This window comes from Gossypium arboreum, chromosome 1 (genome assembly GCF_025698485.1).
Source record: "Gossypium arboreum isolate Shixiya-1 chromosome 1, ASM2569848v2, whole genome shotgun sequence".
In the NCBI taxonomy this organism is placed as follows: domain Eukaryota; kingdom Viridiplantae; phylum Streptophyta; class Magnoliopsida; order Malvales; family Malvaceae; genus Gossypium; species Gossypium arboreum.
In genome coordinates, this window is record NC_069070.1 from 9,724,452 (window position 1) to 9,794,784 (window position 70,333).

At 34.1% G+C, this 70,333-nt stretch overlaps 7 protein-coding genes, 1 long non-coding RNA gene and 1 other non-coding gene across 19 annotated transcripts; 5 read left to right on the plus strand and 4 right to left on the minus strand.

Annotated features, from left to right (window-relative positions):
* The first annotated feature begins 3,961 nt into the window (after window positions 1-3,961).
* Window positions 3,962-9,588, plus strand: LOC108483660 (uncharacterized). Of its 7 annotated transcripts, none has more exons than XM_017787173.2 (3): window positions 3,962-4,644; window positions 5,895-8,488; window positions 8,590-9,588. In XM_017787173.2, the coding sequence occupies exons 2-3, from the start codon at window positions 6,038-6,040 to the stop codon at window positions 8,878-8,880; spliced, it is 2,742 nt and encodes a 913-aa protein (XP_017642662.1). In that variant the 5' UTR covers window positions 3,962-4,644; window positions 5,895-6,037; the 3' UTR covers window positions 8,881-9,588. The 7 variants fall into 7 exon arrangements, with proteins under 7 accessions (XP_017642662.1, XP_017642665.1, XP_052883146.1 ...); XM_017787176.2 differs by lacking the exon at window positions 3,962-4,644 and adding an exon at window positions 4,651-5,062; XM_053027186.1 differs by lacking the exon at window positions 3,962-4,644 and adding an exon at window positions 4,651-5,028.
* Window positions 9,589-13,338: 3,750 nt separating this feature from the next.
* Window positions 13,339-17,087, plus strand: LOC108482917 (serine/threonine-protein kinase BSK5-like). Its single transcript, XM_017786021.2, has 10 exons — window positions 13,339-13,680; window positions 13,764-13,975; window positions 14,059-14,194; window positions 14,792-14,925; window positions 15,028-15,133; window positions 15,295-15,380; window positions 15,517-15,705; window positions 16,015-16,179; window positions 16,442-16,555; window positions 16,681-17,087. Exons 1-10 carry the CDS (start codon window positions 13,608-13,610, stop codon window positions 16,921-16,923), a joined length of 1,458 nt encoding a protein of 485 aa, XP_017641510.1. The 5' UTR covers window positions 13,339-13,607; the 3' UTR covers window positions 16,924-17,087.
* LOC108482921 (mitochondrial import inner membrane translocase subunit TIM10-like) lies at window positions 17,073-18,779 on the minus strand. The gene is made up of 6 exons (XM_017786025.2): window positions 18,593-18,779; window positions 18,457-18,511; window positions 18,065-18,117; window positions 17,731-17,769; window positions 17,532-17,601; window positions 17,073-17,268 (listed from the first exon to the last, which is right to left on the minus strand). The coding sequence occupies exons 2-6, from the start codon at window positions 18,496-18,498 to the stop codon at window positions 17,215-17,217; spliced, it is 258 nt and encodes an 85-aa protein (XP_017641514.1). The 5' UTR covers window positions 18,499-18,511; window positions 18,593-18,779; the 3' UTR covers window positions 17,073-17,214.
* Window positions 18,780-19,237: 458 nt separating this feature from the next.
* On the plus strand, window positions 19,238-20,279 carry LOC108482920 (uncharacterized). Of its 2 annotated transcripts, none has more exons than XM_017786023.2 (4): window positions 19,238-19,364; window positions 19,493-19,613; window positions 19,716-19,792; window positions 19,873-20,279. In XM_017786023.2, exons 2-4 carry the CDS (start codon window positions 19,513-19,515, stop codon window positions 20,046-20,048), a joined length of 354 nt encoding a protein of 117 aa, XP_017641512.1. In that variant the 5' UTR covers window positions 19,238-19,364; window positions 19,493-19,512; the 3' UTR covers window positions 20,049-20,279. The 2 variants fall into 2 exon arrangements, with proteins under 2 accessions (XP_017641512.1, XP_017641513.1); XM_017786024.2 differs by having other exon boundaries at window positions 19,261-19,364; window positions 19,487-19,613.
* Window positions 20,280-21,477: 1,198 nt separating this feature from the next.
* On the minus strand, window positions 21,478-23,691 carry LOC108482918 (tubulin beta-8 chain). The gene is made up of 3 exons (XM_017786022.2): window positions 23,170-23,691; window positions 22,804-23,073; window positions 21,478-22,353 (listed from the first exon to the last, which is right to left on the minus strand). The coding sequence occupies exons 1-3, from the start codon at window positions 23,561-23,563 to the stop codon at window positions 21,683-21,685; spliced, it is 1,335 nt and encodes a 444-aa protein (XP_017641511.1). The 5' UTR covers window positions 23,564-23,691; the 3' UTR covers window positions 21,478-21,682.
* Window positions 23,692-37,376: 13,685 nt separating this feature from the next.
* On the plus strand, window positions 37,377-37,483 carry LOC128282199 (small nucleolar RNA R71). The gene has a single exon (XR_008272422.1). It is a non-coding gene; the product is annotated as a small nucleolar RNA R71 (small nucleolar RNA).
* A 9,254-nt stretch (window positions 37,484-46,737) lies between these two features.
* Window positions 46,738-49,906, plus strand: LOC108482936 (G-type lectin S-receptor-like serine/threonine-protein kinase At1g34300). Its single transcript, XM_017786048.2, has one exon. The coding sequence runs from the start codon at window positions 47,067-47,069 to the stop codon at window positions 49,593-49,595; it is 2,529 nt and encodes an 842-aa protein (XP_017641537.1). The 5' UTR covers window positions 46,738-47,066; the 3' UTR covers window positions 49,596-49,906.
* A 308-nt stretch (window positions 49,907-50,214) lies between these two features.
* Window positions 50,215-50,964, minus strand: LOC128291800 (uncharacterized). Its single transcript, XR_008281708.1, has 2 exons — window positions 50,654-50,964; window positions 50,215-50,460 (listed from the first exon to the last, which is right to left on the minus strand). It is a non-coding gene; the product is annotated as an uncharacterized LOC128291800 (long non-coding RNA).
* Window positions 50,965-57,156: 6,192 nt separating this feature from the next.
* Window positions 57,157-62,668, minus strand: LOC108482935 (uncharacterized). Of its 4 annotated transcripts, none has more exons than XM_017786047.2 (7): window positions 62,447-62,668; window positions 62,298-62,341; window positions 61,675-61,919; window positions 61,367-61,582; window positions 58,021-61,275; window positions 57,662-57,846; window positions 57,157-57,559 (listed from the first exon to the last, which is right to left on the minus strand). In XM_017786047.2, exons 3-7 carry the CDS (start codon window positions 61,879-61,881, stop codon window positions 57,472-57,474), a joined length of 3,951 nt encoding a protein of 1,316 aa, XP_017641536.1. In that variant the 5' UTR covers window positions 61,882-61,919; window positions 62,298-62,341; window positions 62,447-62,668; the 3' UTR covers window positions 57,157-57,471. The 4 variants fall into 4 exon arrangements, with proteins under 4 accessions (XP_017641536.1, XP_052883176.1, XP_017641535.1 ...); XM_053027216.1 differs by having other exon boundaries at window positions 61,675-61,955; XM_017786046.2 differs by having other exon boundaries at window positions 62,298-62,352.
* Window positions 62,669-70,333: the final 7,665 nt, after the last annotated feature.

Consider the following 70,333-nt stretch of genomic DNA (forward strand, 5'->3'; position numbering starts at 1 on the left):
AGCGTTGCAGAACGAATGAACAGAACGATCATGGAGAAGGTTGGATGTATGTTGTCAAATGCCGACTTACTGAAGTCATTTTGGGTAGAAGCAGCCTCTACTGCATATTTTTTTATCAACCGATCTCCATCCGTTGCCATTAAGAAAAATACTCCACAAGAGGTATGGTCTAGTAATCCTGCTAATTATTCTGATTTAAAGATTTTGTGTGTCCTGCGTATGCTCATGTTGATAATGAAAAATTGGAACTGATATCCTTTAAATGCGATTTTCTTAGTTATAAAGCTGGTGTAAAAGGGTATAAGTTATGGTGTCCTAAAAATAGAAAAGTTGTGATTAGCAGAGATGTTGTTTTTGATGAAACTGCTATGCTACCTAACTAGAAAAGTTGTGATTAGCAGAGATGTTGTTTTTGATGAAACTGCTATGCTACCTTACTTATCTCTTAAAGACTCTTCTAATAAAGAAAACCAAAAGTAGGTAAAGCATCAGATTAATACAGAGTCAACTCCTCAAGTCATAACAAAAATTGAGAATAGAGTTGCTTCTTCACCACAATACTCTATCGCCAAAAACAGAACTAGAAGAGAAATTAAACCTCCAAAGAAGTATGCCGAAGCTGATTTTGTTGCTTATGCTTTAAATGTGGTTAAAGATAGAGATGCAAATCAATAACCATCTAATTATTCTGAGGCGGTTAGCTGTGAAGACTCAGAAAAGTGGATGTTTGCTATGCAAGAAAAGATGGAATCACTCCATAAAAACAGAACATGGGACCTTATGAAACTTCCTAAAGGTAAAAAGGCTGTTCGTTGTAAATGGGTGTTTAAAAAGAAAGAAGGGACTCCAGGAGTTGAAGCACCCAGTTATAAAGCAAGGCTTGTTGCAAATGGTTATAGTCAATTTCCAGGAGTGGGCTTCACAGATGTGTTCTCTCTAGTTGTTAAGCATAGTTCGATTCGAGCTTTGCTTGGTATTGTGGCCATGCATAATTTGGAGCTTGAGTAGTTAGATGTAAAAACTGCATTTCTGCATGGAGAACTTGAGGAGGATATTTACATGCAACAACCAGAGGGTTTTATAGTCTCAGAAAAAGAGGACTATGTTTGCTTACTGAGAAAGTCCCTCTACGGTTTGAAACAGTCACCAAGACAATGGTACAAGAGGTTTGATTCCTTTATGACTTCTCATGATTTCAAAAGAAGTAGTTTAGACAGTTGTGTTTACTTTAAGAAAAACAGTGATGGTTCTTTTGTGTTTCTACTTCTTTATGTTGATGACATGTTGATAGCAGCAAAAGATAAAGGAGAGATAAGAAAGGTCAAAGCCCAAATAAGTGAAGAATTTGAGATGAAAGATTTAGGACCAGCAAAGAAGATACTTGGTATGGAGATTCTCAGAGATAGAAAAGCAAGTAAATTGTACCTAAGTCAGAAAGGGTACATTAAGAAAGTTCTTTGCAGGTTCAATATGCAAAGTGCTAAGCCTGTTAGTACTCCTTTAGCAGCCCATGTCAGACTTTCATCTGCTTTGTCTCCACAATCAGATGATGAAATTGAGTACATGTCACATGTTCCATACTCTAGTGTAGTGGGATTTCTCATGTATGCTATGGTTTGCTCACGTCCCGATTTATCATATGCAGTCAGTGCAGTTAGCAGATACATGGCGAATCCCGGTAAAGAACACTGGAAAGCAGTTCAGTGGATTTTAAGATACTTACGAGGTACTACTGATGTTTGCTTACAGTTTGGAAGAACTAGAGATGGAGTCATTGGGTATGTTGATGTTGATTTTGCTGGAAACCTTGATAAAAGAAGATCTCTCACAGGTTATGTCTTTACAATCGGAGGTTGTGCAATCAGTTGGAAAGCTACTTTGCAATCTACAGTCGCTTTGTCTACCACTGAAGCTGAGTACATGGCGATTACTGAGGCTTGTAAAGAAGCTATTTGGTTGAAGGGACTCTTTAGTGAACTCAATAAAGACCTTCAAATTAGCACGATATTTTGTGACAATCAGTGTCATCTTTCTTACAAAAGATCAAATGTTTCATGAGAGAACAAAACACATTGATGTTCGGTATCATTTTGTTCGTGATATTATTGCTCGTGGTGATATTGTTGTGAGCAAAATTAGTACTCATGAAAATCTTGCAGATATGATGACTAAGTCACTTCCTATAACCAAGTTTGAGCATTGCTTAGACTTGGTTGGTGTACATTGTTGAAGTTAAACCCTTAAGGGGTTTTATGGAAGAGGTGGAGAACTTGTTTATTGAAAGTTCGCGATGAAGAACTTGTTCATTGAGAATTTGTGTCAATGTGGGGATTGTTAGAATTAAGTGACCGAAATTCTTATTTAAATAAAATACGATGGAAAATAAAATAAAAGTAAAATCCATATAGAACTAGACTTCTTTTATTTTATTTTAGAATAAGGTTTTTTAAACCTTATTAAACTCCATCTATTTTATATTGATTATGATAAGGTGTTTCAATCCTACTAGAATATGACTTTACAAGCCTATAAATAGACATAGTCTATTCCTCTTGTATTGATTCAAAATTTTCGACATAGTGAATTTTCTTCTCCTCTGCCCTTGATTTTTTCCCGAAAGGGTTTTCACGTAAAATTTGTGTGTTATTTTATTTTATTTTTCACAATGTCCAACTATTAACATAATTAATTTTTTAGTTAAAATTGTTGTTGTGACATTTTGAAATAATAAAAAAAAACTACTCACTTGATAGCTATGTAATTAAAAAATAAATGTTGTATTAGCCTGAAATTAACAAAAAATTAACAATATTTAACAACTAAACCTGAATTTTGAAATCTAAAAGTAATGAGATGAATTCTTAAAAATACAAATACAAAGACTAAAATCCTAATTTTTAAAAGTAGAAAGATTATAAACATATTTTACTCAATAAAATATATTTTCTAACTATTTTTGGAATTAATTTAATTTTACCATTTAAACTTTGAAATCAATTCTATTAGCTATTTTTTATAGACTATTATAAATCAATGTCTCATTTCTATTATCTAATTTTATATTTGGTAGATTTTTTAGTATTTGGTGTACCGTTTTATTTTTTTATACTTTTGTAAAAAGTTAAATTACTATAAATAAAAATCATTCCAATATCAATTATAATAATTTTAAAATTCTTGATTTTATAGAGCGATGGTTAAAATATTTATTAGACACTTATTTGATACGGTTTGAATAATGTTAGCTCCATCTTTTACTCCTAAAATTGTATTTAAAAATTGTAATAATTTTAAATTGTAATTGTATCTAAAATTTTACTAATTTTTAATGTCATGCACGTGATTTTAAATATTTAATATTATATTTTTAATTACAGTAATTAAAATAAAACAATTTTTTGAAATTATTTAATATAATTAAAATATATTAACTTATCACAATTCAAATATTATAACAAAAATTTCAAATAATAATTAAAATATAACATACTCAACATACAATATAGTTTTACTTTATATAATCAATGCAAAGTAATATTATTCAAAATAATAACTAATTAATATAATTAACTCAAATTAATTAAGTGATAATCAATATGTTTAAAATTCTATTTAAATAATAATTCTATTTTACAATAATAAAATTAGCATATTTTTTAACTAATACTTGTAAATTATAATTATAATTATCACAAATATCTTTTCTATATTTTGTTTTTGTAATTTAAATTTTAATTATTTTTAAATACATAATTCTCACTATTTTTATTAAATTAGATTTTTTCCAAAGTTTTAATTATCATAACTGATGTTTCATTTTAAGTTATTTAACTAATAATTTTAAATTAAATATCAAAATTATTTTAAATGTGAATTTTAATAATATAATTTAAAAAATATTTTTCCAGTTGAAATGCATGTTCTTTTATATAAGTTATATATAGATAAAAATTAATTTAAATTTTATAGAAATTAATCTAAGTCGGAGAGAATTCAGAATGGTGAAGACGGAAGAACTCCCAGTATATACAGATGATCAACGACTCCATCACACCGTTCATCAATCAATAATGGACGCCGATCACAAAATATAAGATCTAATCAAGCGGTGGACCCACCACTTTCATATATCAGCTTTTTTATGTACGGTCCGCCCGAACATAACCCTCTCCCGTCTCCCATCTCTCTGATCTGATGTGACCATTTGATTTTAATCATTTCTCATAAATCTTCCACTAACAACCGTCCGATTAAAAAACTACTTTTTTTAATAAAAAGAACGTTAATCAATTGCAACAAACTATCGCAACCCACTTTCTCCGCTCGCTTTGACTGTCTTTAGTCTACTCTTCGAGCCATTAAACCAAATAAATAAATCTCTCTTTGGCTGCGACTTTGTTTTGTGCTTTGGGATTTTTGTAGTGAAAATTTTTGTTTCATAAAAGCTATATTGTTTTTTTTTTTCGAGGAGATTCATCATTGTTTCGGGCGTTTTTATCTCTCGTTTTTCGCCTCTGATCTTCTTTGGTTTGTCCTTTTTTTACTGTCCAATGCGCGGCCGAAACGTGGCGTTTCTTCCCCTAGGCGTTGGTGTTTTCCGTTACTGACGGCGATTCCGTTCAGCATTTTCCAGTACCCGGACCGGTATGTTTTTCCTTTTCCGGTTGGTTCCCGGGAAAATTTTTTAATGCTGTTGAGTGCTGAAGTTAACAAGTACATTTCTTTTGTTTTCTTTTTTGTAAAGAATGATATGATAAACATTGGACACTTGTTAGAATTTGGATTCCTAAAAGAGAAAAGAGATAAAGTGAAGTGAATCTTTCTTTAAAGAAATTATTATTTTTCTAAAAAGAGAAAATAAATCGCGTGTGATTAATTTGGTGAAATAAACGAGGTTTTTAGTTCATAGAAGCTTGTGAGTTTGAATAAGCTGTGGACAATTTTCTCTTTTCATTAAACTTAAAGTGGATTGGTAATAACTCTTCATTTTTACCTTATCTGAAGAACTACATTCAATTATTTGTTGTCGTATGGACCACTCACTGTCGGTTCTTTTCAAACTGTACATCAAGATTCTCTGGTTTCAGTTTTAGTTCCAATTTTGTATTCACCGCCCTGTTTCAATTTATCAACCTTGAGCTCTTTAAACTTTTGAGAATTTCGTTCACTTTTATAAGATTTTTAGAACCGTTTAGCGGAAATTGTTCGCTAGAGGTCTACTTTTGTAGTGAATTTGTTTTTTTAAGTGATTTGAGCTCTGGTGATTGTGAATTAGTTTTTGATGCATAGTCTGGAAAGTATTAAAAGAAAAGTGCATGGGTTTTAATTGTTTAGCTAGGAATCACATAGCAATCTGTGGTTGATTTATGGTGTACTCAGAAGGAAACAAATTTGACTGGAACCCTAGTGCTTACTGAGTTAGGAGATATTATTTGAGAAATAAGTTTTATGGCGCAACTGGTTTGTTGCAATCTTTAGTTTTGGCATTTGCTGCTCTTCATTCTATTGGTGTATTAGTATTTTTAATGTCAACTGTTAAGTGTTCGGGGATGCTTATGCTAAGTTTATTTAGTGTTATAATAATATTGCAAAAAAGATTAAGAGCTTTTAGTTTTGGCCATTTTTTGAATGATGTTTAGCTATTAAAGGGTAAGGACTAGTTAAATACTCAATACTATAGCTGCTTGTGGGGATATCCCACAACTTCATCAATGTTAAGAGAATCAATGCTTGTTGCTTTAGGGGTTATGTTCTCTTGGTTGCTCTAGTTACTAAAGTTTCATCCAACATTTGTTTCAAGAATCTTATGCCACTATGCATGTGATTGACTTGTTTTGTTTTCAATTTGATCTGGTTCTATAATATTCTTATATAATGTTTTTTCTTATGTCTAGAGTGGTATGAATGATGATGAACTGAATCAAACTGTGCGGCTGAAAGGGATCTGAAGTTGTTAATACCTATACGGACTATGGAATGCCAATTAGAGCTCAAACGGAATTCAAGAGGTTAATCCTTTGGAACTTCTGTAAAGACCATGTTGCACCAAGAAAGCCAGAGGACAAATATGCAAGGCAGGTTTAAACCAGAAAGGCCTAACTTGTCACACACCGATCTTCATCCAGAAATTACCAAAGGTGGAAAAGATGTCTCATCTGAATCTTCACGGGAGCATAAAAAGCAACATGCTGATATCAAGGCGAATGATGAAGAAGAGGTTGTGAAGTACATGTCAAAATTACCAAGTTATCTGGAGAGAGGAGCAAAAAAACCTCAAGAGAAAGTTTTAAATGTTGGGGTCCTTGAGTGGGGGCGTCTTGAAAAATGGCAGGGTAGCCATAAACAGATTTCACATAGAAGTAGCATCTCTTCTCTTTCCAGCAGCAACACTTCTTCCTCATTATCAACAGATGAATCATCTGCACGTTCAAGCACAGGTCAAAGTTGCTCTCCTGGTCATCAAAGGTTACAGCGACCTTCACTGGAATCTCATCCGATGTCAGTTCCCAAAAGGGGCCATTTGCAATTTGTCAAGCCTTTCAGAGAAAGCAGTGGAAAGTTTCAAGATCTCAAGACAACCCAGAGAAGCACCTTCACTGTTCAAGAAAAATTCATCAGAGAAAAATCCTCTTGCAAAAGTAATCCACATATCAAGCCGGACAAGTTCAAGAGAAGGGAAATGCTCCCAAAGATTGTTTCAGAAAGTGGAACTGTGCCAAATGGGGTAAAAGATAACATGGTATCATGTGAGAAGGTGAAAATGAAGAACCAACGTGGTGAATTTATGAAAAAGGCAGAGACATATCAAGAAGTTGTTGGAAAAGGGGCTAACCAAGATGTCACTGAAAAAAGGAACACGGTTGTCCTCCTTTTGCCAGGAGATTTAGCCAAAAAGAACCATTCAGGAGCAGCTAACCTTTCTGATTTAACAACAAAGTTGAGTAAAGAGGAAACAGAACCTTGGCAGAGGACCTTCACAGAAACATTTAAAGAGGCTCACCGTGGAGAGCTTAGTTCCAGTTTCTATCATTCAGGTCCATTGCGATCTGAACTTGGTGGTAGCAAACATTTACAGATTAAAGCCATGGGTTTGGTAGATGCAAATAATAATGGCTCTAAATCAGAGAGATCTCAATCTGTACCTTGTGCAGCAAAGGTAGAAATTTGTTCTTCCAGAAGCAGAAATCTTGAGGAAAAAATTATTCATGCAACAAACACAAGTTCTGCTACAAATGAGGCTTGCAAAGGATTGGAGACAGAAGTACCCAAGGTTGCATCTGAAAAAGTTAGAAGCACTTCACCTTTCCGTCGTTTTAGCTTCAGCATGGGTAAGATAAGCAAAAGTTCTGGCCTCAAAGAGGGCTCTTCTATGCCTCAGATGAGCTCAACATGTAGTTCTGCCAAAACCAAGCCAGAGAATCTTGTTGCTTCTGGTGTTGATACTTCTTGTGGTGATAAACTCAATGCTAAAAGCAGAGCAAGGTCCAGCCCTTTGAGAAGACTAATAGAGCCGCTTCTGAAACCAAAGGCAGTGAATTGTCGCAGTTTTACCAATCAATTACAGGAGTCAATTGTAGCAGAGGGTGGCTGTAAGTCATCAGAACGGACAAGACATTCAACTATGACTATGCAGCCAGCAAAAGTGAAATCAGACACAACCAGCACAACAGTAAATGATTTAGCACTGAACAAAAAGTGCGGATCTTCAGCAGTTCAAGCTCTTCTCAGAGTTCAAGTAAAGAATGGGCTGCCTCTGCTCACATTCGCTGTTGATAATGAGAGTAATATCCTTGCTGCTACAGTGAAGATGTTAAGCTCTTCAAGTAAGGGTGACTATGGATGCATTTACACATTCTTTGCTGTTAAAGAAGTCAGGAAAAAGAATGGTATGTGGATAAATCAAGGAGGAAAAGGCAAAGGTCAGGATTATGCCCCTAAAATTGTTGCCCAGATGAAGGTTTCTGGTTCTGAGTTTTCTCATTTGTCCAGGCCAAACCATGTGGATCAATTTAGCATTAGAGAATTTGTTCTTCTTACCTTGGACGTAGCACAGGCACATACACAAGCATCTGATTCCCAGCCAAATGATGAGCAGGCTGCTATTATTGTCAAGATCCCAAAAAAGAACAGCAGAAATTCAATCAGAGATGGGTATCTGATTGATAAGCGTCAGAGCTTGCCTGAGGCCACATCAAACGAGTGTCTGCCAGACGTAAAACTTGAACTCAACTCCGGGAAAAAGGATTCTTTTGAGGGTGTTCGAGACATTAATGCTACAGTCATACTTCCAAGTGGTGTACATAGCCTGCCAAATAAAGGCGAACCTTCATCACTGATCCAACGATGGAAATCTGGTGGAGCATGTGATTGCGGTGGCTGGGATTTGGGTTGCAAACTTAGGATTCTGTCTAATAAGAGCCAATGCAACCAGCGCCCTAGTTCTTTGAAAGGTTCTTCAATTTCTAATCAATTTGAACTTTTCTTCCAGGTATGATTTTCAATCCTATTCTAGTCAATCTAAAGCATCCACTATACTATAATAGAAAATGTCAACTGAATCTTGTCTTTGTTTTAATTTATAACTAACAGGGAGGTGCACAAGACAACATGCCTTTTTTCAGCTTGGCCTCTTTCAATGACGGTATCTATTCAGTTGAGTTCAATTCATCACTTTCTTTTATGCAAGCATTTTCGATTTGTATAGCTGTTTGGGATAGTGGAAAGCACTGTGAGCTTTCAGAATCAGTTCCCTTGTATGAAGAAAGAACTTTAGGGGAAACCATATTAAATGATGGAACAAATGAACCTAATCAAATTGAAGGAGAGGGCCCTGCTAGGTATGTCTCATATCCACCCATTTCACCAGTTGGAAGGGTCTAGAAAATTTCACTAATGTGAATGATGATGTAATTAAGTGTAAAGGTAGAATTATATATCATATATATTTCTGTTTTTTGGTTAGGCAATGGTCTGTGAGATATCTATCACCGATGAAAAATAAGAAGTAATGAACAAGGCTCGTTTGTGAAAGCCAGGGACAGGTTCCCCTTGAGCTTCAGGTCGTCATATTTTGTTTCATTTTTGACAAAAGAAGCAATGACTGATGTAGTATGAGCAAAAGTTTCTATCAGTGTAAGTGTGCATATAATCAAGGAATTATGATATTGCTATCTGCTTTTCTCCTAAACAATGAACTTCAGCATGGTTGATGGTGCCTTTCTTGCATTAAGGAACTGAATCCTTATCGCCAGTACTTGCTGAATTTTTTTCCAGGTTCTTTTTTTGAACCATTTTCTTAAAATTTTGATTCATTGAGTTCTAACACTTTAGTATCCAGTATCGGTCACTTTAGGGCCATTCACTTCAATGGCTAGATTGTACTTGTCAATTCCTTTGGATGGTAGATTGTACTATTGTAGCATTAGCTGTGTTGCACTTGTAGGTGATTGCAGTTGGATTGATTGATAAATGGTGATTTAGATTATGTCAGCTCAAGCTGATGATAGCTTCACACTCTTACTTTGTTCGGTTACTTATAAGATGTAATTAACCCCCTTTGAAATGGAATGAAATATCAACTTTTTCAAATTCCATGTGACCTCCTCTCATTGATTTTGTTTAGTCATTTGACGTATTACTCTGTTTCCTTGTGTGGGCTTGAGGCCATTGAATATACACACACATAATCCTAGTGTGGGCAGATTCTTTTTTTTTTTTTTTTAACCATTAATGCATCCTTCATATTGTTTTTAGGGTATTTGACTATTTGTCGTGACCTTTTCCACTATTCAATCTCGTGACGCCCATGTCAAGGGTGTCTTTGTCATTTTAGACTACCCTATCATCAGGGATATGGCATGGAGTCACGATTAGTCAGCCCTGCCTACATTCTGAAACCGGCCAAACAACGGTTGCTTGAAGTATTATTTTGTTTCCTTGTGTCATAGAATATACACGTATGCTCAAAGATTTGTTTTTCATTAACACATCCTTGTGATGCCCTCGTGAATAATTACTTTGTCATTTTTGTCTACCTCATCTCCAGATGTTGAGAGACTCAATGTGAAATCCAACAATCAAGGGTTGCTCGAATGAGCCATTACCCTTTTTTCTTCACAGTAGCCAATTATATACGACTCAATTGTCATATTCAAAGATGAGAAAGAAAATGAGCAAAAGCTGAAAGATACACATTGAAGGCCGCTGGTAGGGCTTTTTTATTGCACTATACAGTGGACAAAGATTAGGGAACATAACATGTGATGGCTTTCATTTTGGCTTATAGGAAGCTGGCTTCCACCAATTATTCTTTTAAATAATTGCCATTTGTCATTGCTATTCCCTTTTACCTTTTAAATTTATCACCAAATTGATAACCCCCTCCTAAAAACATTCTCTCTCCTAATAAAATTTATGATTCGGAATCCAAATTTTACTTTCATCACCCACCCTGCTTAACGGTGTTTTTGTAATGTCTCTCAAATATGCCTTAAGTCACATTAGGTTTGATTCAGTTGGGGTCAAACCGGGTCAGAATCTAAAGCAATTTTTTTTCTCAACATTCATTTTCATTCAAATATAAAATATGCCTAAAAGACATCAAACCGTGGGCCAACCTAAAAATGGTAAATCTCTCATTTAGTCCCTTCAAAATTTGTAAAATTAAAAGTTAATATAATAGTAAAATTGTTTTATGACTCTCCTAAAGTTTATAATTCTTTTCTAAACTCTTGCTAAAGTAATTTTCTCCAAAGGAGGATATGATATTGGAGGTGCCACATATAACATTACATAGCTTTTCATAGTTGCTTTCACCATCAAAGCGACTGTTTCCTTCCTTTTTCTTTAATGCTAAAATATAGGGGTACAGGGGGATGCCATGCCAAGAAAATCTCGTTTGTTTGCCATTTTCATTGTCAATCCTTTTTTCTTAAAGTAGACTTTGTTGCAGTTGCATCAACTTTCCTCCTTTTTGTTTCCTTTTCCCAAGTGCTTTTAGTGCATGTGCTACATAAAAAAGAGAACCGTAAGGTGAGGTGTGGTGTATTAGGGATGAGCAAAACTCGATTCGACTCAAAAAAATAAAAAAAAACTTGAATTTCAAGTTAAACGAATCGAGTTATTCAAGTTAATCGAGTTATTCGAGTCAACTGGAATTTTTTTTCGAATTTCGAATTCTAATCGAGTTGAGTTTTCGAATTCGAATAACTCAAATAATTCGAATATTAAACTATAATATTTTACATTTTTATCCCAAACTCCCAAACTTTTTAGTTTTCTCTCAAAACTTTTATTCCTTCCTACTTTCCCCTCAAAACTTTTACTCCTCTCCCATCCCAACCCCCCAATCTAACCAAAATTCATTTCCCACCAAAATTTTACTCTCCCATTTACTTTTTTTCAAAAATTTTACTCCCCAAAACCCTCAAAATTTTTTATTTTTCCCCAAAATTTTCACTCCCTCCCACTTTTCCCCTAAAACTTTTACTTCCCTTCCACTTTTCCCCTAAAACTTTTACTCCCTTCCCATCCCACCTCCCATCTACCCCAAACCCAACCCCCCCCCCAAAAAAAAATTTTTTTTAATATTTTCCTCCAAAATTTTAATCTCCCATTTACTTTTCATTAGACTTTTATTCCCAAAAACTTTTATTTTCCCCTAAATTTTTACTTTTCCACTTCACTCTCAAATAAAAATTAAAATTATCCAAAAAAACCACTAAACATAAATAATAATTTTATTTATATATATTATTTATATTATTAAATTAAATTTCACATTTTATATTATTTATTTTATTGAATTGTTTAGTCATATTGAATATTTATATTAAAATTGAATTATTAATTATGCCATAAAATATTTATGTTAAAATTTTATATTAGTATCAATTTCACATTTTATCTTTAAAATAACTTTTATTAAATTATTAATTATGCCATAAAATATTCGTGTTAAAATTTTATATTGGTATAAATTTCACATTTTATCTTTAAAATAAATTTTATTAAAAATCACATTTTACATTCAATATATTTTTAATTCCAAAATATATAGTGACAATAACCTGAAAATAATTGAAACAACTAAGCAAGCAAATAAGCTAACTCAGTATATAAAAATTTAATAAATAAATTATGAGATGATGAAAGTTAATAAAAAAATTTACAAGGACCCAAAATTATTTTTTAAAATTTAACTCGAACAAATATATTCGATTCGATTCGAATTCCATCCCACTCGACTCGATTCGAGAAAATTTCAAATCAAATTAGGATGATAAAATATGATTCGTCAACTCGATTAACTCAAAATTTTTTCATTCGATTCGATCAAACGCTCACACCTAGATGTAGTGTTTGCTTATTTCATCCCCTTAATTATAAGATACAAAGTTTGATTATTGCCGATGGGAATAGAATACATTTCATTACCAACTGTTTACCTTTTTAAAGAATACCTGTAATATTAATAATTGTTACTTGCAGTGTACATCTTGATTTAAAAAAAACATATAATATATATATATATATATACACACTAAAGCTGTTTGAAAGCAACTCCACAGCATTGTGACACCATTGCTTTAGCAAGTAGATACTGGTCTTTGTCCCTCTACTATGCTGAAAATTGATTTTTGATTTTTTTTTTTTTACTTTACTCTGATATAGTTCGATTTTTTTTTTATAATGTTTTTATCACTATTTGCTATCCTTAATGTGATGACTTAAGTTCTCTTATTATCTTCCAAACACATGGGCAGTGCCATGTGGGAATCCGATGAACATTAAGTAATAATTTTTTAATACAAAACTAAAATATAAATTTTAAAAAATATCCAAATATAATTTTATTTTTATATTAATTTATAATTTCAAAAATTTTAAATTATCATATTGAAATTTTATAATTTTGAAGACCAAACCACATGCAAGTCCCCATCTTTAAATCTACTACTAACATTAAAAAATAAATTAAAAAGAAAAAAATCAAATATTAAATCTCCATTAATTCAGTTAAATATTAACTTGATTAGTATAAATATTATTGTTAATATAAGACGATGTAAGTTTAATTCTCTTATTATTTACGGGTTAAGAATAGACCATAAATAGTTCAATGCATTGTATAAAAATCAGATATAATCAAAACTTAAAACGAAATTATTAAAAAAATATGAATAAAAACACCATATAATTCAAGCATATGCATACAAGAATACTTGAATGAAAAAGAATATATGTCCTACCTCCGAAATAATCAGCAATAATTAAAGCACATAAATGACTTCCAACATGTTATACATTTCAAATTTTAGATGTAAAATAATAAAATATAAATATAAATAAATAAAATAAGGAGGAACATAAATGAACTAATGAATTGAAGCCAAAATCTTGTTGATGAAAATGGTGTGAATTGAAAAGCATAAAAAGAAAAAATTTTAAAAAAAATAATAATTTCTTATTCTCTCGCTTCTCAAACACTCCCATTGTTGGTCTTAGTAGTAGCAGCAGTATCAGTTTTCTTCTTCCATTCTTCAAATTCCATTGCCAATCTCAAAAGCTAAGAAAAGTAGAAAACTTTTTTATTCTCTGTTTAAGCAATGGGAGTTCGTTGCTCCAAACTATCGCTTTGCTGCTGCTGCCCGTCAAACATCAACGACTCCTCCACTCTCGGTTAGTTCAGTTGACTCCTTTCCATCACTTTCTCCACAATATTTTACTGTTTTAGTGATTTCCTTCCTTTCTTTTTACTTTAGAGAATGAGAAGGAATCCTTACCTGGATTCATCGAGTACAGCTTGGACCAATTAAAAGCCGCCACGTCCGGCTTCTGTACCGAAAACATTGTATCGGAGCATGGGGAGAAAGCTCCCAATGTAGTCTACCGAGGGAAGCTCGACGGCGAGGATCATTTGGTCGCCGTTAAACGCTTCAATAGATGCGCTTGGCCTGATCCTCGACAGTTCCTTGTATATATTTACTCTCTTTTTTCTCTCCATTTTTACTATAATTTATTTTGATTGTGGTTTTGTTTATTGTTCTTGATTTATAGGAAGAAGCGAAAGCAGTTGGCCAATTAAGAAGCGAGAGGCTGGCGAATTTGATTGGTTGTTGCTGTGAAGGAAATGAAAGATTGTTGGTTGCTGAGTTTATGCCTAATGAGACTCTCTCTAAGCATCTTTTTCACTGTAATTTCCACTCTTTTCTTCAACCTCCCCCCCCCCCGCGGCGGGCTTTCTATATGGGTTAATTACAGTAAACGTCCTGAGACTATTCTCAAAATTTTAAAATGTTTTAATTAGACCTTCAAAATATCTGTACCATAACCATTAGCTTGAGCGTAAATGCTATCTCAAATATGATATTGATCATTTTTTAAAATGCGTAGATCAATTTGTAAATAGAGTGCACTAATTACATGAACAGTTTGGATCTTACATTTTTTAATTGGTCATATTCAAAGCATTCATGCGATAGCTACAAATGCATTTTTTTTTTTTTACAATTTAATCATCCTTGTCACATTTGAATTGCATTTAATGACTAAATTGATGGCTAGGCTGACAGAATATCCTAATCGATACAATTGAAGACTCAATTAGAACCTTTTGAAGTTGAAGGATCAATTTAGAATCTCGGTGATAGTTTGGGGACATTTAGTTCAATTCACCATTTTTATATGTTATCCATAGTTTGATTCGATTATAATGGTGTAAGAAATGAGTAATGAAATGAATATCTTAACTAATTATTTTGTGTTTGGTTGCAACTTGCAATGGGTGTAGGGGAAAATCAGCATATGAAATGGGCAATGAGATTGAGAGTGGCTCTATTTCTAGCGCAAGCGCTAGAATATTGCAGTTGTAGGGGAAGGGCTTTATACCATGACCTTAATGCTTATAGAATCTTGTTTGATCAGGTAATATCTATCTTTATCATCCTTATTTGAACCTAAAACCTTACTGCATATATTCACTTTGAAATTTGTGGTGTTTATCTTTAGCTGTTTGTTTCTTGATAGGACGGTAATCCCAGGCTCTCGAGCTTTGGCCTTATGAAGAATAGCAGAGATGGAAAAAGTTATAGTACAAACTTGGCTTTCGCCCCTCCAGAGTACCTAAGGACCGGTAAAATATATGCTAAACAGATAAAGTTTATGGAACTCTTTTACATATAGCAATAGTCCATCCATAAGGGTATATCAATTAAGCTTAGCATGTATGTAAGGTTCTCATACCACATGGAATTAAAGTCACTTTAGCTGAGTTTAGGCGCCTTATTTTGACAGGAAGGGTTATACCAGAGAGTGTAGTTTACAGCTTCGGTACCCTATTACTTGATCTTCTTAGTGGCAAGCATATACCACCGAGCCATGTGAGTTTTCTCTTCTGAAATCTTTTCTATAGTGATTGAAGAAACTACTCGAACTGTGGATATCTAAACTGCATAGTAGGATGGCCTTAGGAGATAATTTAAATGCTTAAATGCTGGATTGTTATCATTGTCGCAGGCAGTTGACCTAATACGTGGTAAGAATTTTCTGATGCTAATGGACTCGTGTCTGGAGGGCCAATTTTCAAATGATGATGGGACTGAAATAGTCCGGTTAGCTTCTCGCTGTTTGCAGTATGAACCTCGTGAGAGGCCAAATATGAAGTCTCTTGTAACTGCTCTTACTCCGCTTCAGAAGGAAACTGAGGTATGCTCGTATTATTCCTCACTATTATACCTTCAAATAGAGACCTTGCTATGCTCTGTTAGTATAATATATAATCAGTCTCTTTCAGATTTTGCTGGCAGATAGGACCCTCCTCTGTAATTTTTGTGAATAATTTACTTAACACTAGCTTGAAGCTTTATGGTAGGCGTAAAGTGTAGCCTTTCTTTAAACTGTAGCCTTTCTTTAAAACATTGTGTGCTGAACCCAGTTTCACTATTCTGCTACACGTAAGTATGCACCTAGTTGAATTAACCATTGCTCCCTTACCTTTTCTATGTAATGTAACAGGTTCCATCACATGTTTTGATGGGCATTTCACATGAAACAACGTCCTTGAAGCATACAATGTCACTAACACCTCTGGGAGAAGCATGCTCAAGAATGGATCTTACTGCAATACACGAAATACTGGAAGAGATCGGATATAAAGATGACGAGGGAACTGCAAATGAGGTTAGCAATCCATATATTATATGTTGTTTCAAATCTGAGTCATTGGTGAATTCACAAAACAATTTTTAGTACGACACAAAATAAATATAATAATGTTCTTATTGTCTTCATTGTTGACAGTTTTATTATTCAAGCTGCTAGAAGAAGAGAATTACGTTATTTACTTTCTTTAGCATCATCAAAATCATATATAAGTGAACTTTTTACATTTATTGATAAAATTGCTTTATGCTAAGTGGCATTGTATTTTGCTACTTTGTAGCTTTCTTTCCAAATGTGGACAGATAAAATACAGGAGACTCTAAATTCGAAAAAAAGTGGCGATACTGCCTTCCGAGCAAAAGACTTTGGAATAGCCATCGAATGTTACACTCATGTAAGTCTTTTGTTTACAATTGGGCAATCTGCAGAACCATTTCATTGTCTGCAATGAAAATCCTCAGTACCTTTGGATAATTTCAACATTAGGCCTAATTGTTTTAACAATGCGCCTTGTGTTAGTTCATTGATAGCGAGACAATGGTATCGCCAACCGTGTTAGCAAGACGGTGCTTGTGCTACATGATGAATGATATGCCACAAGAAGCCCTTGGAGATGCCATGCAAGCACAGGTAATATCTCCGGAGTGGCCCGCAGCATTCTATCTCCAAGCAGCTGCTCTGTTTAGCCTTGGGATGGACAATGATGCCAACGAAACCCTAAAAGATGGTACAAACTTGGAAGCCAAAAATCATAGAAACTGAAACTGTATAAAATATCCTTATATCTTCCTGTCTTATGTCACTCTTTTGCATTTTTTTTGCCGATTTGGTTAAAGATTGGAGCAATGTAATTGAGATTATTTGCAGTTAACAAGCAAGTTTGATGTGTTATTTATCAAAAAGCAATGGTGTTTTTATGGATGAAAGCTTGGTTTATAAGAAGTTTTGATTAGCTGTTCCAAACAAAGATAAATTGCTAATGTCAATTGCAGGACTTAGCCTTGTTTTACATTTTAAACGAATTCAAGATGGGAGGATGACAATGACTGTGTTTTACATCGGAGGCCGACCACCAGCACTGAGCATCTGACCGATCATGCTATTCACCTACAAAACACAAAAGGTTGTGCGTATAAGTGCCAAATGTCAGCCACCAAACTAGGAAATAAACGCAATGATAAACGATTCTAAAGGCAAAGCATCATAAGTATCCGAACCCAGCATATTTCAAACCAAACAAGAAAGCTGAATTATAGAAACCTTTTGCCAAGCATATCCGCCATAAATACAACACAACGTAAAATTAATACAAGTCATGCTTAAAAGTTCAATAAAACATGAATAAGAAAATCTATGAAACCTAAGTTTACCTGCCAATACTTAGAAACGCAGCGATCAATGCAACTGTTTTCCCCCATGTTTAGCTCAGATTCCTTGTACCTAAAGCAGAATTGAATTGACATGGACATCGTATCTTTTTAGGGAGAAACATTAACCCTATACAAAGTCTAAATCAATTAAATAGATAGATCAAAACAACAAGAAACACAGTGCTGGGACTACTCGTACCTTTTGTCAACACACTTGTTGAAACATGTTTGTGCAAGCCTGAACGACATTCACAAAACCAAGCTGAATTCAGAAATTCAAGTATTGGTGGCATAAAAGCTTGCAAAGTAACGGAAAATACTGCCACGCTATTGATGACACAGAATCAAACCAGGCCATTGAGGTCCTCTTTCAAGTTCTCTAATAAGAAATTTTCCTTGCTCAGCAGATAATATCGAGCATACAGGGAGTTTTACACGGCGAAACGAAGATTACATGCATTTTGCATAGCAATTTTGACATTTCTTGTTTAACCCTAAACATATTCATTAAAATTTGGGCAATTCAGCCTTACCTGTTAAAAAGTTCTACCCTATATTCCATCTCTGTTTCCGCCATGCCAAAGGCCTGCAATGTGTTCAAAACATGAACTGTAAATCACCCGGATCGAAAAAAATAGAAAAACAAGAAACACAGATAAATACAATCACAATTCACAATCTTTCAACAAAAACCCAAAACGAATCTCAAAACACCATTTCCAGTCAGTTCCATAACAAACAAACACCTTGATCCATTGAGACTAGCGGTGACCCAAACATTACTTCAACACTCCAAACTCAATAAAATAAAAAGCCCAAACCGATCAATGGGAAAAGATCAAGTCTTTCTTCAATTCAAGAGTATTAATTCGAAGCAAAGCTATTTAAAACTATGAGGAAAAAAAAAAGAGAGAGCTCAGCTAACCTGCTCTTTGTCTATTCCAGCTGGCATGTTGTTGGCAGCCATTAGAGCCCTGACCCTGAGCAACCAACAAGATCCATAATTTCAAGGGAAAGCAATTAAACAATATGAGAGACAGAATAAATATATATTTACTTACAAGAATTTCCTCTGATTGGAGCAAAGTTCTGTTTTCGTTAGGGTTTAAGGATTCGCCGAAACAAGGAAATGGCAGAAGGAGGTTTCTTAGTTATTTACTAGGATTGAAATTAGGGTTTTAGGAATAGCTCTACCACTCACTTTTTACTACAATATGCCCCTCACTGTACTTCCTAAACTCCGATTAATTTTTCTTCTAATCTAAAAATTAGGAAAATAATTAAATATAATATTACAATAATTAAGAAAATATAGATTCCAACTTACTTAATTAAAATATAATAGACAAGAAAAATAGCATGAGTACAACATTTGAAAATTAAAAATTATATAAAATAAATTATTAACATATAAAAATGGTATAATTTTATGACACTTTGAACTCACAAAACTAACAAAAAAAATTAATCACAAAATTTAAAATTTAAAATAGAAAAAATTAATTTGAAATTTATTAAATTTATCAAATTCTGATAACTTATTATTATGAAAATTATAAAATTATTAAATCACTAATTTGAAGCTAATGATAAGCTATTGATATACACACTTTTTTTAAAAAAAATTTATTACAGTTTAATAATTTATATGTAATTTATTAATTTTATATGTTTATAAATAATTAAATTAATTTTAACAAATAAATTATGGTAAATTAAATTAAAAGCCGGGGCTAAATTTGTAATTTAATGTAACTCCTTTTTCTCAGTTCTTTTTTTGGAAAAAGAACGAGAGAGAGAGAAGTTGTTAAAGCTTTAGGGTTTTGCAGGCAGGTAAGTTACAGAGAATTTGCGCTTCTCTTTTTTTTTTTTGGTTTTTTATTTAAAATTATGTTTTCCCAATGATTGTTGGGTTAAATTTCATCCTTTTAATAGTTTTGTTTCTTGGTTTGGAGATTTAGAAATTGGATTAAAGGAAACAATGGAACACGGGTCTTTCACTGACAATAGTGCTGCCACTTTTTCTTTAACTGATGAGGATCATACCATAGCTAACGCTGTTAGATTCACTTTGAATCAAGAGTCAGTTCACTCATCTCTGTTTTTGGCTTTGATTAATGCTGGGTTTTCTTTGTTTTAAGTGATTGTATTGAAAGTGGAAGCTATCATTTTTATGTTGTGCAGCCCAAGGGTTACATTCTGTGGCTACAGTATTCCTCATCCTTCAGAGGCTCGAGTTAATATTAGAGTTCAAACCACTGGTAAACTCAATATAACACTCTTTTTCAAGTACTTTGGTTGGGTTCAAGTTGTTTTAGTTGTTCAATGTGAAAATTTGCAGGTGATCCAGCAAGAGAGGTATTGAAAGATGCATGTCAAAATCTGATGTTGATGTGTAGGCATGTGAGGAGCACTTTTGACAAGGCTGTTGAGGATTTTAGAGCAAGCAATGCCGTGAAGGCCATGAAAATTGATTCACAAGACAGTAGTGGTGATGATTCAGAAGAGAGTGAATGAAAATGATTTCCTATTATCTATCTTTCACATCTTAAGACTATCATGTTGTCATTAGCTCAATCTGAATTACTTCTTTTTGTAATCATATCGAAAGCTTTTTGTTCGATATCTCACTTATCATCAACTATTTTCATTGGATTTTGCAAACTAGAGTTGCCTATGCAAGCTATTCGGTTTACCTTGCTTGCACAAACCTATTTATATTTAAGGAATGAGTTAGGGAGAATACAATAGCATGTTGTTAGCATCCACTATTTCAGGCTTTGGGGCATTTTCTGTTTGGTTTCATCAAGTTCGGAGTTGTTTCTCCTGGCTTCGACAAACGTGGTATGGATCTCCAACTGCGCTTTTGAACTCTGATTATCTTCTTGGGAACGTCCTCAGCCTGCTAGCCTGCATTAAGCATCGATAAACATCAACTCAACCATTTTATAACAGGTAAATGCAGAAATCATATCTATTCCTTGAGTTATCAATTACAAATTCTGGGATTACACATTTGCACATGCTCCACAATCAAATACAACAACAATACACAATATTCTTATGCACATTTCCACGCAAACTATAATATTTCCTGTCTTCTACATTAAGATTGCCTCACGGTTGGTTTTAACACTTCTAAAACCAAAACGGAACCATACAATCAACTAACCTTATGATTGAGTTTCGGTATGCATTTGTTTTCCAGAACCTATAAAATCTTTCACTGCTTGCTAGAAACCTCTGAAGTTATTTGAATTGTGTTTAACTTCATTGGGCTCATTGCTTCGGTTGTCTCTTCCTGTACCAAATCATGTTACATTTGTTTATTCCATTGACAGAGCTCCTAACTCAACAAAAAACCAGTAGTTTTCCAACCAGGGATCAAGATTGTCAAGGGAATAAACTCTAATCAAAATGACATCAGAAAAGGCCAAAGTAAAGCATGAGACCGGACAAAGAAATCAATAGCTCATACACAACTCTACTTGCCAATTTCACTGAAATGGAAAAATATCATCTAAGCAGGAACCCCCCAATGTTTAAACCCTAAAATTCTAATTTCTAACCAATATGACACTGTCTACCAATATAAATCTTTACCCCTTTGTGATAATAGATTACAGCAAATGAGATACCATCCCTCTTTGTTAACGATTCCCCATGCGCACCCTTCAACCTTAGGAAAGTTTGCCTCGAATTTTCAAATCGCATGAAGTAAGGTCTCCACATCTTGGCAACCGTTAATAATCAAAATGATTTCTTTTAATGAACGTTATATGAACAAACTAAAATTCTAATTGGATTTCACAAGATTTTTAAAAAATTTAACTTGATGGAACACCTCGGCTCTATTAACATCATCTTTTTCATGATTAGTATTTTGGTTTTTGATCAGCTCAATATATAAATAAAAGATCAAGGCGCACGAGATATAAAGAGCAAATGAAACAAAAAAAGTTACTTAGAAACTTAAAAGGAGTAAAGTACATAAACTGCGCATGCTTTGCTAAGTATTGAGCATGAAAAGCTCAAGAAAAAAGTTCACTTAGAAACATAAATGCAATAACAGTCGCAGCATAATGACTATTTCTTTCAGCAACTGGAAGTTGAGATTAGAATTTGCCTAATTGGCATAAAGTTTTTCCTTCCTAATCCTCGTACTCCGCTTCCTCTTCCTCGTACTCATCTTCATCGGCTGTTGCATCTTGGTACTGCTGATACTCCGAGACCAGATCATTCATGTTGCTCTCTGCCTCAGTAAATTCCATCTCATCCATGCCTTCTCCTGTGTACCAATGCAAGAAAGCCTTCCTCCTAAACATAGCTGTAAACTGCTCACTTACGCGCCTAAACATCTCCTGAATGGATGTTGAATTGCCGATAAATGTGGATGCCATCTTGAGGCCTGTGGGTGGAATGTCACAAACTGTTGACTTCACATTGTTAGGAATCCACTCAACAAAGTAGGAAGAGTTCTTGTTCTGAACATTCAACATTTGCTCATCCACTTCCTTAGTGCTCATTTTGCCACGGAACATAGCCGATGCAGTCAAGTATCTGCCGTGTCGTGGATCAGCTGCACACATCATGTTCTTTGCATCCCACATTTGCTGAGTTAGCTCAGGAACTGTCAGGGCTCTGTACTGTTGGGAGCCTCTTGAAGTGAGTGGAGCAAAACCCACCATGAAGAAATGAAGCCGAGGAAATGGGATGAGATTCACAGCAAGTTTCCTTAGATCAGAGTTGAGCTGACCAGGGAATCGTAAGCAGCATGTAACCCCAGACATTGTTGCAGATATCAGGTGATTCAGATCACCAACTGTCAAAGAACAAAAAGAAAACAGCAAACTGTAAGAATTCAAAGATCCCCAAGCTAAAATAAACAGATCCTAGTTATTACTAACTCAATTTTTGCCTTTCAGGAAACTATTTTTATTCTTAGGCCAGATCATAAAGCAAAATCCTACATCCACTAGGTAGGAAATGCACTAAAAAATGAAACAAAAGAAAACAATTCACAGATCAAATGAAACAATGTAAGAACTTTGAAGATCCCCAAGCTAAATAAACAGATCCCAGTTCTTACTAACTCGAATTTAACCTTTCAGGAAATTATTGTCATTCACAACCCAGAGCAGCAACGATTGAACGGTACTAAAATTGCAAATATAATGCATGAATCTGAACCTTTGCTACTACGTTAAAACTAGACAAACAGAGTCTAATAAAAGATATTAAATGAAAATGACTAAATCTGGGGAAGACTTACAGCTGGGAGTGGTGAGCTTAAGTGTCCTGAAACAAATATCATACAAGGCCTCATTATCGAGGACCATACACTCATCAGCGTTTTCAACCAACTGATGAACTGACAAAGTAGCATTGTAAGGCTCCACGACGGTATCAGAGACCTTAGGAGATGGGAAAACAGAGAAGGTCAACATCATCCTATCTGGGTATTCTTCCCTTATCTTCGATATCAAAAGCGTTCCCATTCCAGATCCAGTTCCTCCTCCCAAAGAATGACAAACCTGAAACCCTACAAAGAACCAAAACAACAGAAAACACCATTTAAACACCAATTATTCACACAATAATTTAAAAAAGTTCAGTTTCCCTCGGATCTTTCATTTACCTTGAAGGCAATCACAGTTTTCGGCCTCTTTTCGAACAACATCTAAGACAGAGTCGATTAACTCAGCACCTTCAGTGTAATGGCCTTTAGCCCAGTTGTTACCAGCACCGGACTGACCGAAAACAAAGTTATCGGGTCGGAAGATCTGGCCGACGGGACCAGATCTGATGCTGTCCATGGTACCGGGTTCAAGATCCATGAGGACGGCACGAGGAACGAATCTACCACAACTGGCTTCATTGTAGTAGACATTGATTCTCTCGAGTTGAAGATCCAAGTCTCCTTGGTAACGACCGGTGGGATCTATGCCGTGTTCTGAGCAAACCACTTCCCAGAACTTCGCTCCGATTTGGTTGCCGCACTGGCCACCTTGAATATGAAGGATCTCACGCATTTTGATTTGTGAAGAGAAGGAGAAACTGAAATTTTTTAAAGAAAAAAAAAGTGTAGGAAATTTAGAGAAATGGGTGGATGAGAGTTGCTGCAGGGTATAAAATTGAAAAGGAAAATGAGGGAGGGCTAGGGTTTATATATTTTAAAAGATGGAAGAGATAAGATTGATTTATTTTCAAAAAATTTTAATTATTTTTTGTTTAATTTTTTCCCAGTCCCTTTACTCGTTGAACTGTTGAAATTTAGTCCATTTTTATTTTCGTAAATTTAATTATATGACATTTTAATATTTAAATATTTGGTTTAAATTTTAAATTTCAGTTTGTAAATTATATTAAAATTTAACCAAAGTGAAATAACATTATTAATTTTAATTTAATTTTTAAAATTCACAATTAAAAATTAAGTTTCTGAAATTAAAAGATTGTATTTTAAAATTTTGAAAAGTATAAGGACTTGAGGTGGAATTATACTTTTTATTAATGATGGGGGGGTTACGAGGTACGGGTAACGGGCAGAAAAAGGCAACGGCTAAAAGCGGGAGTAAAATAAGAAGGAGAAATTTTTAAAATTCAAAAAATTTAGAGAGACAGCTGGATGGCATTGTCGGGTAGCTGAAACTAAATTCAAATTACGAGTGTGGCGCCTTCTACCTCTACCTTAAAACACAACTGCCAAGTCCCAATTGCATGTTACCCTTACCCTCATCAATTATCACTAACCAACTTTTATAATTATTTTTCATACAAATTTTCTAAAATGTTTTAAAATTTCGCTAATGGACTTTAGATTATTTGAATTTTGGTGATATTTTGGTTAACCCTCATTAATCACAAAAGATTATAATTTTGTCTCTTTTACTTAAATAATAGGTAATTTAGTCCTTATATATTGGATCAAAAAGTAAATTAATTATTTCTATTGAAAATTTCACATTTTGTATTGTTAAAAGTTAGTGTGGCTAACAAAATAATCCGACAATAACCTCATGTTAATGTACAAAATTTAGTTTTTAATAGCAAAATTTGATGAAATTTTTTAACAAAATAATCATGTTGCTCTTTAATCTAATGTAGAATGATTAGTTTGCTCCCTTTTTTAGTTGAGGGGAAAAAATGTAATCCGACTCTTAATACAGGGTTTTCCATTGTACTTTTACCTCACAAATCATTGAATCTATTATTGAGAATGGATTACATATCTATGATATTTGTAAAAAGTTTATATATACTAAATATATTTATTAGGAATTAATATCATAAAAATGAAGCCTTAATAAAAGGTTTATATGAAAAATAGATACTCAAATTATATAACTTTTCTTATTTAGGTACCTAAAGATTTATTTTGTTACCACTTTAGGTAATCATCTGTTAACTCCAATTAAATGAAATTTAAACCAATCAAATCATGACATGTTTCATTTTTAATTAAATAAAAATATTTAAAGTGTTAACTCGATTTAAAAATATTGGGATTACTTAAATTATGACACGTGGCATATTAAATTAAATAAAAATATTTACAAAAGTCATGTGTCACAATTTGATTGATTTAGAAGTTTTTTAATTGGAGTTAACAATTTATACCTAAAGTGGTAACATAATAAAACTTTAGGTGTTTACTTTGACCCAAAAAAACCTTTAGGTGCCTAAATGAGAAAATTTGCATTGTTTGAGTACATATTTTTCATATAAGCCTTAGTGAAATGGTGAAGTTAAGTTAAAATATTGAAAGCCATAGGGTAAAAGTATCATGGAGGCTTTTGTATTAAGAGTTAGATTACATTTTGCCTCTCTACTAAAAGAACTGCCAATTAGTTTCTAGACATTAGTTGAAAAAGCATATGGGTCCTTTCTATTAAAAACTCCATCCACTTGTACTTTTAAAAGCTAGCGTGGTTGATGGAATAATAAAATAGTGATATGTAGTATGCCATGTGTATATCATGACATGATATGGGTGAATTGGCAAATTAGTCCCTATACATTAGTTCAAAGAAGCATATAAGTCCTTTTTGTTAAAAATTCCATCCACTTGTATCGTTAAAAACTAATGTGGCTGATAAACTAACCAAACAATGATATTAGCATGCCATGTTGACATATAAGGACGAATTTTCAACAATTGAAATGGGTAAACTTTTTAACAGAAAGACTAATTTGCTTTTTGATTTAACGTATAGGAACTAATTTGCTCATTTTTTTTAATAGTGAGGACAAAATGCAATCTGACTCTTAATACAAAGACCTTCATGATACTTTTACCAAAATTATGGTATTTTAGATTCAAATCCCATCAAATACATTTTTTAGAATTTTACATAATTTAAAATAACAAAAATACCCTTAAAATAATATTGGTTTTTTTATAAGAAAACTATACTGTTTTTTGTAACTTCATGATTGAGTTAGGCCTTTATTATGCGACACCAAATTCAATCAGGTTCTTTATAAATATTAAGTATTAGATATAATAAACCCACCGTCTCAACTATGTAACACCCCATTACCCAACTCGATCGTTAGGTCTGAGCGAAGGGATGTCACATTTGTTACCTGAGCAACTACAATAATTTACGATCAAATTCTACAATTTATTGAAGCGAATCAACAATTACACATTCAATGTGAAATGCAATCATTCCCAAGCTTTGTATAAGTTTATGGAAGCTCTAAATCAAAGTTAAAACTGATGAAAGACTAAATTGAAAAGTCTCAAAATTTCAGGGTCGACGTTGTGACATGAGGAAGTTCCTTGTTACGACATGACTCACTATCTTACTCTCGTCGCAGCGACATAAATCCTCGTCGCGCCATGACCTGGGCTCAACCTCATCCCAACGTCCTTATTTTTGACGTCACGATGTAGATCCCTCATTACGGCAACGTACATATCACATCGCAACATCACAGGCTGTTTCTGCAAAAAAAACTCACAAAACATGCAATTTTCAGTTAACACCCAACTAAGCTATTTTCATCCTTAAAATGACCAAATGAACAGTACCAAGACACTTTAACAAGTCCAAAATACATTCATTTAATATACAAACCTCAATTCCACATGACCAACACTATTATCACTCAATAACATTCATCTAGCAACACCAATTCCAACATTTTCCATCCTTTACACACACACACACACACACACACATATATACATATGCTAAGACCTTATCCAAATCATTTTTAACCAATGCATACTATTTATTAGCATCTCTAAAACATACCGATATTAACCAGTACGCTTACCTAACCCATACATCATGAACACCATGATACATCCATATGGTTCATACTATACCAAAAATTCATACCAAATTATATACACAGTACATCAAAATACCTATTCATCTTCAAATTTAACATTATGTAAGCATAAGACTCATGCCATTAAACTACAAGAAACATCACCACTTGTTGTGTCCAAGATCAATCCTAACCTGTGCATAGAAAACAAAATCGTATGCTGAATATGACTAAATGATATTTTTATATTCGAACATTAGAACATAATATAAAACATGTAATGCATGAACCAACAAACAAAAATTCAAATGCAAATTAATATGTCAATCTACAAGTCCTAATACATCACTTGATTGTACAATTTATTTTGCTTATCTTAAATCGAGCTATCATAGTTGCAACATATGTATTTTTCCATATATCACTTAAATCGATTAATTTGTGCAATATCAAATTCACATTTTCGGCCTTATATAATTTGATATCCACTATCCATCATTATTTGAATTTCATTATAATCAATTTCTCAATTCCTCATATGAAACAACTTATTGCAGCACAAAACAGATTCAATTTCACATTTAGAACAATATACAATATTTTCAAAACTATTCAATTTAGTCATTATTGCTAACAATCAATCAAATTCAATTCAAATCAACTTATTTTATCATTTCCAACTTACCTTCTGATTTTACCATGCAACATAGTTCATAAATGCAACAATTGGAAAGGTTCAGATTATAGAAATACAAACTGTAAACTCTGAGCTATTCGTCGATGACTTTATCATTTCCCTTTATTTTCGAGAAATTTGGGTTAACGTTAGCTACGAATTAACATGAACATATAGCACTATCAAAATACAACCAATTTCAGAATCAATCATCAATTTATACAAATTTTATATTTTATTCAATTTAATCCTTAAAACTGGGACTAACATAACTTTCAATTTAGAACTCATATTTTGAATTTGTTTTCACTATAGTCCAATCAGGAATTCCTATTCTAATTTTTACCACAATTTTTGAGATTTGTGCATCTTAGTCCCTATTGTACAAAACTATAAATTAACTTCACAGTTTAGTCTTTTTTCACTCTTAAGTTTAAAATCTATCTACTTAACACCTAAAACTTTAAGAATTCATCAATGGCATCTTTACAAAACTTTAACAAATTCGAAAAATAACACACGAGTTAGCTAAATTAAACTCCAAGATTTCAAAAACATAAAAATTACAAAAAAGATGACTAAATTGCACCAATCAATTGAGCTCCAAAATATGAAACCCTTATGACTGAACCCTTCTTGGTGCTTCTTTTTTAATTTCGGTTATGGTTTTAGAAGAATGAAGAGATGAGTCTCTTTCTTTCCACTTTATTTCTTTATTTTATTTTTTATTTTTGTTATAAATTATTAGAATTGAGTGACCCGAATACAATGATAAAATAAAATAAAAGCAAAATCCATATAGAACTACGATTCTTTTATTTTATTCTAGAATAAGGTTTTTAAACATTATTAAACTCCACCTATATGATATTGATTAGAATAAGGTGTTTCAATTTTACTACACTCCTATTAGAATATGGTTTTACAAGCCTATGAATAGACATATTCTACTCATTTTGTATTTATTCGTATTCAACATAGTGAATTATCTTATTCTCTGCCCGTGGTTTTTTCCTAAAAAGTTTTCTACGTAAAATCTGTGTGTTCTTTATTTTTATCTTTATTTTTCTTTACGATACATTGTCATTACCGACATTTCTATTTTTACAAATTGATTTCAGAGTTTCCGGGTTGTTCACATCAATACAGTAATGGCGTATTTGAAGTATGAAATTTAGCTGTTGGATCGTAACACCAAATTCGCATTGTGGCAGATAAAGATGCAAGGAGTTCTTGCTTAAATGGACTTAGAGGAAGCCTTGCTAGAGGTAGATAAGATGCCTTCGACATTGACGGAGGAAGAGAAGAAGCGCAATGATCGCGTGATTCGTAACAAGTAATAAATATTTATAATAAAGATCAAACCTAGACTAACTATTATCACGATGAAAAGGCAAGTGCACCTATTGAACAATAGTATAGTAATGGCAAGACCGGGATATCGTACCCAAGGGAACCAAAAGTACTAGTAATAACTATCTTTTTATTATCTAGCCTAAGAATAAAAGAGTTTGTTTTAATTAACTAATTAACTGATTTTATTAAAGCAAAGAGAAAATTTGGAAAAAGACTTGAAGAAAAGAAATTGATAAAAACGACACCCAAGGAGGAATCCACCTAGATTTCACTTGTTATCTGACTGTGAACCGAACGATTTATTCACTTGACTTGTTCCGTAGAGATCCCTAAGTTAAGTTATTATCCCTATTCAAGACTAATAACGTCTAATCCCTAGATTGAATAACCGAGACTTTTCTCTAATTAACACTCTAGGGTTGCATTAACTCGGTCTATGGATCCCCTTATTATGTTTCACCCTAATCCGGCAAAATCTTATAACCTTATTTCTAGGCGTTCGATCAACTCTGCTTAATTATGCCAAATCTACTCTTAGGCAGGGTCTATTCCTCCTCTGCATAAGCACATCAAATCATGAATTAATACCCAGAATATTAAATCAAGCATTAAGAACACATAATTAAGAACAAATCAAGTATTTATCATACAGTTCAGATAATAATAACAAGATCCATCATAGTTATCCCCCTTAGGTATCTAAGTGGTTTAGTTCATAATAAAATAAAAGTACATCTCAAAAGTATAAAAATAACAAAACATGAAGAAAACTCTAAAACCCTTGAAGGAATTCTGAGAGAGATATTCAGTCTTGGAGTAGCTCTGGCTTTTGAGATGGATCGTCTGGCTTCCTTCAAGTAACTCTTGGCGTGTGGTTCTGTATTCCAGAAAAGTTCTGGAAAGAACGACCCCTTTCTAGGTCACACTTAGGGTGTTTATATAGGCTTTGGATTGGCTTTCTTCCTCTCTAAGTACCATTTTCCGTGTAAAATACAACTCTTTGAAAAAGGGACACGCCCGTATACCACGGCCGTGTGACGTGATTATCAAGCCGTGTTCGACCCGTTGAATTGCACACGACCGTGTGGGCTTAATGGACAGGCCGTGTCAATCGTGAAAACCTTAGTCGACACCCCCGAAGGCCACAAGCGTGTGAGGTGCCCATGTGACAAGGCTTAGGCCGTGTCATCTTCTCAATTTGGTCCGTTTTTGTTTTTTTTTTAGTTCGTTTTTGGCTCCTTTCAACTCTTGGTGTTTTTCTGAGTACAAAACATGAAATAACCGGATTAAGAGCACCAAAATCTACAAATCTAGTTAATAAACATCCATAAATATGCTAAGTATTTGGGGTGTAGATATGTATAATTTAGTGTTTATCAAATACCCCCACACTTTGCTTGTCCTCAAGCAAAATTCCCATTTACTGCTAGAATTCATTCCTCTCAATCACATAATCATTACTGATAATGTTACAAGTTATTCCACAGAAAATCATACAGTGAGAATTCAACTATAGGGGCATTAAAAACCTCAAACAATCTAAATCGAATACTTTGACAACAAAATTATAGGTAATCTCCTTCCTTCAAGTAATTAACTTTAGTCCTAAATATACAAGAGATGCCATCCCCACTAAAGATTCACTCAAATCACTCAAAGTGTTTAAGGTTCAAGATTAAGCACTCGATTGTCTGACATGAAAAGTTATTACCATAGGCTTGCATGAAAATCAAATCTCCACCACTTGTAAATGATATGATATATTAATCAAAAGGTCTTTGCATGGTTGTAATGGGGTTTAGGTTATAGGTATGGATACAAGCTGAAGAGACAAAGGTTAGAATCGAGATAATTTCAATATAGTACCCCACTATCAAAAACTTAATTACTGAACCACCAACAAATATCTAGAACTATTTTATATGAGTTCATGACAACTTTAGCTTGCCGAATTACAATAATAATACTGAGTTTTTTTTTAAGAACAAATCCAGTCAATACAATATGAAAATCAGATCTCATGATTCAATAACAAAAAATGGTGAACATAGTGAGGTAACAGTATTAAAATCAATCTCGATAAAAAGGGTCAAACTAAGTAAGAGGATTTCAACAATAATGGGTTAATGGGTTCATGATGAAGGTTAATCAAAGAAAAGGGTTAATAGACTCAAAAGGAGTTCACTAAGGGTTTAATTATGTGGGAAGGCTTTTTTATGGAGTAAATGGGTTAAATCCTAAGTGCCTTTATCATCTCAGTATATCAAATCATACGTGTGATCTCGATATGTATAATCGAAGCAAGTTCTAGAATAACAGTTCAATGTTGACACACTCAAACCACAAAAGAAGTGAGCAAAAAAGAAAGCTATATGCTCAAAAGGCTCAAAAATCTCACAAAAAATTTGGGTTTTTTATGTCATTCCTGTATACTTAAGATTTCAAGATAATACCTCAATTTAGGAAAATAATCTAAAAAATTTTAGTTATCAAAATATCAACTTATCATGCTCGATTATCTAATGTCCTATAATCAAATAATCATGCATAATTCCCATGGTCTAATTCATGACATACCAACAATAATTATAGATCAATCAGAATTTATTCTATCAATATTATGAGAAAATCACTTAAGCACAAGAGCAAATCCAGGGATTTGAGAATAATGCAAAAAGTTAGGTTTCATGTTCACCCCCCACATTTAAGATGTACATTGCCCTCAATGTACAAAGATATATTATTCAAAATAAAGAAAATCATAAGAGGAAAGGAGGTGAAACTCCATGTTATATGGATGTAGAGCTGGATTCTGAGGATGGAGTGCTCGGGGAAAGTGGTAGCTGCCATTGTTCTTGGCTAGATGAAGAAATTGGGTCGTTGAACATGGCACTCATGAGGTATTGTTTCCCTTTTGTTTCCTCATTCTATAAAATATTCCTAGCAGCTTTGCTTGAAAGTCTGTAGAATCATGAAGAGCTTATTAAGAGTTGGTGTGGAAGAGAGCGTAGTGGAATTACTTGTTAGAAACATCAGAAAATGGAAAAAGTAAAATTTACTAATATAGATATGTCTTTCAAAATGAAATAATAAAATTGAAATGAAAATAAAAATCAAAAGAAAAATAAAAATAAAAGAAAACAAAAATAAAAATAAGACTAAATAAAAAATAAGAGGATTCAATGATTCTCGTCGGTGGGGCCCACAAGTGGTAGCGCTGGAGTGGCGATGTGGAAGTGTTGGCACAGCTACTGTATCATGGCCTGCATATCGTCCATCTATCAGTCCCGTCGCCGATCTCGCTCATGGATCATCTCGAACTGTGTAGTGCAATACTGATCGAAATGGGCGAGTCGGTCAGAAATGTATGCCAATGAAGCAGCCGCATGAGCTGGTCGTTCCCTAGGTGGGCGGTAGAAGGCTCCTCATGCTGTGGGGGAACATCATCATGGATGTCCTCAAGATCCTCCTCGTCAATGGCATGTGAGAGACAGTATTGAAGAGGATCGGTTCTACGTCGGTGCTCAATCATCCTCATGTGTAACATAGTCGTGATGGCCTGTAAGGACATCTGACCTATCAGAGTAAGCGTTGATGACTGGGCCGCGGTATTGAGGAGGCTGAAGTGTCTGGTAATGCGCATCACGTAGGGGCTGATGAAGATCACTCCCTTCTTATGCCGCTCGGTCTGATGGCGAATGGCAAAAGTAATGAAGTATGCTAAATCGGTCACGTGTGCATTCGCCATGCACCATAAATAATAGGCGACGTGGGTGTTGACGACGCCGGTGCTCTCTCTCCTTCCGGTCAAGGTGTGTGCCAATATGGCATGGAGATATGGTAGGGAATGGGGGAGAGCTGAGGTGTAGCACCCCAAACCCGGCCCAGACGTTAAGGCCGAATCCGACATGCCACTTTGAAGTCAAAAACCCGTGTTCCCTTTTTAGTGTTTTAAAAAAAAAAGCCGAATTTTGTCAAACTAACCAAGTGAATGGAAGCGGGCACCGGTAGGTATCCATAATGAGGAGGTGAGCCATGAAGGTCGCTAAGTACCAAGCTCTCCGATTGGATCCAATCCTGACATGTCCACATCCATTGCCACACTTGGTTATAACAAGTTGAAATTTCTTTGAGTGGTTATCTTTGGTAAATTAAATATTCGTGTCATCGTGTTATTTAAAAAATATCGTTTTGAAATCGTGCCCTAAGTCTAGCCCATTTGAATTATTATTATCCATCAATTTAAAGTTGTTTAAAATAATATAATCTCAGAAAATCAAAGAAGAAAATAAAGTTAAAATGGCCTTATTACAACCCAAAACTTAAATAGTAATTAAAAATAACTTAAGAAAACCAGTCTCTTTTTCAAACCCAAAAGTGTTCACAATGGCCACTCTGAATCCCCTCCGGCTCCAAGTCACCCACATCAAGACTCACCTGCAAGGTTAAAGAAGGGGTGAGTTTGGGAAACTCAATGTGTAAGGAAAACCCATTCAAAGCCCAAGTCACTCAAGCCCATTGGGCCTAAGCCCATTCAAGTAATAGTGGTCTGGGCGAGCCCTTTTCAGATTATAATAAACCGGGCCTTAGCCCTTATTCAGATAATGATATGGCCCATAGGCCCATTTCAAAATACATGCAACATCAAGAAACATATGCAAGCCCATTTGGGAGACTACTCAACCCACCAACCACTACACTCCACCCGTACCAGCCATACACTCCATGTGGGGAATAGCTCAACCCACCCAAATTAACACTCCACAGCTGCGTACCTTGCTTGCTCGGTTAATAGTAAATTGAGGCAAAGCCTCCAAGACGTGGACAAGCCACTTTCAGTACTTCCTCCGTCAATATCCCAGTCCATGCATCGATAATAACAACATGGCATGCAAGAAATAACAACATCAAACATGCATTTAGGTCAATTTAACCCTAGGGGTATTTCGGTAATTTATCTCCTAGGGGTAAAACTATAAAATTTCCACTTTTAAAGGTATTTCAGTAATTTATCCATTTTAGGGTTTTCATGCATATTCCTACATTTCACGTACTAACGAATCACTACCGAAGGTTCTTACGAATTGGGCTGTTGGCCCATCATTCCAATTTTGGCCCATTAAGCCCAAAAATATCGAGGGCACGTAAATCATGCACTTTGCGTCCAAACATTGCAGCTTACCAAAAACATTAATCGATTTGCCTCACGAGCATTCGCACACTCGCAAATCTACAAAATACCGATTTTGACATTTCGACTTTTCGACTTTTGCCGATCTAGACTAAGAAAGAGGGTGTTAGTTACACACATTTGCTTACGATATGTTGACGAGATCCACACACGAACCGCCTACAATTGGATTACTAACACGTTAATCTAACTATTCAAATACAAACTACATATTAACCCCTTACAATATTCGGCCAACCACACCTACAGATCATAGTGAGCTTATAAGAAATCAATAAGCAACTCATTAACAAATTTTTGTCAATGTTTACCACATAATCATAATTTCACTGCAAGCTGTCTTCCTGAGCAACAATCACTAAATTATTTATAATTGGAGCTACGAAACTCCAAATCAAGTGCCGTTAATTTTCCCTGAAAATAGACTCATATATCTTTTATTCATAAAATTTTCAGAATTTTTGGTATGGCCAATAAATACCAGCTTTTTCTCAAAGTTTCCCATGTTTCACTGTTTGACTAATCTGACCACTCTTCATTACGAATCAAATTTATCATTGTACAGAATTCAAAATATGTTCTTGTTTATTTCATTAGAAACTAGACTCAATAAGCTTTAATTACATAATTTATTCAGCTTTTAATTCATCTCTCACAATTTATGGTGATTTTCCAAAGTCACGTTACTGCTGCTGTCCCAAGCAGATTTATTACCAAATCACTCTTTCACACATACCTTGCATGCATGTTATTTAAACATGTATATCACCAATCAATCATCACATATCTATGATTTTACTTAAGTATAATCTCCATTTCATCATTTTAAAGTACAACATGTTAGCTGATTTTTCCCTTTAACATCTAAGGCACATGCATGTTCATTTGTTTGGCTCAACTTCACCTATCTTCCATTTTTCATCAAAAGAACATGAAACAACAACCATTTCCTTCATTTTAATTCATGACCAAATGCTCACAATACAACCAAAAATTAAAATATACTTCAAGAGTTAAGGTAGAATCAAGAAGAACTCATGAACCTCAAAATAGAAGCAAGGTACCAAGAACTTACCTTCAATTTTCCTCCTCCTAATGACCAAATACTCAAGAGTTTTCTCCTCTCCTTTCTCTTCTCTAACTTTCAGCTATGATGAACAAAGATGGACAAAACTTTGTTCTTTTCACCCCTTTTTCTTTTAATAAAACTTCATATTTCATCCATTTAATTCTTTAATACAAAAGACATGTAATTCTTATCATGAAACATTTACCTAACCCATTATCATGAAACATTTACCTAACCCATTATCATGGAATATTTACCTAATCCATTGTCATGGAGCATTTACCTAACCCATTATCAATTTGTATCAATTTGTACCATAAATTATGGATATCAAGTGTACATTTTGTCTACAACAACATGATGGTTGGCCACTTCATGTAAAATGGGAGGTTTATCATGCAAATCCTCCTATTTTGCACTCCTATTTATTTGGCCACTTCAATTTAGCCTATCGCATTTTCAAACATTTTCACATAGGTCCTATTTCATAATTTCACTCACAAATGACAAAATCAAAGCATGAAATTTTGTCAACATTCACAGAATTCCCGAAAATTGGGGCGTTACATGAGGCCTTCGAGCTGCTGGGGTCGTAGTTAGAAGAGAGTGGTGCCAAAGTCTTCCAGCACAATGAGGGGGAGATGTGGATATTGCGTGGTAGTACATTCATGTCCTCTTCCTCCATAAACTCATCAGTGTAAAGTCCCAAAGCAACTCTAAACTCTAGGACACTCATCGAACGAACTAGACCGCCTAATCAAAAGTGAATGGTGCCTGGGTCGTCATTGTTCGTCATCACCACCTGTAAATGAAAAGTAGAGCATAATTCTAAAGTTAGCTCTAAATAAGTGGGCTCGGTAATAGCGAAAAACTATTCCTATGAGTCTGTGGACAGGAGGGCGCGGATGGCATCAGCGAGCTGGACTTGCTCTACGATAGCCTAATCGATGCAGCTACCTATGGTGATGGATCGTACGCGTAATATCTGGAATAGCTCCTCCTGCGAAGCTTGCGGAAATTCAAGGAACAGGTGCCAAACTTCAGTTATAGCACGTACCGAGGAAGAACTCAGTCCCCTACGTCTCTTTGAAGATAGGACCGTGGCCTTCTTTCCTCTTGATGACGACATAATGTACCTGAAAATATATGAGCATTGATAGAATCCATGATACATCAGTAGTTAAGCAAGAGGCCCAAAACTAGTATATGCTTATTCGGTGTCAGAAACCCGTTTCCAAATTATCGTATTCTATATGCTTTACATAGATATTGTACTGTTTTGCTTTAGACAAGTAAAGAATTTACCTTCTTCCCCCTTTCAAAACCTTAGCCTAAAACTTCTCCTCCCCACTCCCTAATCCTTATTCCGGCTACCATTCCCACAATTCTCACTTCCCCAACCCTCAAACCACCCTAAAATCCATTCCTCTTGCATTAATCTACACTTTCCCCTCTCTATACCCTCAATTTTTCCTCCACAAGGCTATACCCCGCGTCACACGCCCGTGTTTGCCACCAACACGCCCGTGCGCCACCATACATCAGCCTTTGATTTACTTTCTAAACTTTATTTTTCCAATTTGTATTGTAATATTTTGTTTTACATACATCAACCATACATCAGCCATACATCAGTCTTAGATCGATGCTTATTGATTCTTAAGTACTGTCTCGGTATTTTGGAAACGGGTTTCTGACACCGAAATAAATTTAGAAAGCATCTCTTCAAGGTTTGGTTTCTTCTCCTGTTGATAAGGTGGCTGTTGAAAACCTTAAGGATTTTGTGGCTTTTGATTTCCTTGACCTCTCCAGGAAAAATTTGGGTGGTTCCTCTAACCTGCATTATAAGTATTACTGTATGGGTTATTTTGAGATCTAAAGTTATTATTACCCATATAGTTGACTTGCTCCTCTTTAGTTGTAGGATTGAATGATTGGTATTCTGTATGTATACCTCCTCCACTTGAGTCACACCTCATTACTGGATATACCTGCGTAGAACCAAGTAAACCGTCAATCATTTTATTGAGAAGTTCTACCTGATTAGAAAGCATGGTGACTGAATCGATGTTATAGACGCCGGCTGTTTTCGTTGGCTTTGTCCTCATAACTTGCCACTGATAGTTGTTCAATGACATCTCCTCTATGAATTCATAGGCATCTTCCGGTGTTTTATTGTTAATGGTTCCACCAGCAGCTGCGTCAATCATTTGTCTTGTCGAGGGATTCACACTATTGTAAAACGTTTGAACTTGCAGCCAAAGCGGTAACCCATGGTGAGGGCAAATTCTCAGTAAATACTTGTATCTCTTCCATGCATCGTAAAGTGTTTCTAAATCCATCTGTACAAAAGAAGAGATATCATTACGCAATTTAGCCGTTTTAGCCGGCGAAAAATATTTTAGTAAAAACTTCTCGGTCATTTGTTCCCAAGTAGTGATAGACCCTCGTGGTAATGAGTTTAACCACTGTTTAGCTTTGTTTCTCAGTGAAAAGGGAAATAAATAGAGGTGAATGGTGTCATCAGAAACGCTATTGATTTTGAATGTATCGCAAAATTCAAGAAAATTTGTGAAGTGCGTGTTGGGATCCTCATCCTGCAAACCATCAAACTGAACAAACTACTGTATCATCTAAATTGTGTTAGGTTTTGGTTCGAAATTATTTGCAAAAATAGTAGGTCTAACTATACTAGACTCAGTTCCTGTTAAAGAAGGTTTAGCATACTCATACATAGTACGTGGAGCAGGATTTTGATTAGCTGCGATTGCAGGAGGCAGCTGATCGCCTGAGTTTTCAGCCATCTCGTTGATTGGGGTTTAAGTATCGTCTTCTCGCTCGTTCTTCGTGTCTTGTAAACTACGTCTTATTTCTCTTTAATTTTTGCAAATTCTACGATTAATTTCTTCGTCAAAGAGTAATGGTCCTGATGGGTTTCTTCTAGTCATAAACTATAAAAAAAACCTGCCAAGAGAGAAAAAGTAAATTAATAAATAATAAAATAAAATAAAATAAAATTGTAAGAAAAATAAATGGCTAAAGTAATAAAAATTTAGTGTTCCTAATATTTCAGGGCAAGGTCTATTCCTCCTCTGCATAAGCACATCAAATCATGAATTAATACCCGGAATATTAACTCAAGCATTAAGAGCACATAATTAAGAACAAATCAAGTATTTATCATACAGTTCAGATAATAATAACAAGATCCATCATAGTTATCCCCTTTAGGTATCTAAGGGGTTTAGTTCATAATAAAATAAGAGTACATCTCAAAAGTATAAAAATAACAAAACATGAAGAAAACTCTAAAACCCTTGAAGGAATTCTGAGAGAGATCTTCAGTCTTGGAGTAGCTCCGGCTTTTGAGATGGATCGTCTGGCTTCCTTCAAGTAATTCCTGGCGTGTGGTTCTGTATTCCAAAAAAGTTCTGGAAAGAGTGGCCCCTTTCTAAGTCACACTTAGGGTGTTTATATAGGCTTTGGATTGGCTTTCTTCCTCCTTAAGTACCATTTTCCGTGTAAAATACAACTCTTTGAAAAAGGGACACGCCCGTGTGCCACGACTGTGTGACGTGATTACCAAGTTGTGTTCGATCCGTTAAATTGCACATGGCCGTGTGGGCTCAATGGCCAGGCCGTGTGAATCGTAAAAACCTTGGTCGATACCCCCGAAGGCCACGGTAGTGTGAGGTGCCAGTGTGGCAAGGCTTAGGCTATGTCATCTTCTCGATTTGGTCCGTTTTTGTCCTCTTTTTAGCTCGTTTTTGGTTTTTTTCGACTCTTGGTGCTTTCCTGAGTACAAAACGTGAAATAACCAGATTAAGAGCACCAAAATCCACAAATCTAGTAATAAACATCCATAAACATGCTAAGTATTTGGGGTGTAGATATGTATAATTCGGTGTTTATCACGAAATGATCGAAAGAGATTAATACAGTTGCATCTACATTTGTCTAATGAAATTTTACAATATATGATGAAGGAGAAGACCGCCGCTGGATTATGGAAGAGGTCGGAACAAATATGTATGTCGAAAATTTTAACCAGCAAGTTACATATGAAACAGTGTCTTTTTTGTTCATCGTTTGGAGGAAAGTGCGTCTTTTTGCACGAACACTTAATAGTGTCTATAGAAATTCTCTCAAACTGGATGCCATGGAGGTTTAGTATGATAATGAAGATCCAGGGTTGATACTATTTTGTTCCTTGCCCCCATCTTATTCAACCTTTAGAGACATAATTTTATATAGTCGCGAGTCTCTCACAGTTGAGGAGATTTATGATTTTTTAACCTCGATGGTAAGATGAAGTATCTTGTGGTTAAAATTGACTTTAAGTGGGAGGGTCTTATTGTTCGTGGGAGACAAGATCAGAATGCTGATGATGATTGTGGAAGGACACAGAAACAAAATCCTCGTTGTAAATCTAAGGGTAGATCAAAATCTTCAAATAGAGGTAAAATTTATAACTTCTGTAAGAAGAAAGGGCGCATTAAATCTGAGTGCTATAAGCTATAGAACAAGATCAAAAGGAAGGCTGCAAATCAAAAGGGAAAACAACCAGAAAATTCTGGTGAAGCTGATGTTGTAGAAGACTATAGCGATGATGAAATTCTAGTTACTTTTGTTAACAATTCTAAAGTGAGCAAAGAGTGGATCTTTGATTCGGGCTGCACCTTCCACATGAGTCCTAATCAGGATTGGTTTACAACTTACAAAATAGTGTCTGAAGGTGTTTTTTTGATAGGAAACAATGCTTCGTGTAAAATTACAGGTGTTGGAACAATTAAAGTTAAGATGTTTGATAGAGTTGTCAAAACACTTAGTGACGTACGACATGTTTTAGAATTGAAGGGAAATTTAATTTCATTGAGTACTATTGATTTAAAAGGGTACAAATACACAGCTGAAAGTGGGGTATTGAAGATTTCCAAAGGTTCCCTCGTTGTGATGAAAGGGCAGAGAAAGACTGCCAAGTTATATGTTCTGCAGGGTCTACTGTTATTGGTGATGTAGCTATCGTTTCCTCTTTCTTATAAGATGATGATATTACTAAGCTTTGGTATATATGCCTATAGTATATGAGTGAGAATGGCATGACAGAATTAAGCAAAAGAGGACTTCTTGATGGGTAAGGAATTTACAAACTGAAGTTCTTTGAACACTACGTTTTGGGGAAGCAAAAGAGAGTTCGATTAACAAGAGGAATCCATAACAAGAAGGGAACATTGGAATATATTCATTTTAATCTGTGGGGGCCATCAAGAGTGCCTTCAAAAGGTAGAGTTAATTACATGTTAACTTTTATTGATAATTTTTCTAAAAAAGATTGGGCGTTCTTTCTGAAAAAGAAAAGCGATGTATTTTCTACATTTAAGTCTTGAAAAACTATGATTAAAAAATAGACAGAAAAACAAATAAAATACCTCTGCACAGACAATGGTTTATATTTTTTTCTGATGAGTAATAAACTGTGCAAGTTAGAAGGGATCATGAGACACTTGACAGTTCGTCATATTCCATAGCAAAACGGCATTGCAGAACAAATGAACAGAACGATCATAGAGAAGATTCGATGTATCTTGTCAAAAACCAACTTACCAAAGTTGTTTTGGGTCGAATCAGTCTCTACTACATGTTTTTTAATTAACTGATCTCTATTCGTTGTCATTGAGAAAAAGACTCCACAAGAGGTATGGTCTAGTAATCCTGTTGACTATTTTGATTTAAAGATATTTGGGGGTCCTGCGTATACTCATATTGATAATGAAAAATTGGAACCGAGATCCATTAAATATGTTTTTCTTGGTTATAAAGCTGGTGTAAAAGGGTATAAGTTATGGTGCCCTAAAAATAGAAAAGTTGTAATTAGTAGAGATGTTGTTTTTGATGAAACTGCTATGTAACCTAACTTATCTTTTAAAGACTTTTCCAATAAAGAAAATCAAAAACAGGTGAAGCATCAGATTAATTTAAAATCTACAACAGAGTTGACTCATCAAGCTAGTACAAAAATTCAGAATAGAGTTGCTTCTTCACCACAATGCTCTATCGCCAAAAATAGAACTAGAAGAGGAATTAAACCTCCAAAGAAGTATGCCGAGGCTGATCTAGTTGCTTATGCTTTAAATATGGCTGATGATATAGATTTTAGTTGAGCACGTTCGACCTTTTAGTTTGCGACGCAATTCTCTATCCGGTAACAACTTAAATGGAGCAAGCGAAATAGATGACCACTTACGTTCATATGAGACTGATGGGAATACATGTCTCTACACGTTGTACATGTATTCTAATTTGTACACTTCGTCGACGTAGCTCATGAGATCCAAACGGATATTTTGACAAGCTACAATTAAATTAGCGCATGGATAACGAAGTGTGTCAAATCTCCCACAATCGCATGTCTTATTTATCAGGTGTACACGATATTATCCACCGAGAATACCTTTGTCCTGTCTGTTGAACTCTATCACACGAAACCATAGGTTGTCGCGATTGTGACACACTGTGTGCATGGAGTTGACTTGCTCTTTGGCCTTATTAATTTCTTGCACTACCTTCCAGCACCATATATGGCCTCCCTGTATTTGACCTTTATATCTTGCTATTCGCTTTGGAAGCAGTGCTGCCAAATGAAAGTATGTCTCTTGCACAACCGAGGTTATTGGCAAATGACGCATTCCTTTTAAAATAGAGTTAATGCATTCAGCCAGGTTTGAGGTCATCTGACCATATCATAGGCCGTTGTCGAATAACTGTGTTTACTGATCAAAAGGTATCTTACAGAGGTAGATTATGCCTTGATCATTAATTGATCACAAAATCACCAACATCTTATAAAAATGGCCCTTATTGATCTCGTACCACGTCAATATAAATGGATAGCTATAATTACATATCACTTTTCCATTCAGAACAAATTGAATATTACAAACCAAATAATATTGGTGGCGATTAAATACTCATGTTGGTCACTTGTTGTCGTTCAGTGGTAGGTCGATATTGTCCATAGTAGTTGGCCATAATGTGCCTTATACAATACCGATGGTGTGTGTGATCCTAGAGGCTTCCCTGTTGCTCAATTGTGACTAGTATTCTGGCGCCTCGATCTAATATAATGTAGATATCAGGTTGGGGGCAGATATGCTTCTTTAACCTAAAAAGAAAAAAAATCTCAGTCGTCACCTGACTCTCCTGGTGTTATTGTAAACGCAATTGGTAGGATCCTCCCATCAACATATTGTGCCACAACTAGCAATAGCTGGTGGGTATATCTACCATATATAAATGTACCATCAATTTGTACCAATAGCTTATAGTATTGAAATACGTCTCGGCTTAAAGCTCTAAAACAAACGTTTGAACACTTGGCATCCACGGAGCAAGTGGTCATTGTAGTACGCAGAAACCGTTTCAAGGTCTATTACACAACCTGGGATAAACCTCTCCAGCACCTGACATCACTGCCACACCTTATTGTATGAAGCATCCCACCCACTATGCATCTTATTTAACGTTTTCTGTTTAGCTATATAGGTATTGTGGTAAGAAGGCGTGTACTTGAATTGGCTACGAATATTGGAAATTAAGATCGACATAGTAGTATTGGGATCTGCTTTCACCATCGGTAGTATTAAGCCTGCTATCATCTCTGAATCCTGCTTATGATCTTGTGGAACACCCGTCAACCCATGAGTATGTTAAATAATGCAACATTAAATAATAACAGTAATATTCAAAAACCCTAAACACCCAGTGATACTGTACCGATAACAGACGTATGCGGACCTTTGAACTTATTTATCTCCCACAACCCTGTCCTCTTCTTAATCGAAACCATGATTTTCTATGAACATGTACCATCTCGCACTGCACACTTTGTCTTAAACTTCTTAGATTTGGATTTAACCACGTGGTGGTTAACCCCGTTCATAATGCTATACCTATTCAATACACCGAGAAACCATACTTATTGAAAAACTTTTTACCAACTTTGAATTCACCCAAATCCAACGATGAACTTGTGTGGCCACACCTCCTGTGTGGTAGATCTGGAAACTCCAACGTATTATCTGTCGATAGATTGACATTATGCATGTTGACTAGAGACGAGTACGCCCTAAATTACAGATCTTCTTCTTATTCATCTAAACCCTTTCACTGTCTTCAGGTTCAGTTAGAAAAGGCTCTAGTTCAGAAAATATTACAACTTTTGTACCATCGGGACTGGGCTCTCGGGGTGGATCAACATCGGTCTCATCATTCGATCCACCAACATCTACAATGTAGGAGGTACCCTCGTCGGTGGACTTCGTAGGGAGTATATCATCCCTTTTTGTGTATGTTTCATAATGTCCCCAATCAGATGTAGATTGCCAACGACTAGAAGTTGATGCCATTCCCCAGTAAATATCTCCAGCATTGGACATCAACCCATCGAGGAACATGTCCCATCCACTAACGGAGTTTCGTGCAGAGGTCATGTATTCCGTCTTGCCATAAAAAATGGATGGTTCTATGTTCTGCCTCCTACTAATGGAGTGTTAGGCAGGGGTCGTGTATTCCTCTCGAACAGTAGTAGATGTTGAAGTTGCAAGTGCTTTATTTGGCATTGAAAATTCCACATATAACTCAAGATAGGGTGATCCACTAGTGATGTGAGTTTGCACCATCGCCTCCAAACCACGAGCACCTTTGATATCAAATGAGTCATATGTCACGGGATCAGTCAAAGCACAAAATCGATACTTAATAGACCAAACTCTTATTTGCATCGTTCCGAATATTTTGCGCCTAATTCTTTTACGAAGTTTTGTCAATTCTATGTTCTGGTTAAAGACCAGTCGCGCTATGTTTTCTGATAAAAAAAAACAACACCATTCTCGGTGTCACAGACTTCACTGTCGTAGTAAATAACAGCACTAATAAGTTCACTCATTTTCAACCAAATTATCTGCCGAAAGAAATTCAAAACAAAAAATATTATGCAAAAATATAATGATTCGTATAAATATTAATACGATAAATCAGCTTATACCTTCTCAACTTATTCAATTTCTATTCTTTTGAACTTCTTCAATTTCTCTTGCTGTAACTTATGCAATAAGAGAATAAAATTTGGCTTATTTATAGCCCAATGGATAGTGGGATGCACTGTCACCAGCAATACTGAAAAAAGCGTCCAACTAGGAGCTTTTTAGTACTTTTGCTAACAGTACATCCTGTTTGAAGCGTTTTTCAACCCAACTATCATATTTCACGTGAATCCCATGACAATTTTCACAACTATCTTCTCAAAATTATTTTTTCAGAATCAATAGTACAAAAAAAAGTCCAGTTGGAAGCTTTTTCTGTAGAATTACTGACTGTACAAAAAAAATCCATCTCGTCAAAATAATTTTTTCAAAACGCATCTCGTCAAATTTATTTTTTCATATCCCATCTTGTCAAATTTATTTCTTCCAAAACAATATTTACCAATTAGAAAACCCTAAATCCTAAAACAATAAACCCTAAGTCCTAATTTATTTTTTAAAACATTAAACCCCAAATTATTTTTTAAAAAATCATAAAACCTTAACCCTAATACTTGATATGCACATAACACAAAAACCCTAATCAAACATAGGGTAAAGGAAGGCCACGTCAGCGCGCTTTTGTTGACACGGGGTAAAGTGCGTCCCGTCAGTGCACTTTTTTGCGTTTCCCACTGAAAACGCGTCCACGTTGGAGCATTTTACTATTTTCAGACCATTCCAGTAAATAATTTTTTTTAGTGGCCCATTTCCGTAAATAATTTAGGAAATGGGCCTTTTCTTGTACAATGGTCAAAAGTTTAGAAGGGAATCATGTTGATAACGTGTTCTGAAATAAATATAAAAAATAAAATAAAAGAATAAAGAAATTGGGAGAGCAAAAGAGAACATATGAATTTTATTGATAATGAGATGTTTATAATATACTCTACATCTAATAAACATTAAAGATTTCAACCATCTTTCTTTTTTCCTAGTGTGCTTTTTTTTTAACTTCTAATCTAACGAATGGGATTTTTCTTTTATTCTTTAAATAAAATGAAATTCAAAATGAAATTAAAAAAGATAAGTTTTGACTTGTTTTCCTATAATATAAAAATTCACTAAACTTATCGTACAAAATTTTCGTTGATTTATTTTTTCATTGAGATTCAATCCAAATCATGATGTCATTTTCTTGTTCATCAATAGATTTCATCCGATTTTTATTCACTTTTTTTAGGTTCATGCTCTACTTCAAGTAAATATCTGCTCGATTTTGATTTGTGCATATAAAACAAATGACTTAATACTATGTCTTTTTGTTAATGTATATTAAACTTATCGAGATATTTGATAGACATCCATTTATGATAAAACATTGGCTTATTAGCTTAAGGGTGTAAAAAAACCCTAATTTTTTTTTTAAAAAAAAGTAATTAAGTCCCCCCCTTTTTTTTTTGCACTCAATTGGATACTTGAATTTCTAAATGCATTAAAAATACCCTCAAACTTTTTCAAAAAAAGCAATTAAGTCCCTACTTTTTTTGGCACTTAATTGGATACTTGAATTGGCAAAATGCACAAAAAAGACCCATTGACCATTAACTTTAACAGTTGACTGTTAAAATTATCATTAAAGTTAACGACTCCTAATTTTTCAATTAAAACCACCTCGTCTCACAACTTGGCATGATATGTGGCAAAAATTTATAAAATAAAAATCAATAAAAATTATAAAAGTTATTAAATTTTAATAAAGAATATAAAAATATTTAAAATTAGAAAATATTATAAAAATAGTATGAAATTATAAAAAATTGTAAAATTTTATAAAAATCATAAAAAAATTGTAAAATGCATCAAAAGGTCCTTTAATCATTAACTTTAACCGTTAATCGTTAAAGTTAATGATCCCCAATTTTTTAGTTAAAACTGTTTATGTCACAAAACAACATGACATGTGACTAAAAGTGATAAAAATTAAAATCAATGATTTTTTTTTACAATTTTAAATAATGAAAATTATAAAATACTTCTTTTAGTAGATAATTTTATAATTTTTACAATTTTAAATTTCTTTACATTTTTATAATTTTCTTACAACTTTATAAAATTTTATAATTTTATAAATTTTTTCTATATTTCTATATATATTATAAATTTTTTATAATTCTTTTATATTTTTAATTAAAATTTAATAAATTCTATAACTTCTATTGATTTTTATTTTGATAATTTTTTACCACATGTCATGCCGTGGTTGTGAGACAGAGATGGTTTTAATTGAAAAAGTTAGAGGCGATTAACTTTAACAGTTAACTGTTAAAGTTAACGGTCAAAAGACTTTTCTGATGCATTTTAATAGTTTAAGAATCCAATTGAATATAAGAAAATGTAGGAGCTCAATTGCTTTTTTTTAAAAGAAAATTGAGAGCTTTTTTTCATGCAATTTGAAAGTTTAAGTACTCAATTGAGTGTAAAAAGAATATGAGCTAAATTGTTTTTTTTTTTTTTAAAGTTTGAAGGCTGTTTTTATGCATTTAAGTAAAAAAATAGGAGTTAATTTTTTTTTGAAAAAGGAAGACTTTTTTCATCCTTAAGATTAAAATATTGTTATATTTCCGTGTTAATTAAGAACATGAAGAAGTCAAACGTTGAGTCGAATATACTACCTACTGCCAACTAAAAAGCCCACATAATTTTGTAGGAAAATAAGCCCACATAATGGTTTTGAAGACCGGACCAAAACGCAAAACTTACGGAGGAGTACTTCCAAAAATTGAAATAAGATTTTTTTTTTATTACTAGTCAAAGTCTGCTCCCAGTTCTTGAAGAAGAAAAGGTCTACTCCCACTTGTAATCCCTCCTCGCCTGCTGCCCTCTTCTTCTTCTTCTTTTTGTTTTTCATCTCCTTTGTCCACACCTCTCTACAAAGATGATGGTGAAACAAATGAGCCTCTCTTTCTTTCTATTCCTTTACCTCTTCACTTCCTTCTTTATTGCTTCATCGGCCACAATCTCGTTAGGCTCCTCCATCACCCCCTCATCCCCACCTCTAACATGGCGCTCTTCCAATTCCACTTTCTCCATTTCCTTCATTCCCTCTGCTTCTTCCAACTCTCTCCTCGCTGCCATCACGTATGCAGGTGGGGTTCCTATTTGGACTGCTGGAAATGGCACCACCGTTGACTCTGCTGGTTCCCTCCGTTTACTCTCCAACGGAGCTCTTCACCTTGTCAATGGTTCTGGCGCTGTCGTTTGGGACTCTGGCACTGCCAACCAGGGTGTTTCCTCTGCTTCCTTGGAAGACTCCGGGCAACTCCGGCTATTGGGCAATGGCAGTTCTGTAGTTTGGTCTTCATTTGACCATCCAACGGATACCATCGTTCCGACTCAGAATTTCACTGTTGGCAGAGTTCTAAGATCTGGGTTGTATACCTTTTATCTTCAAAGGTCAGGAAATTTAACTTTGAGATGGAATGATAGTATTGTTTATTGGACCAAAGGGTTGAATTCTTCTTTTGATGCAAATTTAACTTCACCGAGTTTAGGGTTGCAAACTATTGGTATTTTGAATCTGTTTGATCCTAGTTTGAGTACTGGGGCAATTATGGCTTACAGTAGTGATTATGCAGAAGGAAATAATATTTTGAGGTTTTTAAGGTTAGATGAGGATGGGAATCTAAGGATTTATAGTTCTTCTCAAGGTAGTGGGACTATAACTCCGAGATGGTCCGCAGTTTTAGATCAGTGTGATGTTTTTGGTTACTGTGGGAATATGGGAATTTGTAGTTATAATGATACGAGCCCAATTTGCGGGTGTCCTTCAGAGAATTTTGAGCTGGTGGATGTGAATGATAGGAGGCAAGGGTGTAAGAGGAAAAGGGAGATAGAGGATTGTCCAGGGAGTGCTGCTATGTTGGAACTGGATCATGCTGAATTTTTGACTTACTCGCCTGAGTTGTCTTCTCAGGTTTTCTTTATTGGGATATCAGCTTGTAGATTGAATTGTCTTGTCGGCGCTTCTTGTCTTGCTTCCACTTCTTTGTCGGATGGATCAGGGATCTGTTACTTGAAAACTAATGAGTTTGTGAGTGGGTATCAGAGTGCATCACTTCCTAGTACTTCTTATGTTAAGGTTTGTGGACCAATATTACCAAACCCATCTCCTTCTGCGGATAATGTAGGGAATGGGAGTGGTTGGAGGGTGCATGGCTGGGTTGTAGTGGTTGTGATTGTGGCTACCGTGTTGGTTTTGATTGCATTGGAAGGCAGTTTATGGTGGTGGTGCTGCAGAAACAGTCCCAAATTTGGGGGTCTATCAGCTCAATATGCTCTTCTCGAGTATGCGTCTGGTGCTCCTATTCAGTTCTCATATAAGGAGCTTCAGCGCTCAACCAAGGGATTTAAGGACAAGCTTGGAGCCGGAGGGTTTGGGGCTGTATATAAAGGAGTTCTTGCTAACAGAACTGTTATGGCAGTGAAGCAACTAGAAGGTATTGAGCAGGGTGAAAAGCAGTTTAGAATGGAGGTTGCAACCATCAGTAGCACCCATCATTTAAACTTGGTGAGATTGATTGGTTTTTGCTCTGAGGGCCGTCACAGGCTTTTAGTTTACGAGTTTATGAAAAATGGGTCTCTAGATAACTTCCTTTTTACCACAGAGGAGCACTCAGAAAAGATGTTGAGCTGGGAATACCGTTATAATGTTGCTCTTGGAACTGCAAGGGGAATCACATACCTTCATGAGGAGTGTAGGGACTGCATTGTTCATTGCGACATAAAGCCTGAGAACATTCTCTTGGATGAAAATTTCAATGCCAAAGTGTCAGATTTCGGACTTGCCAAACTTATAAATCCCAAGGACCATAGATACCGAACATTGACAAGTGTTAGGGGGACAAGGGGCTATTTGGCACCTGAATGGCTTGCAAACCTTCCAATAACTTCAAAATCTGATGTTTATAGTTATGGGATGGTCTTGTTGGAGATAGTGAGTGGAAGAAGGAATTTTGATGTTTCAGCGGACACAAATAGGAAAAAGTTCTCTGTGTGGGCTTATGAAGAGTTTGAGAAGGGTAATATAGAGGGAATTGTTGATAAAAAACTTGGTAGTCAAGATGTGGACATGGAGCAAATAACTAGGGCAATTCAGGTTAGTTTCTGGTGCATCCAGGAACAGCCTTCTCATCGGCCAATGATGGGAAAAGTGGTTCAGATGCTGGAAGGAATCGCAGATATTGAGAGACCACCAGCACCAAAAGCTGCCACCGAAGGTTCTATAAGCGGAACCAGCATAAACGTGAGCAGTAATATCAGCGCTTTCTCAACTTTTACTGTTTCCGCCCCAGCTCCCTCATCATCATCTTCATTGCAAACAGTTGGGATTTCTCCCTTAGCTTCAGGAAGGATTTCTTCAGAAAAGCAGTCATCGTCCCTGATACAGCCTGACATGAAATGCTAAAGGTGCATATTAAATGACTTTGGCTGGGCGACCTCTGATCCAGATTTACGGTAAACCTGTTGTATATGAAATACGAGAGGTGATGTTCATACCATATGTTGTAAAAATATATTTAAATTGTTACCTTAGCAAATAGTTCTAGAAAGCCTGAGGCATTGCCGTCAGAGTGTTGCTTCTACAAGTATGGCCTTAGTTCATTTAAAAACATGTTACTAATAATGTTTAGTGATGATGTGTGCTACATATATATACCTTATTGTCTGTTATTCATAATTGTGTGTGAAATGCAAAGCAGAAGTTGTAGCTTAAAAGCATCATGTTGTGCAAAAATGGTTCAAATCTATTCTTGTAGTATGAGTTTTGTGTCAGTTTATTTTGGCAGGCATATACTCCTAAAAACGAATGGATCTGCCAACAGGGGCCAGCGTTCTTGTCCCTCGAGGAACTTTGAAATGCTAAAATCTGGCTGTGTCATTTGCATTGAAACCAACAGCCAAGGAAAGATGAGTCTGTGCCAGGGTCATTCCCTTGTTTTTGTATCATTGCTTTACCATTGGCAACAAGTTCAATTTATATTCTCCCTTTTCCTTTCAGGTTTAGGTTTAGTAATAGTAAGAGATTTTAAGGGTAACACTCAGGTTTAATTTAAATATCAAAAGAAAACAATTGTAGCGCCATCATATTTACATACAGTTGTTCAAAAAAAAAACCAAGAACATTTTGCAAAAACAAAAAGTAAATAAAAAGCTTGCTATGATGATAGCATCAAACTTTATGTATTTTGTCAAACAATTCAACATGTTTGATGTTGTTTATACCTGCAAGGTGCTGCTTCTCGTATTATTGCTCTAGTTCAGTATGCTCCCTAAAAAAAAGTAACACAATTTCATAAAGTAAATAGACGTTTTAGCCAGAAGCGAAAGGCAAATGTGGATATGGAGCAGCAAAACATATGATATAAGATATATATAATAATTCAATTTTGGTATTCAAGGGGGCAAACACATAAAATATATACGGTGGTTATTATTTGTTCAGAGACAAACATAAAAGCATACCTTAGTTTTGAGGAGTATTTTGTTGTTACCAACTTGGATGTGCTTGCAATTTGGAAGTTGAGATAAACATAAAAAAATTAGTCTAGTCTTCCATTGGATCATTCTTAACTATTATAACTGTCACAATGGAGTCCTTATTTTCATACTAATATCTTTCCTTACTCTGCAAAAAAAAGTTACTAATTTGTTTCTTTTCACGGTAAGACATTATTAGAACAGATGATATAATAACTTTTTAAACCATGCAATTGGAATTGTCACCAATATGACACCCACATGATATAATAAACCATAGCAAAAACTTAGACATAACACTACCACAATAAGGTAAACCCTAAGACAATCCAAAAAATCAAGAATGAAAATCTCAAAAAAAAAAAAAAAAAAAACTTACTGAAATGAAGAAAGGAAACCCACCGAGATAGTTAAAGAAGAGCAGTAAAATAAATGAAACGGTGAATAAAAAATAAAAAGAAATTGTATTCTACTTAATATAAGTGCCATCCTTTTGGGATTCTTTTTAACTATAGGTATAGATTTTTACTTTTTTTTTTGTTCTTACTAAAAGTGTATAAAATAATTTTCATTTTAACATATCTTTGAAGCAAAACTAAAGAATCCACTTGCTCACTTTTATTGGATGGCATATCTGTCACATACAATTAATCAATCATAATCTTGAATTGTATTACCCACGAAATGAAGTGAAAGTGAAAACCATTCCTTTTAACTGATGAACCCTTGTATAATTCTGTATTGTGATAGAATCATAACATTATTGTAATAATTGTAAGCGAGATGCTACACTTTGGCATGGCCAAACTTAGGAACCTGCAAATCAAACTTACCATATTCTCACAGAGAATAAAGAGAATATAATAGAACATGTAAAAAAAATATGGAGTAGCAGTCACTAACGGTCATCAACATAGTAATTTTTTTCCCCACAGATTTCATCAATTGATTGAAATTGTGAACTATCTATCCTTTCCCTTGACAAAAATCAATGACTTCATTTTTTTTGCTTCAGGAAGTGTAATCACAACAAATCATCTAACACGACAACCTTAAGCTCTCCCCAAATATAACAAACACCTTGCTCAAGAATCGGCTTCATTAATTTCCTATACTCAACAAGACAACAGGCAAAAAGACTTAAACAGGGATTAGCAGTCAATTAAATCCATTGTTAAGCACCCAGTTTGTATTCAACAGATATTCCACTGCACCACACTAGATAAGTGAGTTGAAGAGTCTGTGCTCCATACAATAGTTTTTTATGTCTTCCTATTTATTAGTTACCTTTTAGCATTCAGCTAAAAACTCAAATAAATGCTACATTCTTGGCCAGATCTGGAGAGAATCTTATTAATTAGTTAATGTTTTTTTTCTTGCAACTTCCCAAGGAGACTCTCCAGATCTGGCCAAGTAATTCGACATGTGAATGCGGCATTATTTTAGTTTTTATTATGCAGGGTCATTTTTAGCAAGTCACAATTTATCAAGGCTGAGCCTTGTTTATGTGACTCGTTAGATTTTATACTGATTAAAAACACTATTAAGAGTTCGGATTTAGTCCCAAGTAAGAGGAGACTTACTTCTAAATATAAAGCACTTAGAACTCCTTGTCCAATTATGATAAAAAAATAAAAAAAAAATGTCTGCCTTTTGATTCTTCCATGTATTTTCAAACTTGGTAGAAATAACTTTGATGGAGATTTTATTACAGATTGGAATGTTGTTTTACCCCTTCAGCTTCCATTTTATCCTACTCAAGGTTATGATGCCACACAGTTCACAAGGGAACAGCACCCATGATGCCATCTAATCTTTGCATAATGCAGCCACACACAACTCTTTTCTTATAGGATAATTTAAAATCCTAAATAAAAATACGTTCACTTTTCAATCAGCCTACTTATTAGTAAGATATATCTTTATGTTCACAGTTAACAAGAATTGCAAGCAACTAGAATCATCAAATTGAACCAACATTTTGAATCTTCAATTTGGAACTCCAAGTAAACTGCAGAGCCTAAAAGCCTTTCTATATATAACCCAGATAAAAATCCCTTCATAACCATAAGCCTCAAACCAATTGTACATCTTGAGTGTATAAAGAAGGATAACCAAAAGCCATTGCTTTAACTAAAAAGGTAAATTGTAATCTTAGTCTGGCATTTTATACTTACCTAATATGGCTACCTAATTTGAGCTTCACTCTAGTCATTTCAAGAAAAGCAAAATTGTTACAATACGAAAGCCGGGCAAAAGAATTAAGATCTTAAAATCAAAGAGAACAAACATGCAAAAAGAGGAATATCATTTGGGGTTGTAGACTCACCCATAATGATCAAGAATAAATCACAAACCTGGTCAGAAATACCGTGAAAGATGCAGGATTTGCAGCTAAAAATCTCCATCCAACAATGTAAAGCGCTGTGCAACTTCAAACAAATAGATATTTTGCACAAGGAAGTCTTATGAAAAAATAGACATTTTTTGAAGGATTCATGATGCAAATTCAACCAATCTAAAGTCAGAGTAGGGGGTTGCTTAATTATTCTCCTGCCAATTCATTTATGTAACCTATTGACCATAAAATTAATATTATCAGTTGATTAACTTAAGTGTTATAAAGGGTTCAAAATAAGAACTATAGCATTTTGAGCTTTGTAAATTTGAAGTTAAAAAATTCATACTTGGGAAGCAACTCAACATAGCTCATCTTCTAGTTGATGGTTATTTCGGCATCTCACATTTATGTTTATTTCCACTTAATACTTTATCATGTCTCATTTTATAGAGCAGAACAGATACAATTGATCAAAGACTTTGCACCTTACAAAATAATTTATCATTAATTGCTTGATATTAAAATTGGTCATCTTCAATTACTTTATATGTACTCGTGTGTCTTAAAATTTATGTTTATTGTTAATTACTTTCCATTATCATGTATTTTTTTATAGAGCAGAGCAGATACAGTAAGATCAAAGACTTCGCACCTTAGAGAATTGAATACCATAAAGTTAATGGGAGTCGTTTAAAAATATCATACAGGTAGCAAACATCCTACACCATGATTAAGTGTTATAAAAGTTTCAAAACTACAAACCATAGCGATATGAGATTATGTGAACTTGAAGTAAAAACTCATAAAGTCATTCCTTGGGAGACAAATCAACAATGGTCATCTTCTAGTTGATAGTTATTTGTATGTCTCAGATTTATGTTTACTGTTAGTTACTTTCCACTTAATACTCTATCATGCCTCATTTTACAGAGCAGAGCATACACAATCAAATCAAAGGCTTTGCACCTTACAGAATTTATCAGAAATTAATGGGAGTGATAGAATTATTCGAAGATAAACATATCAAAAGTCCAATACTGCTTGACTGTTTACTTGGAATTGGAATATCTCAAGTATGACTAACTGAACATAGAAACTAACGATGTTTTACATACGAAACATGGTCAAAATTTTTTATAAAGGTCAATTAGAATATTAGATTAATGTCTCTACAATATTTCATCAAATATGCATGAGGCTTAAGTCAAAACAAACGGAACCACAGACATTGCTACAAGGACAAAAAGGAAGGCAATGCAACCCAGATCCTATTGTTGAAACACCAGAGTGAAGTTAAAATGACAAGACTAACACTTTTTCTTCTCTCTCAGGCTTGTCGTTCAAAATCATAAGTAGGTAGAGATGGATCCTAGAAAAATATTCCAGAAAGAAAGTCAAATTTGACACAAAAGATAGTAGGCATTTTCTTGTCCAAGCAAGTATGTCCTAACATGCAACTCTACTTGGAGTCTTGACCTAAACTTAATGCTTTTCACAAGGCGATTAGGCACACCTAAAATACAAACAGAGAGGTAGTCACCAACCTAGCTAAATACAAGTTTCATAAGAATTCCTAGAATACATTTTAGGAAATAAATAATCGTCAAACTTACATTTCTACCAACCTCCCAAATCTAAAATTTCAGACTACCTCAAATAGCATTTGACCTAAAAAATGTAAAAGCTTAATTTAACAGAAAATATAAAACAAACCTAGTGTGTAAATAATGCAACATATATAATACCATGCAGTTAAGCCAATTTCAAAGAAGATTAAGAAACTACAAAGCAAAAGTTTACCCCAAAATCTGAACAAAATCTTACCATATCTACAAAAGATGAGCGTCAAAACCTTCCCACTGAACTTACAGCCGTTACGTTGTCTGCTTCGCCCAAAAAAGGGAGGATGAATTGAAAAATCTATAATAAAAAAGGAAAAAAAGAGAAATTCCACCAATATAAAAATCAATTCTATCAAGTTTAAAAGAATTGTTATAGAATTATGCATTGGACCTGAAATTTATTAAAAGATAACTAAAGGAAATTATTTTAGAATTAAAACTAATGAAACACAGCATTTAAATGACAATACTTGGAAAAATTTTCCTTGATAAGAAAAAATATAAATGCTTTAAGACAAGAATATCGAACCTGTAATAGGATCACAAATTAAGAGGTTGGAGACAAACCACCACAGGATGGAGATAATTTCACCCCTTGCTAGTTAGGAGCAGTTTGTAGTCATAACTAGAAGCTTATTCTTTATGCCAATAAACGGTTATCCTCTACCAAGGAAGATCTATCTCTCATAGCTTAAGGCTTCCTTTGGATGGGCAATGGGATTAGCTCTGGTGAGATTATAAACAATAGTGGTGATGAGGTTGGGTACTATAGCGGTGATATTAAAACCAGTAGTGGGATGTGTTTAGATTCAAATGTAGCGGTAGCAGTGAGATGAGAATAGAAAATGACTATTAAGGACATTGCATTAAGATTTTATATATGTAAAAGATATAATCAAAATTGTATTTTATGTTAAATAATAGAATATATATTAAATTTACATTTATGTTAAATAATAATTGTAGTAATAAATAATTAAAATTTTATAAAAATATTAATTATATTTGTATCTATTTTTTATTAAACATATAACTACTTATATATGATTAAGTATATAAAATTTATTATTATTTGATTAGACTATTATAAAAGTCAATTTATATTTTACACAAAAATTATTTGTCTAGCAAAAGGAGTTACACTTTACATGCCTATATAGTGTCGAGTGAAAAGGGATCAAGTGGGCATGCATTTTTTAATAAAAAAAAAAAAGTAAAGGGTTAATATGGTAAGTAAAATGTTATTGTAGCAGCTTTTCCTCAACTGGAGAATAATCCATCAGTGGGCTTTGAGTACTCCAGCACGGTGCAAACATGTAACCGAACTGTACCTTAGGTAATCCAAACAATATTTTACACTATGGTCGAGACAAAAAGAGAGCTAAACGCACTGCACTGGTACCCACTGAGCATCCAAAGGGAAGTCTTCGAAAGCTCATCTAAAAGCTACCAAGTAAAAAAAAAAAACACTCTTCTGCTTATGATTCAAAATTTTCTGCTCCTGGATTTCAATTGAATGGCCAAGCAGGCATTTTAGTGATCATTTCCACTGGTCCAATCATGTATAGATCCTCAAATAGAATTTATATCCTAGACTTGCCTAGATGACAGAGATCAAATGCTTTGGGCCAATAGGTTTAGCAATCTATAGCACAAACATTTTCCTAGTACCATAATACAGTGCAATAAACAATCTTAGCTACAAATGTGGCAAGGAACTAGTAGTATCCATAATCCTTAACAAGTTGCTTCATTGATATTTTTGGCATTAAAAAGTTTTATCGGTTAACTGTAACCAGTTCTAAATGTATCATATTTAAACATAAACGTCTGCCCCTGCCTATATTATTAATGGAATTCATTCAAAAGTCAAAACTGTTTGATTTGAATTAATATTGAGCACTAATATTAGATAGATCCCGGTACTTGAAGTGTACTTGAATTTCAGAATTTGAGAAGCATGTTTTCAGATACACTAAATTTCACATGCAGCTTTAACAATGATACAACTTAGAATTAATTATAGAAAGCAAATGAAGCCACTAGAGGACAACTAGTTTACATCAATATAAGAACAAATTTCCATATATACTTCACCACATTATGTGCACTTGTTCTATGTTCTAGCTGATTCATGATAATTTCTAATGACATTCTACTTGAACTTATATTTTCTTCCCTTCAATATTCAAGAGGCAACAAAAGTTGGCAGAGAAAAAACATCTAGCAATAGAAAGATGATTGGGCAACAACCTTATGTTATAGGAGACAATAGTGGTGAAGGTTGCATGATCAGTTTAACACTGATTAAGGAAAACATTTGTATAGTTAAATGCCTTACAGTGCCACAAAAGGACTCTAATCCTAAAACAAATAAAAGAAAGCCTGAGCCAGCACGTAATTGAAGAATGCATGCAAAAGCATATATTGGATATATGTACGTGCAACCTAATAAACCTATCGATAAGAAATCGCAATATAGACATCCTGACAAGCAAAATAAGCACTAGTTCAGAATATCCAGATATATCAAAAACATTTTTAAGTAGGTAATGCTGAAGTTGCCACAAAATACTAAAGTCCTAAAAGCAAATAATTATCTTATTAAAAAACAAATATAAAAGTAAATCAAAACAAACTTAACTGCCACTGAACATCAGTTCCAAAATCCATCTCCATTAACATGGCGGCAACCTGAAATAACAGGACCAGCATAAACCATCCAGAAGTAGAAAAGTGGCAAGGGTGAGTGACCTACATCACTATGCGCCAAATACCAAACTGACAAACTCAATCCCAAGCCGATAAGGGAACAACCACAATCTATGAGACAGCATATATCAAGATTTAATATTATTCAAGCGGCTTTCAAATTTTGCATTCTTTGATTTGTTTGAATCATTGCGTAGGGAGTGATCACTGGAGGTTCTACAAAACAAATCAACATAAAATAAATAAATAGATTTTTTTACATGTAAGCAGATCAAGGTTTATATGCCACCATGCATGGTATGGAAATAGAAAACTTACTGTTTCTGTTTCTTTGCATTTTGTTTGATGATTGCAACCATATCCATAGCTGTCTTCTGGTGCTCCCCTGTTTGTGAGTGCAGGTCTAAGCCTTCAACTGTTTCACAGTCCACTTTACAAATACGGCACCAACCCATGCTCAACGGTTTTCTCTTTCTCAAAATTTCAAATGAATCCATACCACCCTGAAAATACGATCATTCAAAAATAGATCAAGAGCATAAATATATGAAACTCAAAGATACACACTTCCCAAGCATACATAGATTATGCTGGATCAGGGGAAAAAAAACATGATGAATGAACAGTGTTTTTGCATAACATAATTGACAAAAATTAGAACAAAACCAACACTTAACTGTATAGATTCCACCATCACTAGGAAATTCTCGAAGTGAATAGCTGCTTCTAAAACCTGGCTCACCAAGTCGTGGTTGACGGAAATTTCCAGGCCCATCAAATTCTCCCATTTGTTCATAGCTAGAAAAATCACCAAAGCCAATAGGTCCTTCCATCTGCAACTGACCAGGCAAGTTATTGTGACCAAAATGTTCACCCCTTCTAAAGTGTGGAGGTCGAATATCTGGACCAAAATGCTCTGCCATGTGGTCAGAACTCTCGAACCCACCCCTATGTATATGCCCAGGAAAACCTGAAAATCTATCATTGAACCGACACTCCCCGCCATCTATCTCATCACCAGGATATCCTCCAAATCTGTGTGAGGATACACCTGAATATTCTCTTCCTGGACTTCTAGAGACAAAACCATCCATACGACGCCGACCATACCAAGGAACTGTTCCAAGAAATTCTGGTCTGCCTAGGGTATCTTCAGGAAGACCAACTGACCTTTCCCCTGCATCATCAGGATGATATGGTGGAAAGAATCGAGGATGACCGGAGCCAATCATACCACGAGGTTCCTTCTCATGAGCCCATGGTCCCATATCCTTAGCAAAGCCATGAGGACCTCTATCAAGGGGCCTGGATGAGGAGAAGTAGCTCTCATATTTAGGAACAGGCTCAGTATCCAATTGAGAAGGCCTAGAAAATAGTTTAAGATCTTTGTCAAATTGTCCTCGATCACCAACAGGATGAACATGATCCAAAGGGTATGGATTCAAATGCTCGTCTTGTCTGGGCTTTAACCTTTCACTATCAGCATGATAGTCCAACATATTTGCAGAACGCTGCTGAACCAAATGAGCTTCAGGGCCATATGATGGTGTGCCAAATGCTGGGCGTACAAGAGTTTCACTTCGAGGCATCCTAGGAGCACCAGAAGCAGGACCTTGATTATAAGGCCCTTGAGGACCATAACTACTTGGTCCTCTGCCAAAGGAAGAAGCAAAATTTTCTGGTGGAACTGGAGTCTGTCCAGAGGCCTGAGGTCTAACATGATCGTGAGGAAGTCCTGGTGCTTGTGCATACGAAGGCAGTCCTGGTGGATGTGCTTGTAATATTGCAGAAGCAGCAGGTTTTTGTTGGTTACTATTAGACCCATAAGGCATCTGTAGGGGCTGGAGTATTCCCTGGTCAACAACTGGAACTGAATGAGAAGGCTGCAGAAAGCTTCCAGGCTGCACTTGACTACATGGAGGGATACCTGTTAATTCATTGCCTGCAGGACCTTTAGCAGTACCTTCATCTTGAGATTTCTTTCTTTCTTTCAGCATCTTCCCATTCTGTTCTTCACCAAGATTAGCCTTTTCTTCGACTTTGCGTTCACCATTGACAACATCTTTCTGGTCCTCAATAGCCTCACCCTTGGCCATATTCTTAGACAAATTATCTCTATACAATACAAGATCTGTCCATCTAGATTCTTGTGTCAGCTTAGTAGATATATCAAACCCACTAGTATTATCCCCAACATCACCGGCAGGTTTTTCATCTATAGATTTCAAATCAGCATTGTATTTTGAAGTATTAGGGTTGACCATATTAGCTCCAAGACTAGATGCCACATCCAACACACTAGCTTCCATCTTAGCAATTCCCTGGGAAGATAAATCTGCTTCTTGCTCAACCACATTTAAAGTACCATGATCTCCTGGCACCTCTGACATTGGTTGCAAAGTTAACCCAGACTGGTTGTTGGTTCCAAGCATGTTATTCTGATAAGAAGATAGCTGGTTCACACCAAGCTGCAAAGGCTTAACCAGCATCCCAGGTGCAGAAAGTGGATATGGCTGTGATTGTAGTCCATGATTTGGTGTCAAAGGTCTCCCAGCAAGATTAGGTGTTTGATAGGGCTGCACAGCATGCAATCCTGCAACAATTTGCTGCGGTTGTGGATAGGCATGAGGAGGCTGCTGGAAGGACCAAGGGGGGCCAGGGGGGAGTAATTGAGATTGCAAGGACTGTTGTTGCTGCACAAAAGGACTTTGCTGATGCATTTGAGGCTGAACCAAGCCCATTGGTTGGGTTGACAAAGGTTGCTGCTGCATATATTGCTGAGGCACAATTGATCCAGCAGGCTGCATAACTGATTGTGGTTGAACTGAATGTGGATGTTGAGGAGAATGATGATGAGCTTGTTGCAGCATAGGACCAGGTAAAGGCAACAAGCCAGGCTGCTGTTGGTTTGGAATTGGAGCATGAGATTGGGGCAGGCGAATCTGAGGAGGTTGCTGAGGGAACGAATTCTGCTTTTCAGCAGGATGTTGCTGTGGATGAAGGCCACCTTGAGCAGGCATATGCAAGGAATTTTGTGGTGTTACCAGCTGCATTTGCTGGTGAGGCTGCGATTGTGAATAAGACTGATGACCAGTCACTGCCTGGGCTGGAGGGTGCTGTGTCTGAGTCAACAAATTTGGATTCAAGGGCTGGCTTGGTTGAGGATGTCGCTGCAGCTGGGGCTGGGGAGGGGGAGGGGGCAGAGGCTGAAGCTGCTGAGCCTGTGGCTGAGCTTGAGAAGCAGGATGAAGCTGGGGCTGTGGCAATTGCATCTGGGAATGAAGCTGCTGATACTGAGGTATGTGCCCATATAGCTGATGAGGATGAGCTTGAGGAAGTGGTTGAACCTGAGGTTGTGAATGGCCCTGGGTTGTTGGGTAAGTTTGTGCTGGAATTTGAGAGTGTGGTGGCATCTTAAGCTGAGGTTGCTGTTGTTCATTGGTTTGTGCCTGGTTCTGCAGTTGAGCAGCCACAGGAACCTGACCAGGTAAGTGTGAATGAGGCTGGGCCTGTGGTTGCGACTGAACCTCTGGTTGAGGTAGGGGTTGTGTCTGCAGGTACACTGGATTGTGTCCAGTCATTTGTTTTGCATTAACCTGCAAAGGTTGCTGCTGTGGTAATGCCTGCTGCTGATATGGATAGTACTGTTGATAATACGGGTCATATCCAGAATACTGCTGGTAGTATTGCTGAAACTGTTGTTGCTGCTGTTGAGACCACTGTTCTGAAGTAACCATAGCAACCTGGGAGATGGCATGAGACTGAGGATTTGGATTAGCCTGCTGATTGAGGTCCTGTACGGGTGTATTGGATGTTGTAGTTTGAGATGCCTGGGCCTGAGAAGCAACCTGAGTATGATCAGCAGCAGCGGCAGTGCCCGATGCTGAAATTTCCTGACCACCCTCAGCCTTCTGTGCCTGAGGCTGCACCATCTGTCATTAAAAATATGCATAAAAGTCAAACATAAAACAAATGCTACATAAAACATGGTCCAACATCAACACATCAATTCAATATACTCACAGGGCAATTTTGTGCATGTTCTTGAACTTGACGATGCACAATCTGAACACCACACCGATTACATACAACAGGAGAATTGCCAAATACACACCCAGAGCAATGAGCTGTACATTCAGAAAGCGGACCCTGCCATGTGCAGCCACTCCTATGGTATAGACAATGAACAGTGACCTTCCCAATGGTTTCCGCAAGTGCCTGATTTGACTCAACAAGAGGCTGTAATTTTGAGGAAGGGGAGAGGTCAATGAGAAGGAAATAATAATTTTAAGAATCAATCAGAACCAGTCAGCACAGTGTAGGATCTGTACCATAGAATCAGCTTCTGTTACCAAATAACCATCATAAGGACAAGCTCGAGTAGTGCTGACAACGTAGGTTAAACATGGTTTGCAGTAAAGATGGGTGCATTGCGACTGTAATGCTTCATTTGGGTAGACTAGCAGACGACAAACAGGGCAGAAGTACTCTCCAGCCAGAGATTGGATGTTCAATATGCATTCATTATCAAGTCCCATTCCGTCCAAGAAATTTGTCTTCAACTCCCAATGAGCATCTGAAAACAAAAAGAAATGAAAAAAAAAAATCGTTTCTAGAGTAGAAGCATCAGTAAAACCAACAATGTGACGATCAACAAAATCAATGCAGTTAAGAAGACAAGATAAACAATCAGAATCAACAAACAGTGAGCAGAACACCTAAAAATTAATCAAATTTTATCAATCTTCGCCACTGATTAAAGTTTTATCTCATAGAACCTAATAATAACTCAAACAAATAAAAGAAATCAAAATTGATACTCATGCTTAAGTGAACCGGAGACAGTAATTTTCAACATAATACAAAGGAAAAAAAAAAAACAAACATTTTACCGCTAACTTGTCAGTTTTGAACTTTTTAACAGTAGCTCGAAAGGGAAGAGAAGATCGTATACCTGAAGACTCCGCTTAAACCCTAAATCAAACCGCACCGGCAAACCTATAAACAAACTAGGGGGTTTTTTTAAAGATAAGAGAATAATAATGATAATAAGGTAGAGTAAAATGAACGCCGATGATGCAAGGCCGTTGACGAAAATCTTACCTCGTAGAAGACGAAGAGCGGCAGAGAGAGAGGGGAAGAAAGACTGAAAGAAACAAACTAGACAGGACTCACCGTAAAGATTAATTCAACAACAGCAATTCGATTTAATCCGCCATTTAGAAATTCTATTTCTTTTATTTCAGGGATGGCATGCATGTAACGCATAAATCATAAATGTGTGAAAAATATTCCACTACGTTGTATTGTCATGGGTACAGGTGCTCCAACAAAAAATTTAGGCATGATTGTTAAGTATGGGTTCAGTTTAATTCAGAAAATTGGTTTAAATTTTTGTTTAAGTCAAGCACAGATAAAAATATTAAAATTCAGATCTGGCATAATTTGCTCAGATTACTTTTTTATATAATTTTAAATGTATATAATATATCAAAAATATTAAAATTTTAAAATAAATATTTCTAACAAATTGAAAATAAATTTATATAAACACAACTTAATAAGCAAATGCCTCTAAAATAATAACAAATTTAATAATAGAACAAGTGTTATACAATATCCAAACAATAACAACATAATAGTAATAACATAATAATAATATGGTAGCAAAATAAAGAGAAAACAACAAGAAAATAGCATTAAAAAAACAAAAAATAGCAGTTTTTTGTCATTTTGTGAATTTGGGTCGGGTCGGGCCCGAGCCAAAAATGCCTTACTCGAGGCTTGAACGTTTTTTAAACGGGTTTTATTTTTTTCCCAAACTCATTTTTTAGGCCTATATTTTTGTCCAAACCCTCCCACTTTTCAAGCGGATCTTCAAGTCAAGTTGGGTGGCAGAGTCCATGAGTAGGTCTAATTATGGGTGGATGAAAATTAGAATATTTATATTTAATTTTAATTATTTTATGATTTTTATATAATATGAATTTTAAAAGTTATTTTTATACAATAATGATAAGATTTTATTTTTAAAATATAATTATCTTTTATTTAATTAATTTTATATACACTTTGACCTATTAAATAATTAATTAAATTACATAAGATTTATTATTAATTTTATTAATAGTCGTATTGTCTAATAATTTTTTGACTGACATATTATATATAATAATTTGATTTTAAGTTTTATTACTTATTTAAAAACTTTTTTTCTTAAGTATTATTGATAACTTTTATATATAATAATAATTTTTTAGAACTTCAAATTAGGTAGATGCAAAATTACAAATTATACTATTAAACACGACATAAAAAATTATTATATAAATCACTCAAAATGTATTATGAATTAAAATTCATTATAATTACAAAAGATGTAATTCCTAAAGTTATAATTTTGGTATTTATATTATATTTGAAATTAATATTTAACCTCAACATAAATACATAACTTTTCAAAATTGTTAACGCATTTGAAATTATTTATTAAAATTAAATCTATTGTAATGTCAATTTTTTTGTTACATGGCTATCGATAAATTCATGAACCGATCGAGCCTAAACAAGGTGTATAAATAGTCTCTGTCTAGACCTAGTCTAGCACGAAATATGAGCTTAAAATTTTATTCAAACTTAACTCTATATAAAATAGGGTAATTAGAGCCTAGCCTAGTCAAACTCAATTAAAAGTTAGATTTTTTTTCAAATTGAATTGTAAGTGCAAATTTGCGATTAAATATTTATTTTAATAATTCACAAAAAATATAGAAAATAATTATTTATAGGTACTTTCATTCCAAAAAATTTAAAAAAAAAAACTTAAAAATTCAACTAAAATTGCGTATCAAATTCATTGAATTTCAGATTCCAAATTAAAAAAACAATGCAAAAAATTTGATTAGCAGTAAAGAATTGGATCAAATATAAAGTTGTTTTTGTTGCCACTGGAACTACTGCTGGAGTGTGTTTAGTCAATTATTTTCTTCCTAGTAAAAACATTATTCCATATTAAGGTAATTTGTGTTATTCAAGTGAGAGTTAATATACTACATAAATCATATTCTCTTTTGAATTAATACGCATCCTTTAGGAATCTGAATTATATATACCATAAATACATTAAATCCAATATTTAATATTACTTTTCAAAAGTGTGTTTCGGTCTAAAAGCAGTTTTGAGTAAAAACTAGTTTTTTTTTTGTTTCTGCTTTTAGCTTAAAAAAATACTTTGTAATACTTTTACAAAGTATTTTTTTCCTCAAAAGCACTTTTGAGAAGCTCAAAAATATCTTGTTTAGTAATGTTTTTATTTCAAATGTGTTTTTTGTCCCAAAAATGCTTCTTAGAAGCAATACTAAATTGGCCTATTAGAACTTAACATAAAACATTAAGTTTGTATATTAAATCCAACACAAGTAAGGATGAACTTGGGTTTGGGTTTTATTTTTTAAGGATGGGTTTCGCCTTTGAGTTAAATAATGTTTTGATTTGATTGATTTTATATATTAAATTTTTATAATTACACTTTTTTTTTAAATATATAGGTATTCGAGTCAGGTCAAGTCAACCTCAAGCTTAAAAAACTTTATTCAAGGCTCAGTCTAAAAAGAAAAACGAGATTATGCTTTTGTTCGAACCCATTTCTTTGATTTTTTCTACTTGTTCAAGCTTTCCTATGTTTCGAGCGGGCTTTTAGGTTTAAGCAAGTATCTCGACCTTTGGACAGCTCTAATGGCTATGAAGTGTGTGTATTTTTTTTAATTTCAAAATGGCACACCAACAAATTTAAATAGTATTAACAACTGGACTCAAAATTTCAAAATTTAATAAGTTCTTGAACCTAACAGCTCCTCCTTTTGCTTTTTGTAAGATTATTTATCATTAGTCAAAATTTAGTTTTGGTCTCTATACTATGCTCAAATTTAGGATTTAATTTCTATATTTCACTTTTTTTATATAATGTGGTACATCAACTTTTAAAATGTCATTAATCAGTTTAAATATTTTATTTTGATTAAAATATTGGTGTAACTTTTAAGAATTATTAATGCCGTTAAATTTATCTGTTAAATTAAAGTTTATTACAATATCAATTTTTTGTTATATGGTTATCAAGTGTTTTTTTTAATTTCAAAATATCACACCAACAAATTCAATATAAGAACCTTAATAGTGTTAACAACTGAATTTATATTTTAAATTTAAAAATAAATAAATTAAATTCTTGAAAATAAAAATACGATAACTCAAATTCAAATACACAAAGAGTACAAAAACTTTAAACATATTTTAACTTTCAAATATTTTCTTAAAAATTTGATCTATAAATATAATTAACCTTACGTGAAGCGTAAGTTACAAAACATACCAGCAACTATATATGTTGATATGTGGACATGGTGCTTTTTTTTTTAACATTATAGAAATAATAGTTAAATTATAATTTAGCCCTTTGTTAAGTTTAAATTTAATATTTAATATTTATTTTTAACATAAATTGATTTCTATATTATTATAATGATACTAATTAATCCAAATATTTAATATCGTTAACTTTTCGATTAAAACATTATATGATTATATATAATTTGAATGCCTTAAAAGTCTCGAAGGCTAATAGGTGGCTTCTCATTTCTTTCGAGTTTGCCTTGCTTTTTTTTTTTTAACATCATAATGCAGTGGTCCAATTTCAGTTTTGACATATATACTATATTGAAACTTGAGATTTAATTTATATATTTTAATTTTAACATAATTTGTTGTATCTACTTTTGTAATGTTATTAGTTAGTATAAATAATTAATATTGTTAACTATTTCAATCAAAATACCGACATTAAATTTTTAAGAACATTATTTCCTTCAAAAAGAACTATATGAGAAGTTCGAATGAATGTTTTATTTAGATCTATATCAATATATTAAATGCTATTTTTATTGTTACATGACTTTTAAGTTTGTTTTTTTTTAATTTCAAAGTGCTACGCGAATGAATTTCATTGAAGAATTTTTACTATGGTAACAATTAAACTAAATTTCAAATGTACAAGCGTATAGGAATTTAAAATATATTTCAACCTTTAAATTTTCACTTTATAATTTGACAAAATAAATAATCAATCAAAAGCGAGATGTAAGCGAAATTGCACAAATAAAACTTATTTAGTAATTTTAATTGAATATTTGAATCATCTAAAAAGTAAATTTAATTAAATCGATTTTTATATAGTTTTAGAAACTTTCAATCAAATAAATATCCAACATCTTTGGATGAATTTTTAGCACAATATTTGGATAAAATTGATATGTGGTTTCCTATTTATATTAATGTAAAATTAAAATAGTTTTATATACATTTTTAACTTTTTCAACGGATATATAATATCTTATATTCGACTGATCGCCAAGTCCGAGCTATAGTGTGTCACATTTGTTGTCAGATCAACTACAATCAATTCACAATTAAATTTATACAATTGATATGATAACTATCAACAAATATTCATTCCTTATTCACATTAAAGTAGATCCATATTTCATTTATATATGCACCTAATCGCATACAACAAATTCACCATATATATATATATATATATATATATATATATATATATATACTACTAGAGTATAAGATAGAACATTTGATTATAGTATCATTCAACTACTACAAAACCTAACCTATTAGGTATATGCCAAATATAAATAATGTTGAAAACTAACAAATATGACTGAGGTCGAGATTATGGATCGGATGTTGTGGTCGATGCATGGAAATCCCGAATTAGATCTAAACTGTGCATGGCGAAAGCAATCTGTATGTTGAGTAACACATTCAGTGGTTTTTCTATAATTTAAGTAGATAATATTAACATTAACAATTCTACCTAAATAAATGAGTATATCTATATGCATATATCTACCATATACTTATAACTTGAAGTTACCAAGCTTAACATTTTCGATAATAAACTAGTTATGTGAACAAAACCAACACTTCTTCTTCTTCTTGCTTCAATACAATTCACAGAGACAAATCATTATACTTGTAATAATAATTTAAAACTAATATGTAATACCTCATAATTCAACCCAATCGTTAAGTCCAGTCGTCGGGCCCAAGCTATGGAATATTACCATAAATATCAAAACAAAACACTTACCATTTATAGAAATTAATTTCATTTAAGCATCAAATCATGTCATAATTCCATGAATAATGTGAAATACAACCAAAATCGAGTCTGAAACTAGTTAACAAAAGCTCTGAAGTTGACACAAGAACAAATAATGACTAAACTGGAAACTTTTTCAAAAAAACTAGAAATTTTGCAAAACAGGGGTCACACGGTGTGTGTCCAGGCTGTTTAACTTATTGTGGCAATGTGGACTAAAATCGATCAATTCTTCTAGTAGCCACATGACCGTGTCATCAACCCGTGTGTGACACACGACCGTGTGGCCAAACTGTGTAACAAATGGGAACTATATAGTTTCGAAATCTCCCACATTCCAGTGATCACACGACCATGTTACCATCCCATGTATGTCACACAATCGTGTGCCAACTTGTGTAGTACAAAAATGTACCACTTTGATCCCTATTCAAGCCAACTATTTCAAAACCTTAAACAATACATTTTTGTAAACTTAAAACATGCACAAAACGAACCCTAGTAAAACAAACTCGGATACACAAGTGAATTAAGTTGCTCGTCCGAGCTAAATTATATCAGGTTACTCGTCCGAACTACACCTATGCCATATATTACCCAATAATCCACGAAAAAGGATGAATCTTGTTATATTACTCGATAATTTACAACTACGTTAGATTTTGTTATTATCTGTAATAATTTCTGATCAAGTGCGCATATGACCCTATTGGCATGCCAATAGTATCCTAAGCTTTTATTAAATTCACACGGGCATATATTTCATTACACATATTTCATTTTCATCGCTGTAAACTGTATTTATCACTCAACAATAACTTATTTTATCGCATTACAATTCAATCCAATTCATATATATACATGTATCATATATATAATTTCACATTCAATATCACAATTTCATTCCAATTCATTGTCAACACACAATTAACTCATACTATATAACATATTCAATCCATTCTCATATTACGCATCATGTTCCTAATAAATCATAATACTTTCTATTTTATTCAATTCAGTCTCTTATCCCAACAATCAATATCAACCATAGCAAACCAATTCATATGATCATTATTATATACTCACCTTGATGTTCAATCATACAATTAACAAGTATATGCAAGCAATTAAATCTATCATGAATCATAAAAGTACAAATCGAAAATCTCAAGTCACTTGTCGACAACTCTCGATTTTCCTTTCCCTCTCGACAGTCAGGAGGCGTCATTCGTTACGATCAATAATTAAATAATAAGAAAATATCATATTTCATTCAATCCATATCCAAATACAAAGCCACAAATTTTTTATTTTATTCAATTTAGTCCCTAAACTCAAGACAAACATATCTCTCAATTCCTATCCTCGGATTGAAATCTGACTTTAAATATTCTCATTAGGGACCTTATTTTTATATTTCTAACATAATTTCATATTTTATATTTATTCAATAATCCTTAATATAACAAAGTTAACAATTAATCTTAATTAACTTTGGAATTTAGTCCTTTTCATAATCTAAGCTTAATATCTATTTAAGTTCAAGCCTGATTCATCAATAAATCAACAATGAAAACTTTCTAAAATTTCAACAATTAATCAGATTGATACATAGGCTAACTAAATCAAGCTTCCATAAAAATTACATGAAATTAGTTTAATTACATTTGAAATTTTTGGTGGCCGAATGCTTGATGTAGCGACGTAAAAATTTTAGCTTTGGTCGCTAATTGTGGCGATCTATTGAAAATTTGTGAAAAAAAAAACAAGACAGAGATAAACTACAGTGAAGTTCCGATAGATATAAAAATCCTCTCTTTATCTGCCTCAAGATAAATTAGCATTTCATCTGGAGGAAAGTCAATCAGGTGAAGATCCCCTCTCTTCCAAGAGCCATTTTAGCAAGATAGTCTGCACTTTTATTCTCTTCCTTGAGAATATGACTCACTTTCTATGCTAGAACAACTCGATTTTATATTTATATATCCCAAGAATAAATATTTTCCATTTCGCCATTCCAATCCATCCACCTGCTCTGGCCAAATTTGGATGTTTATCATCTAAAATTTTCTTCCATTTTAAAATTAACATTTTTCGTATTCTATAATCACATTAAATCTAGATTAAATTTAGTGTTAAACCCAACATTTTTCCATCATCAAAAACTTAAATTTGATGTCTTACTTAAAAGTACATTCAAACATTGTATATGTTTACCACACCCAACCATTTTACTCCAACCCACCAACTCTTTTTGTGACGCAAAACAAAATACATTGCTAAATGCAGTAAAAAGAAAAAAGAGAAAAAGAAATCTAAGCAATGCCCAATTATGAGTTGCCACCGCACCCTTTTCTCTCATTTAGTAGACTGATACAAAGGAGGTTGAATATGACACATTAAACCCAAACTCTTTATCCCCTTATCTCTATAAACATACTTGGGAGAAATTTGATTTCAGGGTAGCTTTATCCCCTTATCTCCATAAAATAGTAATAATATATATAACTAATAAAAATAAAAATAAGGAAACATTTATGATATGTATATAAACTTATATGATATATATATATATATACACACTAGAAATGATAATAAAAAAAACTATTCGTACACTATATAGATACGTACATATATAATGATGTTATAATATATAATGGTATTAGAAATATGCATACAATATTACAAAATATATATCTCTAACACTATTAAAATATATACATAACAACAAAAGTATGATATTAATAACATATATATATAGAATAATATAAAAGGGTATGTATATGATGTAGTATTAAAATAAATACATAATGTAT

What these genes read in the sequence shown, in the direction of transcription:
- LOC108483660 (XM_017787173.2), top strand. Translation starts at nt 6,038, where the DNA reads ATGTTGCACCAAGAAAGCCAGAGGACAAATATGCAAGGCAGGTTTAAA. An exon ending in AATTTGAACTTTTCTTCCAG is followed by an intron (nt 8,489 to 8,589) that starts GTATGATTTTCA and finishes TATAACTAACAG; the next exon opens with GGAGGTGCACAAGACAACAT.
- LOC108482917 (XM_017786021.2), top strand. Translation starts at nt 13,608, where the DNA reads ATGGGAGTTCGTTGCTCCAAACTATCGCTTTGCTGCTGCTGCCCGTCA. An exon ending in CGCTTCAGAAGGAAACTGAG is followed by an intron (nt 15,706 to 16,014) that starts GTATGCTCGTAT and finishes GTAATGTAACAG; the next exon opens with GTTCCATCACATGTTTTGAT. An exon ending in CCATCGAATGTTACACTCAT is followed by an intron (nt 16,556 to 16,680) that starts GTAAGTCTTTTG and finishes GCCTTGTGTTAG; the next exon opens with TTCATTGATAGCGAGACAAT.
- LOC108482921 (XM_017786025.2), bottom strand. Translation starts at nt 18,498, where the DNA reads ATGGCTGCCAACAACATGCCAGCTGGAATAGACAAAGAGCAG. An exon ending in CTGGAATAGACAAAGAGCAG is followed by an intron (nt 18,118 to 18,456) that starts GTTAGCTGAGCT and finishes AACACATTGCAG; the next exon opens with GCCTTTGGCATGGCGGAAAC. An exon ending in AGGGTAGAACTTTTTAACAG is followed by an intron (nt 17,770 to 18,064) that starts GTAAGGCTGAAT and finishes AATGTCGTTCAG; the next exon opens with GCTTGCACAAACATGTTTCA.
- LOC108482920 (XM_017786023.2), top strand. Translation starts at nt 19,513, where the DNA reads ATGGAACACGGGTCTTTCACTGACAATAGTGCTGCCACTTTTTCTTTA. An exon ending in AGATTCACTTTGAATCAAGA is followed by an intron (nt 19,614 to 19,715) that starts GTCAGTTCACTC and finishes TATGTTGTGCAG; the next exon opens with CCCAAGGGTTACATTCTGTG. An exon ending in TATTAGAGTTCAAACCACTG is followed by an intron (nt 19,793 to 19,872) that starts GTAAACTCAATA and finishes GAAAATTTGCAG; the next exon opens with GTGATCCAGCAAGAGAGGTA.
- LOC108482918 (XM_017786022.2), bottom strand. Translation starts at nt 23,563, where the DNA reads ATGCGTGAGATCCTTCATATTCAAGGTGGCCAGTGCGGCAACCAAATC. An exon ending in AAACTGTGATTGCCTTCAAG is followed by an intron (nt 23,074 to 23,169) that starts GTAAATGAAAGA and finishes GGTTCTTTGTAG; the next exon opens with GGTTTCAGGTTTGTCATTCT. An exon ending in TAAGCTCACCACTCCCAGCT is followed by an intron (nt 22,354 to 22,803) that starts GTAAGTCTTCCC and finishes GTTCTTTGACAG; the next exon opens with TTGGTGATCTGAATCACCTG.
- LOC108482936 (XM_017786048.2), top strand. Translation starts at nt 47,067, where the DNA reads ATGATGGTGAAACAAATGAGCCTCTCTTTCTTTCTATTCCTTTACCTC.
- LOC108482935 (XM_017786047.2), bottom strand. Translation starts at nt 61,881, where the DNA reads ATGGGACTTGATAATGAATGCATATTGAACATCCAATCTCTGGCTGGA. An exon ending in AACATGCACAAAATTGCCCT is followed by an intron (nt 61,276 to 61,366) that starts GTGAGTATATTG and finishes TTTTAATGACAG; the next exon opens with ATGGTGCAGCCTCAGGCACA. An exon ending in GTGATGGTGGAATCTATACA is followed by an intron (nt 57,847 to 58,020) that starts GTTAAGTGTTGG and finishes TCGTATTTTCAG; the next exon opens with GGTGGTATGGATTCATTTGA.